The sequence below is a fragment of the Adiantum capillus-veneris genome, chromosome 21 (assembly GCF_014529385.1).
Source record: "Adiantum capillus-veneris isolate H3 chromosome 21, ASM1452938v2, whole genome shotgun sequence".
NCBI lineage: Eukaryota > Viridiplantae > Streptophyta > Polypodiopsida > Polypodiales > Pteridaceae > Adiantum > Adiantum capillus-veneris.
In genome coordinates, this window is record NC_140951.1 from 86,282,970 (window position 1) to 86,355,058 (window position 72,089).

The 72,089-nt window shown below is 41.6% G+C and overlaps 2 protein-coding genes across 3 annotated transcripts; one reads left to right on the forward strand and one right to left on the reverse strand.

The window, feature by feature from the left end:
* Window positions 1-8,205: 8,205 nt before the first annotated feature.
* Window positions 8,206-31,334, reverse strand: LOC147431288 (mitochondrial ATP-independent inner membrane protease subunit 1a-like). Of its 2 annotated transcripts, none has more exons than XM_086493899.1 (4): window positions 31,036-31,334; window positions 9,755-9,979; window positions 9,419-9,529; window positions 8,206-8,516 (listed from the first exon to the last, which is right to left on the reverse strand). In XM_086493899.1, the coding sequence occupies exons 1-4, from the start codon at window positions 31,120-31,122 to the stop codon at window positions 8,484-8,486; spliced, it is 456 nt and encodes a 151-aa protein (XP_086350025.1). In that variant the 5' UTR covers window positions 31,123-31,334; the 3' UTR covers window positions 8,206-8,483. The 2 variants fall into 2 exon arrangements, with proteins under 2 accessions (XP_086350025.1, XP_086350024.1); XM_086493898.1 differs by having other exon boundaries at window positions 8,206-8,574; window positions 31,036-31,331.
* Window positions 31,335-69,120: 37,786 nt separating this feature from the next.
* On the forward strand, window positions 69,121-69,561 carry LOC147431289 (uncharacterized). Its single transcript, XM_086494406.1, has one exon. The coding sequence runs from the start codon at window positions 69,121-69,123 to the stop codon at window positions 69,559-69,561; it is 441 nt and encodes a 146-aa protein (XP_086350532.1).
* The last annotated feature ends 2,528 nt before the right edge of the window (window positions 69,562-72,089 follow it).

Sequence of the window (72,089 nt, forward strand, 5' to 3'; positions counted from 1 at the left end):
CTACCTTAGTGGCACTTTACATCTTGGCTTGTTTTATCCCAAGGGGGGATCATTGCCGCCAGACTTACATGCTTTTTTGGACTCAGATTGGGCTAGTTGTTTTGACACGCGAGTGTCCACAAGTGGTTTTTGTTTCGTGCTTGGCAGTTCATGTATATCATGGTTGAGCAAGAAGCAACCTATTGTGGCCACTTCAAGTTGTGAGGCTGAGTACAAGGCAGTCTTCACAGCTACGGTTGAGTGTGTATGGCTCAGACGCCTTATGGCTGATTTGGGTGTTGGACAGGACACTGCCAACACTATCTATACTGACAGTCAGAGTGCATTAGCAGTTGCGAGGAACCCAGTTTTTCATGCTCGCACAAAGCACATTGAGGTGCATTACCACTATATCAGGGAGAGGTTCTCAGCAGGAGAGATCAACTTGGCTTATGTGCCAACACAGGACAACCTTGCAGATCTTTTCACAAAGGCATTGTCTCGTGAGAAGCTTGAAGTTTTCCGCAAAGCTTTGGGCTTACTCCCCTTTGTGGACTGACCATGTCCTTAGGGCATGGCACTTCCCTTTACTCATGTGCCAGCTCTCGTCCACTGCATCACTCTAGGGGGGATTTGTTACCATATGCATGTGGTAGTGATGTTTGTGAACACACTAGGACCGCCGGGGTTCCCTCTTTAGGAGGTTTTTTTCCCTGAGCATTGTATATACGCCCATCACTCCAGGGCTATCAATCTTTCCATTGCCCATTAAGTAACACACACTCTATTTTGTGCCTTGAGCTTCCTTCGTCTTCTCCAAGCTATGTGCGTTTCTCTGCAACCCTAATTCGAACAGCAACTTAGAGTCACCATATCGAAAGAATAGCTAGATTGCTGATCATAGTAAATAACCCTCTCATGAACAAAAAAACAAAGTAAGTGTACACATCACTTTCATTTGTTAGTACATTACATACAAACACTATGAGTATGCCATTTTTATCTATATTATTGTTTCTATCTCGAGTCAAAATTTATTCCACCTCCTTTTGATACCTTAATTCTGATGAATAGACAATACTAAAACATTACTCTATATTATATTCCTTCGCTTCACTTTCAAATGTTCCAATTCTACAATACTCGTGCTCTTCTTGTTCCAAAAACCTTGCAAGTGGATTCTTCTCAATTACTCATATTCCTGTGGATGCATTCAATAAAGCTATGCAAAGAATGAAATGCATATTATCCCTAAACATACGAATAAAAGTTCTCAAACCACACATGTGGAAGTGGCCACAAGAAAAACTTCAGTGTCTGAATGAGGATGATTGGCTAACAACTTATAGCAGCTACAACTTCTTGATACCCCACCGTGAAAAATAGAACGAAACAGCAAGAATGCTTGATACTGACATGAAAGTTTTAAGCGCCTATCATGTCAAGCGTCATCTCATGATGTTCATCCAAATCCTGGGTAAACTCAATCTCCTTCTCATAATCAACTTCAGCTTCGTAAACATCCAACCCTCCTTTATATCTAAAGCCGAAGCTTTGTCAAACAATACTTCAATGACGCTTTCAACAAACCTACATCCACTATAAAGTTCCTCTATAAATAAATTCCTTATAGCATTGCCAAGTATGGAAGTATAAAGAAAATTGCATATTCCTATTTGGAATACCCTGACACTAATGTCCTCGATCGGTTATTTTCCCCTGTCAACACAGTTTATTGTTTTTCTATATCACAGCTTATGTAGTTCATTACTACTTGTCTTTTGGGATAGCAGCATAAGAATCTTACTTTAGAATACACAGCTACCAATATTCTCTAATCCAGTTACTTTCGCTAGTCAAAGTTTACTCTTTTCCCAAACCACAACTTATATTATTTGTTATTGTCGACCACCAAGCATAAATTACATCTATATAATTTCTCACACTTATAATTCAATAATATTTTTAACCAACCATTCCAATTTTTAATTAGAGTCGGTGCCCTCGTCTACTGTAGATGATCTTGTTTCCTCTTGACTAGCCAGTGATTTGCTTGCATGCAATCGTATCCACGATATTTTTTTTCCTGAAAAAGAAAGATGAACGTGCTCTGGCCCCTGCCCTTGCTGCTGCTATGTCTCACCTATGGAGTCTTGCTTATGGCTTATCGTGCCCTGCCTACCAATTTGTGCTTCTTGCTCACCGCTACCCCCATGCTCTGCACGCCACCTGCCCCCCATGCCTCTGCCGGCCACCTAAAGTTCCATCTCTCCCTAATAAAAGCCATTCCAAAATCATTATCACATACTATGTGTATTTTCAATGAGGTTACAAGTTTGTCCTTTTGTATCAACACATATACTTGGTATATTGGTAAAGCTCTAACTATTAAGGGAAATGTGCCAAGGTCAAATCCTAAGTAGGTGGTTGTATTCAATCATATTTACATTTCTCCTTTATAGATAGAATATGGTGGAGAGAGAGAGAGAGAGAGAGAGAGAGACTCACATAATGAGCAAACACCCCTCCCCCCGAAAAAGGAAACAATTTTCTTTCAAGATTTGGGGAGCTGGTTGGGGGGGGGGGGGGGGGGTGCAATAGCTCGAGGTGTAGAAAACCTTAAAAATAAAAGAAATAGCATGCGCACGAGCCACAATACTAAACATGCATACCTTTGATAATGATCTTCAATGTGAGGGGGAGAGATCGAGAGAGCGGACGGCGTCCGCACCTTCTAAAGTGGAGTGATGTCCATGCATGCAAGCAAGAGCAAGAACGGTAGGATGACATAAGACAAGGGGGCAATGGGTACTCCTTGTGTGAGCCCTCAATGAACCCATGTAAGTCTTATTTATTATTTCAGGTGGAGAGAAAGAGAGGACATGCGTACCTCCTCAAGTGGAGTACTACGCATGCACGCAAGTGAGAGGAGTAGGAGAACAACACGATACTGAGAGCAAAGGCTACTCTCCCCACATGGGTCTCTCAATCAATCCATGTGAGCCCTAATTATTAGTTTTAGAAGTGTGAAAAAAATAGAGAATCCAACAATTTAAATTTTTTTTCACCTATTAGCTATACAATATACATGTGTTTATGTAGCAAAAATTAATACTATTGAGAGAAATCCCCCCCCTCTCTCTCTCTCTCTCTCTCTCTCTCTCTCTCTCTCTCTCTCTCTCTCCGTCCGTTCAACTCTCCTCATCGGCTAGATCTTTAAGGTCTCTTGGAATAGTTTCCTACACGTTAAAACTCTCTTCTTCTTCTTCTTCTTCTTCTCGGGCGCACACGTATCTACCACCAAATACACACATATGTATACCTACATTTGTCCACACACACATGCACGTGCAAGCTCACTATTAAGTTTCTTTTCTTTTGATAGGTAACCATGAGTTGGATCATGATATACCATGAAACTTTGATTGATTCAACTCATCAAAATGAGAATCTGAGAGGTATCCTTGGACTCATAGATGGTTTGAAGAGTCCAAGGTGCTTTTGCAATGGCGATATCCTTGATCGCCTTCAAGAGGTCATGGAGGCTTCAAGAAAATACCATGAGAGCTAATCTTGGCCTCTTTTTATCATAGTTAGCTTGCTCATTGGGTTGAGCTAGTATTTTTCATTGCCTTCAACAATATCCCAAAACATCATGGAGCTTGAAAAATAACTCCATTTGGATCTTCTATATTGAGTAACTAGAGATTGTGCGCTGATCAACGCTTTCCAATGTGAGATTATATATACCTTCATAAGTTCAGAATAGTCTGAACTCACGAATTATAAGAGGGAATAAAGCACTCATAAAACTATAAACGCAAGAGACACAAGAAAAGAAAAGAAAAGCAAAAACAAACAAACAAACTAATCACTTTGTTTGCTACGATACAAAACTAGATAAAACAAAACATTATTAACTTAAAAATGTTTTTAGAAAAGTCCATTGTTTAAAGAAGATAAGTGTTGAATTCGCTTGTCAAAAGATCCCAACAAAAAGCTTGTGTGCATTCTCCATCAATAACAAGTCAAGGGATGGATGAGGTCTATATATTTGATTTGAAGGCAAATAAAGACCTACCATGCTCTCTGATACCATATGAAAATTTCCAATTGCATCTATAAAATGCAGCTGAAAATAAAGCCCAACAAGTGCCAACCAATCTTCAACAATAAATGAAATTCTAAGTTATCAACTCACCATTAGCAATCTTATCTTACCATGACAAATTAAATCTTAAAAGCAAGTCCTCATTATTGCAAGAAGTAAAACCAAAAACTGCATGTTTAATTTCCAATTGAGACGCTTAAGAACTGTTCATTTTTCCAAAAAAAATCCATTATCCATAGCTAAAAATGATTTAAAAAGGCTTGAGCTACTCATTGTCTCAAAAAGAAAACCAAGTAATTTAGTTCTAAAATGTTTTGAAGAGTAATGAAATCCATGCAAGGTACAATCGCATATTACTTCACCAAATGGTGGATAAGGGGGAAAAAACTCTTTGCTCTGTATAGCCCTAAGAAAGGCATAAGCAATAGAGGCAAAAACAAATGGCCTTGTTCAAGTTCAATTTTAAAGCATCTACAATACCTTTTATGGTTTTTTAATTAAAAAAACAATAGAGCAAACCTAGTACAAAATCTTCCCCCAATCTAAAAAAAGACCGCGTAAAAAAACCCCAAGGTGTTCAAAGTTCAAAACAGGAGTTAGGTAATAAATTCAATTAATGACCAAGATGTACACCATTCTTTCCCTCAAGCACAGCCTCTCGTAGCTTCAAAGGCAAACACCAACCCCCTCACTATTGTCAAGCAAAAAGAAAACAATCTCAATGCTAAGTGAAGGAGAAGTCCCTCATCTTTTAAAGAGAAGGTACTACAAGACCATCCACAACCTCAACGAAAGAACATCTGCATGCCAAAAGTATGTTATCACTCCTCTAGTAGGTCCTATAACCAAGAAGAGAATAATAGAGAGAGACATACGTACGGTAATGGTAGCATCTCATTAAGCGAATCCCTTATGACACACCTTTGAGAAACCATATGCAACAAGGTGCAAAGGGATACTTATCCAAAAACGAGTGCTTGGCAAGGTTGTCAGAGATGGAGAATAATACCTCGTATAATGCAAAAGGCATGTGAGAGCATTGATCCCAATACTAGGAGTCTCAAGTGAGAAATGAATGAGAGAGAGAGAGAGAGAGAGAGAGAGAGAGAGAGTAGGGAAAATATAAATAACACCATATTGACAAAAAAAACCGATGGAGTCCAAAATTCAATCATACATTGCTATACACACTATATGAACTCACAAGCCTCAATAGAAGATCATGGGCACTACAAAAGAGTAATGGGATGACATTTCACCAACTGTAAACATCCACACAACAAGTTACTTCAAGTTCTAAACAAACCTAACGCAAATCTAGCCCCCCATGGCAACTCTTAAGTCAAAAATGGAAACGGTGAAGGTCTCAACATAAATACATCTAATGCCTAACTAAAGAACATTAAACTAAATATTCATAGAAGAATCCAAGTTAAGCCTAGATTCACCCTCGATAGTGCAAGGCCATTATTGATGGCAATCACCCACAAGACCATATAACCATCAGCTCCATGATGCATAACAATGACTAAACACAACCATAAACATTCAATTCAAGCATTTGTGTATTGAGTTTCTAGCATTGCTTTGTAGGACATGTGCACCACAAAAGATAGGAAGAATTAGCATAAGTTTTCCTAGTCGAACTGAGACGAAAACTTCACAATGTGAGGTCTACACGTCCACTATACGACTAAAAAATATGATGAATCTTAGATGAGCCCAAGTTCACCTTTAACACTAATTTGATACCATAACAAGACACTTAAGTGTCCCTTTCTTATGATTTAGATTAAATGCTACTTGCATCAAACGGTGTATTTAAGAAAATCCTCGTTTTTATATTTATATGTTTAAATATATTAGCTAGGTCTTTAAAAAATATAACTTAGCATTTTAGAAGCTATCATGATCGAGAAATATACTCATCAAGTGGACCCCCATAAGACTACAATTAATGCTTTAAAGAAATCAACTAAATAAACTCAAGAAAAAATGAAGTGACTTTGTAGAAAATTATACACAACTTTTCTACAATTGTGCTATAAATAATTTCAAGTTTCATGTGGAAAAAAATTTATTTAAGAGTACATTAAATAATGAAAAGTTCTACGGGTTTGATATGGCCATTTCAAACATATCGTTGTACGCATAGAAAAAACATGTTTTTGTTATGTTTTTGAGTTTTAATAAGTGATATATTATGTACCCTCTCCAATGAGAACTCAAGGTGGTAAGTAGAAGTGCTTTTGGTAAGCAACAATTTTTAGATCATTTCAAATATTCAAAACTACGTATGCTAAATTTTGATATTGCAATTCTTGAAACATAAGTATTCAAAACCTCAAATAACTTAGAATTTACGAAATGTATCAAAGTGCATGGTATGAATACAAATGGAAACTAAAACCTTGGTTTCAATGTTATTGTGGAGGGCTCAAAATCTTCAAGTGTTTTTGCACAATCAAAATTTCAAGATAAGGTGTAAGCGACAAGATTCAAGTAAGTTGGGGAGCCAAAAAAATACATAATTTCTTGGTTTTAACATATAGTCATTTGGTGTTGTCAAATTACACTAGAATAGTCCCAATTCCATGAGAGGACCTTTGAAAGACCAAAATTATGCTCTTAGTCAACACATGCTCATGTATGAAATTATGTTTATAACTTACAATTAAAGTTGAAACTATTCATTGAAGGTCATTCCATTGTTTTGCAACACTAAATACTAGCACTTGGCTTTTAAAAACATTAAAAAACCCACCTCTACAAAAAGATGTAAGAATTTTATGATTTTTTTGACAAAACTTAAAATTTTCAAAAAATTACGACTAATAAATTACCACAACTCTCTCCATAGGCCTTGTATTTTGACATGGAAAAAAATCAAATGTTTTCTTTCCCTCATAACCAACCTATGGTAAAGGCAAGGTGTAAAAAACTTGACAAATAAATTGCCAAAACTTCGAAGAAAAATAGGGCAATTTAGTGTCTCAAGACACTTTAGCGTCCAATTACGGAACTAGTATTAAAAAAAATACAAGGTAAAGACTCATGGTACTCACCCACAAGACAATATAACCATCAATCCATCATGCATAGTAACACTACGATATCACCACTACAACATTAAACTAAATAACTATTGGCTATGTAAACCTCCCTAAAAGGAGACATGAAGGCAAAAGAGCCGATGCATGGCACAAATGATGGGCAAGATGAGAGGCTAGGTGGGTATCAAGGACCTTGTCGTGATGCCTCAGAAGTCCCTTAATGGCGAGAGGGGTGAGGCAGGTACATCTTTCCATTCATTGCAAGTAGTGCAAGCTTAGAAAGAGTATTTGAAGAGCAAACACTTGCCTATATAGGCATGTACTACTACCTCACAGCTAAAAACGAGTTTGTATGATGCTTTAACACACTTCTCAACTAAAACATGATATCTTAATTAGAGAACTCCCAATACAACAAATCCAAAATCTCTCCTTCCATTGTTGGAATCTCAGCTATTTAGAATTGCCATAATTGACTGATGGCTTCACCATGCATGAGCCATCAATAGCATGTGCTTCCACACTTCCTCTTCTATGAGATAATTGTTCTTGGCTTTTGTTTAAGCTGCGGTGTTTTCTTTGAAAATTCTTTAATGCAACCTCATGTTTAAGTTCTGGTGGATCAGCGCTATGCATAGTCAACACAATGGTTTCTGACGCAGTAACTCGGCACAACGTAATAGATGCATCCAGGAGTCACCAAATCATACACCGTGTCTGCAGTACCTGCTTTTACTCATCATTTCCACCATCAATCAGCTTCAGGTTTCCTCAAGTTAGAGGCGAGTGGTCCTATTTACAAGAATGAGCACAACACTCAGAAATTTGGGTTGAAGGAGAGATTCCTTTCATGTTGCAAGAAAACCGCCTTAAACATGAATGAGATTGTTGCAAGAAAACCACCTTACACATGGAAGAGATACTTGTAAGTAAACTGCTGCTCTCTCACACACACAAATATCTACTTCCATACCCATCAATCACAGAGGTTCTAAAGTTTTAGTTAAGAGGCCTTTCAAAAGATAGATATTCAGGGAAGGTCCATGTCACAATCATCAAATGTGAAAGAACAAAACAGACAACATATCATAATGTACTAAAAAAACCATTTCTGAGCACACTATTTAATGTGTGATTTTGTTAGTACCTCTTTATCACCCAATAATAAACATGACTCTTTGAAGCACCATAGATTCGAAAATTTCCCAGCTGTGAAGTGGCCAATTTGTCACTAAATAGTACATGAGAACTTATTGGCAGGTTAATGCTTCTCTCTATCCATCCACTACACAGTTTTAGCTGCCTTCAACCATAAGGTTCCAAAACTTCTCAATTATAGACTAAAACTTTCCCCAATAGAAAGGAGGCCATATCTGTACTCAAAGAAAAACCACCCAATCAACCAAATAGCTCCAACAGTCAAATTCATACCTAAAAACCAATAATTAACAGTTCAGAAATCCTTGACACAGTAATTGCAGGCTAAAGGTAATGAAATCAACAAAACCCCTACTACAACATAGCATGAAACCCCGTACAACTAGAGAACTAACTCATTGCTCCATGCGCACACCCGTACCAACCCACACTCACAGACCAAAGCCAACCACACGCACCCTCACACAAACACGGACACCCACAGATGCACAAGCACACCCGCAAGCGCACGCACACCTACCTCCACTCTGGGCACATCCCAACTTACTCTACTCTGGGCACACAAACCTACCTCCACTCTGAGCCAAGGTCTATGCGAACACACACAAACAAATGAACCATAACACTGCTTGCATGCCTGCGTTGATTTGATGCCACTGCATACCCTATTTGAGCAGAGTGCCAAGGCAAACAAGCAATAAGCAGTTGGACAGCAAGATCCACACAAGCAAGCGCAAACCAGTATCAAAGGGAAACAGCACTTACAAATGATACTACACAAAGGAGCAAGAACATCACATGCACAAGAAGGGCGGGCTTGGAGGTAAAGAGCCATGTAAATTCAGAACAAAATGTCTCACTGCAAAGTAAGAAGTTCAAAAACAAATAAGAGAAGACAAACAAAGACTGTCTAAGATCCACATACCCACATAAGCAAGCGCAAACCAGTATCAAAGGGAAACAGCATTTACAAACGTTACTACACAAAGGAGCAAGAACATCACATGCACAAGATGGGCTTGGAGGTAAAAGGCCGCATAAATTCAGAACGAAATGTCCCACTGCAAAGTAAGAAGTTCAAAAACAAATCAGAGAAGAAAAACAAAGACTGTCTCACCCTTAGGCAGACCTTGCCTTGGAGTAAGGCATAGGGAACTGGTCCATAATGTCGTGAATCTCTTGAGTTGGATGGATTATCACCTTGAAGCCAGACGTGACCCTTGGGAATCTACATTGAGATTGATCAAGCATATTAAAAAACTGAATCAAAGTGCCCGATCATCCATTCAAACAAAAAAGAGGCTCATACAATGAGCTACAGTCAACAAGTTAACTATATAAACACAAGCCAAAATTCCTGCCACAACTCACAAGCACACAACGAAAAAAGGATGCCTAGTACACATTTTAGCCAAAGAAAAGGAGCCGCAGCTTGATCTCAAGGGACACGCACCAGAACTTGTTTGGCAACATCTTCACTGAGAGGCTCTGGCAAGACTGTAAAATTGTCACCTTCAACTGCAAGAAGCCTCTTGCAAACAACCAAGGCTGGGTCCTCTGGAGAGACAGCCATCACAATGTCACCAGCCTTCACCTTTTGAAACCTTGTAGAGAATCGCTCAACGAGAACTATATCATCTGTAGCATTAAAGGTGGGAAACATGCTAGGCCCAAAGATCTGTGCCAAAAAGAGCTCTCTCTCTCTCTCTCTCTCTCTCTCTCTCTCTCTCTCTCTCTCTCTCTCTCTCTCTATATATATATATATATATATATATATATATATATATATATATAACCAATGGTGGGAAAAACCCCTCAAGATCTCCAAGAAGCACAAAGCTGTGGGGAAAAACTAAAGAATCAGCATAGGCGAAGCTGAAGTGGCTTCACACTCCACGACATGGCACTGCAGTCTGGCAAGACCTCCTAATATATATATATATATATATATATATAACCAATGGTGGGAAAAACCCCTCAAGATCTCCAAGAAGCACAAAGCTGTGGGGAAAAACTAAAGAATCAGCATAGGCGAAGCTGAAGTGGCTTCACACTCCACGACATGGCACTGCAGTCTGGCAAGACCTCCTATAGCCCCAAGCAATAGAACACTGCCCCAAGGCTTGTATTTTTGCTTTGTGGACTTCACGAACGCCTTTGACATGATTCCGCGAGAGAATCTTTGGAGACGCATGGAAGAACCAAGACCTCCTATAGTTCCAAGCAATAGAACACTGCCCCAAGGCTTGTATTATTGCTTTTTGGACTTCACGAACGCCTTTGACATGATTCCTCGAGAGAATCTTTGGAGACGCATGGAAGAACTCCAAGTAGCAAGTGAATACATGCATGCAATTTTACCTATATATGGGGAAAGTGATAAGTTCACTACGCTCGAGAGAGGAAATTTCAAAAAAATTCTCAAACAATATTGGGGATACGCAAGGGTACCACTTTCACCAACTCTTTTTGTGTTAGCATTGATGAGTTGGAGCACATGGTTATGCAAGAATAAGGAATTGAAATTGTTCTTATTGGTAATGTTGTGATCATGCTTTAGCCGTATGCAAATGATGCAATGATTTTGGCTCATACTCCAAAAGATGCACAAAATCTCTAGTCCTTGAAAACTTTTTCTTGTATAGCGGTTTGATGGTGAATGCCTCAAAGACAAAGGCTATGCTTGTGAAAACTCTCAATGCTCCCTTGTACAACTGAATGAAAGATCCCAGTAGCTATGTTTTTCTGAACATCCATCTTCATGTTTTAAAATAATAAGGCATTGATGACACAATCGATGACAAGACGATTCTTTGGAGCGGTTGCGAAGGTCTACTCATGATAAGGAGTTGCAAGAGTTACTTGAGAGGAAGGTTTCAATGTTGTCAGGTTTCCATGGGGTCGAAAGCTAAATGCCACCAACTACCATGATTGGAAAGTGCTTATGGACGCAGTATTGGAGACCTACGACCTTATCTTGATGGTGCACAAGAGATAGAGCGGCCAAAGGCTCCTATGGAGCCTACAATTCTTCCAAGGAGTTGCAAAAGCTTGTGCAATATCAACACTCATGGGATTAGCTGAATGCTAGGATCCCGTCTTTCATCTTTCTTAATTGTACCTTGCAAGCACTTGGCTACCATCTTGATGACACGTCTTATTCCCGAGTATAGTGCTTTCTATTCAGTCTTGATTATTTCAGGGAGGACTATTAATTTGACATGGGAGGAGCTTGTTCCTATGGTGTTGGATCGCACTTACAGAATTTGGATTTAGAGGGGGCCTTGACTGGACGATAATCTAGGAAAGCAACAGACACGATTGTCACAAATTGTGATGACGTGGCACAAAGCCAAGAAGGGGTAGAGAGCTAAAGACCCTAACTAGACCTAATGACGAAACTGAACCCCGAAAAAGGCACTAACTTGACACGTGGCAACATCCTTGTAATTACGGTTGATGATGTGGCAAGCTGTCAATGCAACATGCAGAAACTTATCGATGTGGCAGTGTGTACAGACACCCCTGGTCTTCGCAAACTGGCTTTTCACCTACAACCTGCTGTTCTTCGACCACCTGCTCTTCTTGCACATGGGCTACTACCATATCATCATACACATAAGAGGGGAACTTTACCTTTACCAGCTCACGCTCATCAGGCTCCGTCTCCTTGCCATAGGATGTGGACTCATCTGCTCTATCCACTTCGCTTGTCACCCAGCTACTCGAGCTTGTATCTTCATCATCATTGGCATCATATACCGACTCCGTATCTGCATCTTCATTCGCTCGCTGCTCCACAAAAGCTTGACCAAAATCTTAGGCAGAAAAAAATTCTAGCCACACCATTTTGTAAACATAAGTTCAAACTCTACCCACTAAAGGGCGAACCCGCTTTAGATCTCAAGGATGTTCTCCCTTATGTGGTTAAGGTAATTCTTACCATTTTAAAACCTTAGCACTCTTACGAACATAGAACTTTGAATTTATTCCAGCAGCGTGTAAATGCTACTTGACCTACTCATGGAGAAACATATACCGCAATCAAAAGTTCCTACTATAATGGTAAAAGCACATAGCGTACTCAATGATCAACGACCATCAAAAAACCTCTTCTCCGTAGAGAAACTCAAATTCCTTCTTTTGAACACATCTCAAATAGAGATTCTCGTGTCACAATATCCTTGCGCGCAAAAAAGGTGCTCAAGAGAGTATAACAAACTCTCGTCCACTTCCTTGGCACGGGTCTGCATCGTCGTGTGTTATCCATGTACCCAGGTGTACATAATTCTTAAGCTGTGTACGTGAGTTTCGGTGAACCTAGGAGATTACCTTCCCTTCGTAAGATCCTTAGAGCGAAGACACTCAACCTAACGATTCCTTGGCTTGAGCTTAGAGGAAAACCCGCTCATCAAATAAACTAGGACTTCAATCCTTGGATTCCTCGAGCACAGGCTGTAGCCATTGCTTGTTCCTTCCCTCCTAAAGAGAGTGTTCATTCACTTGTGCGTAAAGCACTACCATAGCTTCCATTAATTGGTTTAGGCTTCAAGCTTAGCGAAAGCTTTTACTCTGCTTGAAATCTCGGAATGGTTCCTTCCTTTCTGCCGTCCTACCCGCAATATCAGGTAATTTGTTGGAGAACTACAGGATACCATAACAATAGTTGACCTTCCAGCTAGTTGAGCAAACCGATTCATCTCAGAAAACAATGTTTCAAATTGATCCTACTCTCATAAATACTCGAGAGTGATTGTCCTAGTTAGACACATGCATATCTCGTGCATAAAAGCAATACGCAGTTTATGTGTTCCTCAAAGATTTAACTTTGATCAAAGACCGGCCTTCTCACTTAAAGTTTGAGGGTCTTCTATTCAAAAACTCCGGAGTTAGATTGAATCCCTTACTCCAAACATTCTCCGAATAGCAACGTATCCTTCGAGGACGGATAACAAAAATTTGATGTTTCTGTGTTCAATAGTTCCCGTCCTACTGCGGGGATTAGATTCTATGTACACTGAGGTGTACACTTTCATCTTGTATTGCTGACTCCACCATCCGCTGCAAAGTATCTTACGGATGCGTCTACAAAATTCGGGCAAAAATCCTTCCTTGAATTTCTTCATCTTTCCTTTCTCAAAGAGGGTCAAGAGTAGAGCTACCTTGGCATGAGTAAACCACTACTTGCTTTGACTTGCTCGTGTTCCTATTGGACAAACCGAGCATAATCTTCTTGGATGCCTTCCTCAAAGCATAGAGGCAAAAAATTTGTCAGAATATTCAACCTGGAATTTAATCCGAGTCGTGTTGTGAGTTCCTTGCAGAGCTTTGGTATACCACCAAGTCCTTGCAATCCCCTTGAGGAGTTTGGTCACATGCCTCATCTTCGACGCTTCTCAGAAATGGCCATTTGCAAAGGCAACTTCAAGCTATCAAATGAAAGCGGTAGCTTTCGGGACATCCTCCCTTCGTCAAAAGTATCAAACTTGACTGAGTGTTCTGAGGTCTGAAGACAACCTTCATATCCTTCCCGAAAAGAGGGTTTTCTTGGCTATGGTTCTCGATAGATGTTCATGGATATTTTTTGGATGCTAAAGGATCTTGAGCATTCTGCTCCCTGGATTCTCTAGGTTCTTGAGCATCATGCTCTTGTCGCCTTCTCAAAGAATCCCAAGTCTTGTGTCGACTTATTGCAGAGAGAAAATTTTTCCCAACTCTGCTAGCTTTTCCTGCAGGGCTTAGGGTTCCGCCTGCTTACTTCTCTCTTGGCTTGTCATGGCTTCTTCCCGTATCTTCCTTGAGTCGTCCTCCTTTACAGAGAGAGAGAGGAGACCATGCTCTCATACCACTGTCACAAATGGAAGCGCATAGCAATATAAAAGATGTTTGTTGTTGAGGACAGATTGGATGGGGACAATTACCCTATGTGGGCTTAAATGATGCAACATGTTCTTGTGTCAAAGGGCGTATGGAATATTGTGCACGACATTGATGTACGTCTTGGTTCTGAGGATGTAGCCGATGTTGAGAATGTTGGATGTCTTGCTACAAGGATTGCTGCTATTAGAGTTGTTTTGCCTACGACAGAACAAGCTCGTTGGGATGTAAACGATGCACAGGCTCATGCATTGATTGTGTTGTCTGTGAAGCGCACCATTACTCCTCACATTTGTTTAGCAAAATCCTATATTCGGATCAATAGCATTTATCACTTATTATTGAAGCCAGAGGGTACATAGAGAGCAATAGAAAGAGAGCGAGAGAGATAAAGAGTGAGAAGATCGACACAGTACTGGGGACCACAAGATGGGCTGGTTCCCCCCCGTAATAGTATCTTTATTACTGAGGAGATGTTGCTAAATTGGCTTTATCTTACAGAAAAATAATTCTAAATGAATTATTGGATTTATAAGTGAGAGGGTTTTCTCGCTTGGAACACCAAGGAAAAAATAATTCTAAATGAATTATTGGAATTTTAAGTGAGAGGGTTTTTCTCACTGGAGACATCCGAGTACAAAGTATTCCTAGTGCGTCATTTAAAGTAATGACGGGAACACTGAGAACGGGAATATCTGTAAGGCCACCAGGAACGGGTACTTCTGATGCGTCACATCGGATGGGTGACAGGGAGCATCGGAAAGAAGTATCCGACCATCCGGGAACGGACACCTCTGATGCGTCATAGGATGGGTGACATAGAGCATCGTGAAGGAGATTGTACCGTAAGTTCGGTAGGAAAGGACTAGGTGATGGGTATTCCTGATGCGTCACAAGGTGGGTGACGGGTGCATCGGAAAGGGAATATCCATAGTCGGGAGGAAATTCCGAACTGTGTTAGAATTGTGCACAAGGAAAAGCAAGCACTTGAATGAAGATGGGTTCAGAGGAAACTTTGAGGAAAAACAGATGCTTTCTGAGAGAGCGGGATTGCTTTTCGGGAAAGCAGATGCTTTCCCGCGAGGAAGTCTATGTCTGCATTGCAACTGTGCATGTGATTGCATCCAAGGACGCCTGGGAAGTGCTGTGAAAGCATTGTTTTTAACTTATAAGGTTTTATTGAGTTTTTCGGCAGGTTCAGATTATTTTTTAAATACGCCGGCCGTCCACTTAATAAGTGGGCAGCCATCTGATAAATAAGGCAACAAATCAGCCAACGTTTTCTCTCTCTCTTTTTTTGGCAGAACAGAAAAAAAAAAAAAAAAAAACGGCCGCGATCTCTACGCGAGCAGCTATTCGTGCCCGTGGCTAGGAGCTATAAAAGCATCACATGCCCTCACTCAAAGAGGAGGACCAATCTTTGCAAGGAGGAGATGCTACTGCAGATTTCAGCCATAAAGAAGACGTTGCCAGTGATGCCCATGGCTGCCCCAAGTGTACCAGATGTCGCCAAGACCCAATGCGCGAGTTCCCTCGCGAAGAAGTGCCTACGAAGCGTGTTTCCATCGCGACAAGTTGCTGTTTTTCTCTGTTTTCAGCCCATAAACGTCGTAGACGGGGCTGATTTACGAGAAGGAACCCGAGAACACACCTCTTTTGTGTGTAGGATTGGAACAGAGGATTTTTCTATGTAAAGATCTCTTCCGGGGAATTGCTTTTCGAGAACGGAGTTGCGTTTCGAGCGTCGAGACTTTGAAGGTAACGTTTTTCATGTTATGATCTTTGAGTATTTGATTGCAGGTGTACTTCCTCTTCGTGAGGGAGTAGGAGCAGAGGAAGGCATGAGCCTCTGCAGGAGAAAAGCGCTTTGAGGAACTAGAGCCAGATCAGCCCAAGGGTTTCGTACCCGAGTTTGGGAAGAAGATCCACGGATCGGAGAGAGGTAGTCTCTCAAGTTGCGATCCGGAAGTTGGGATTCCCAAGTAAGGACTTCGTGTCCGGGAAAGCAGAGTTGTTCTGCGGGAAGAGGACTCTGGAAAGAGAGTTAGAAAGAGTTGCAGGGATGTCATGCCCTGAGTCTGGAAGGTGAGATCCAGAGGCGAGAACCTTGGTTCTCAAGGATTTGGAATAAGGAACGGAAGTTCCTTGGAATAGGGTTTTGCCCTAGGAATCGGAAGCTGAGGCTTCCAGGAACCATCAAGTCTTATTCTAGAACGAACGTGGTAATACGTTCGGTTCAAGTGCTTGTATAGACTTCTCCTCAGTAATAAAGATACTATTACGGGGGGGACCAGCCCATCTTCTGGTCCCCAGTACTGTGTCGATCTTCTCACTCTCTATCTCTCTCTCTCTATTTATTTCTCTCTATATCCTCTGGCTTCAGTAATAAGTGATAAATCCTATTTATCCGAATGTATTTTATATTGTTATGCGCTCCCGTTTGTGACAGAAGAAGTCTATACAAGCACTTGAACCGAACGTATTACCACGTTCGTTCTAGAATAAGACTTTATGGTTCCCACAAGCCTCGGCTTCCTATTCCTATGGCAAAACCCTATTCCAAGGAACTTCCGTTCCTTATTCCAAATCCTCGAGAACCAAGGTTCTCGCCTCTGGATCTCACCTTCCACACTCAGGGTACAGCATTCCTGCAACTCTCTTCCGACTCGGTTTCCAGAGTCCTCTTCCTGCAGAATAACTCTGCTTTCCTGGACAGGAAGTCCTTACTTCAGAATCCCCACTTCCGGATCACAACTTGAGAGACTACCTCTCTCCGATCCGTGGATCTACTTCCCAAACTCGGGTACGAAACCCTTGGGCTGATCTGGCTCTAGTTCCTCGGAGCGCTTTCTCCTGCAGGGGCTCATGCCTTCCTCTGCTCGTACTCCCTCGTGAAGAGGAAGTACAACTACAAACGCACACAAACACGGGACAACAATTTGTATGGCAAATCCACAATTGATACCACTCGCTCTTTGCGCGGGAAAAGCCACCTCCATGCTTCGTAGTCTCGCGATCTCTTGCTCTTCTGGCGGCAGAGTCTTCTCTTGCTGATGTTGGCAACTCCTCTGAGAGAAGGCGCGTGATGCTTTTATAGCTCCCTGGCCACGGCAGGAATAGGGTTTGGGGCCGGTCGCCTACTTTGTCTGAGCGCCCTCATATATTTCCATATATCATTTTTCTGTTGGGTTGTGGGGATTTTTATCGAGCCTTGCCCTACCTCCCCTTAGGGCCACGGGGTACCCACTTTCATCATCTGATTATTGTGAACTGGGTCTTCTGCTCATGGTAGTCATGGGGGGCTGATCGCCCCCTCTTCACCATCTCTCTCTCTCTCTCTCTCTCTCTCTCTCTCTCTCTCTCTCTCTCTCTCTCATGGTATCAGTTGCCAGGGCACATGGTATCAACAGCTTCAGGCTCTCCATGGGACCAGCGCTTCATCAACATCAGGTATCCCTCCCAAGACGAAGCAAATCTGATCCCATCAGCCAGCGATCATTCTACAGGGGCATTGGCGCCACCTCATGGGCTGCTTTTCATCGCCGAAAAGAACCCTGGAGCAGCGTTTTTGCATCACCCTCATGCTGATCACCCTCTTGGCCGCCAGCACCAGCCTCTACAGGCGTTTCCATCGCCAAAACCCCCTTCTGCCCATCTGCGTTTTCAGGTAGGGGCTGCGTTTTTCAGCAGCCATGCACTTGCGTTTTTGGACAGTCCAGCAGCCTGCGTTTTTCAACCAGGCAAAAGGGGGGCGTTGGGCCTTGCTCTACAGATCTTGCCTTTGCCCCACCGGCTTGGCATGCGATGCCTTGCCAGGGCAAATCCTCTTCAGATCTACAGGTTTACAGCCATCACACCTTGCTGTTTTTTCTCTGTTTTCAGCCCTCCGATGGCTGCGACATCAATTCCCCACCCTCCCTACAACCTCTGCACCGCTCTGGAACCTGCCGGGAGCGTACGAGCAAGCTGAAATCGCTGGACCGCAGCATTTTCATCACCTTGCAGTTGCATTTCTGGGTGGACAGCAGCCACATGGCTTGTGTTTTTCACAGAGGATGAAGTTACCTCCTGCCAGGACACCATCCGGTGGTGGTTCGTGCAGTCTCTCAATGACTGCTAGAGTACACAGTATCTTTGACATCAGCTTGATCATCTACGGGCGTACGATCCTTGGGAGATCCATTCATTCCAGCCATCATTTGGCGGTTGCACACTCTAGAGGGGTTGGTGACTTGTGGTTTGCTATGGATACACCTATGCACTCATCAGAAGAGTTCACACAAGATATGGCCATGCTCATGGCATATGGGATTCCGACATTCCTAGAGAAGACACCATCATCTTGGGTGGACAGACACTTACCACTTGACCTCGACACGTCAGATCACTTGCTTACACAGGAGCATCTACATGGACTTAGGGAGAGGATCTTGGTTCTCTTCTTGGACAGGTTCATTGCTTGGATCTACAACTAGAGTGGGACTTCAGTGCTCGCGAGATGCGAGAGATCAGGCATCATCACGCGACTACATCTAGAGTCACCCGGAGCTTGGTTGGCCTACACTCCTGATCATTTGGATTGCTACCTTCAGAGTTGCTTACACTCACCCTCAGTAACCTTACAGCAAACTTATCCCCCGACCTAGGCAATAGGCCACTCCTAGCTCATTCGCATTGAGAGCCACACGAAGTTGCGTTTTGGCGTTGTTGGCGTGGATTATGTTTTGGTTGACACCAGAGGATTGGAGGCAGGAGATATAAGCAAGACAAGACGGTGCAGAAAGATTGGTCTGGCCTTTCCTCTTCTCAGAGGATCTTCACAGCACAGACATCTCAGTCTTGCTTCCCTTCTTCATTCAGGATGATTACGGTGCAGATAGCTTGGTCTGTCCACACCTCTTCTCAGAGGCCCTTCACAGCGCAGACTGTCGAGTCTGGCTTTCCCCTCATCTTGGATTACCCTACCTACTGACAGCACACCATCCGATGGTGGTCCGTGCCGTCTTTCGGTGATTGTTGCAGCTTACAGTAGCTTCTACAGTGCAGACTGTTTAGTCTGGCTTTCCTTGTTTCGACAGACACTTACGACGCAAATTGCTACATCTGGCCTTCCTGGAGTTTTACACAGCTTAGACACCTCGCCACACTGGGTTACTGGTTCATGCAATTACAGGCTTTCGGTCATTCTCATGACGGTTCCTAGGCTTCACCGTTTTCTTAGACGGTTTGACTACTGACACCACAGATCCTATTGGGAAGGACATTTGCAAGCCTATTGGCACTTCTTTTACAACAAGGAGTTGTTTTCACACTCAATTCGAGACCTTCACGCAATATCTTCACCCTGTATCGGCGGAGTACATCAGTTTGCTACAGTGCTCATGACGGCATCTTACCATGGAGATTTCTTGGCGGTCGTGACACCCCAAACTGCTGCTAAACTCGCGTATTTTGCCAGAGTGTTGTCCTTCAATAGACATTGCAGCAGACATCTTCATCATTTGCCTCACATCTTCGACTTCATAGGGTTTGTTCAGCATCCGATGCTGAGAGGGAGTGTTAGCTTACACCACTCTGCTACTTCACACGTCTAGGGCATACTTGTACGGCTAGTATGTCTCTGGGCTGGCCACCCAAAGTCTTAAGTTGGTCCGACTGCCCGAGTTGGGACTGGCCACCCACTTTGTCTGGGCGCCCTCATATATTTCCATATATCATTTTTTTGTTGGGTCGTGGGGATTTTTATCAGGCCTTGCCCTACCTCCCCTTGGGCACCTATTTATAGGGCCACGGGGGTACCCACTTCCATCATCTGATTATTGTGAATTGGGTCTTCTACTCATGATAGTCATGGGGGGCTGATCGCCCCCTCTTCACCATCTCTAGCGTTTGTGCTCTCTCTCTCTCTCTCTCTCTCTCTCTCTCTCTCTCTCTCTCTCTCTCTCTCCCGCACATGCACTCACAGAGATCGTGGCAAATTTTTTTATTTTTTATTTTTTTTTAATATCTTCTGCCAGAAAAAGGGAGAGGGAAAACGATGGCTGGTTTTTGTTGCTTTATTTTTCCAAGTGGCTGCCCACTTATTAAGTGGCCGACCGGTCACTTTTAAAAATGGTCCGAGTCTACCCAAAAACTCAATAAAACCTTATAAGTTTAAAACAATGCTTTCACAACACTTCCCAGGCATCCCTAGATGCAATCACATGCACAATTGCAATGCAAACATAGACTTCCTTGCGGGAAAGCATCTGCTTTTCCGAAAAGCAACCTGCTTTCTCAAAAAGCAATTGTATTTCCTCAAAGTTTCCTCTAAACCCATCTTCATTCAAGTGCTTGCTTCTCCTTGTGCACAATTCTAACACAATTCGGAATTTTTCTCCTAACTATGGATATCATTTTTTCGATGCTTCCGTTACCCACCCTGTGACGCTTCAGGAATACACATCACCTAGTCCTTTCCTACCGAACTTACGGTACAATCTCCTTCACGATGCTCTATGTCACCCATCCTATGACACATCAAAGATGTCCGTTCCCGGATGGTCAAATACTTCTTCCCGATGCAACCTGTCACCCATCCGATGTGATGCATCAGAAGTACCCGATCCCGATGGCCTCACACATATTCCTTTTCACAGTGCTCCTGTCATTACTCTGAATGATGCACTAGGAATACTCTGTACTCGGATGTCTCCAGTGAGAAAAACCCTCACTTGAAATTCCAATAATTCATTTAGAATTATTTTTTTGTCAGATAAAGCTAGTTTAGCAACAGTAGCCTGTACGGATTTCTGCAAATTGCGCTAGTGCTTTTTGCTGGCAAATTTTGAGAACATTTGCTTTTTGGAACAAGTTTCTTTTGGGATCGTTGCTTTAAGAACCAATTGCTTTTGAGTTTAACTACTTTTGGGCCCTGCCTTCGGCATCCCTTGGAAGAATAAAAGAACCCTAAGGGCCTCACTCTTCACAGCATCTGGACGCAGAGTCTGAGAGCGAGCACCCGCGTGAAGTTGTACTTTGCTCACAGATTAATGTAAAAGAAATACCAAAAGGGGCACAAGTCTTTGGGCCAATCTCTCTTGGCACGGAACGACTCTCTTAAATTGTGAATTGTTTTTAAGGAATCTCTGCTGTGTCGCAACAGAATATAGACTTGGGGTGCCCAAGCCTGTGACAGTGGTATTAGAGCATCAGGCGTGTGCTTTCTCAAAGTATACCGGTCCTATCAAAGAGCAGTCAGGGCACTTGGAATCATTTTTAAAAATTGTTATTAAAGAATCTTCGTGTCCCCACCTCGGGCTTATTAGCTACTCCCACCCTTACTTTATCGCGCTCCCGTCTTCGTGCTCTGTCTTACAAGGCATAAATCCATAAAGAATCCCAAATTACACATGGGTCTCGTGGAGACTCTGATAGAGATAACACCTCCCAATTGAAATCAAGCGCGGGAACTGAAGAAAAGAATGAAGATTTGGGTAAATTTTTCGGCGGAGAAGTTTGCCAAAGCTAAGTCTAAGCGTCAACTACAGGTTGACAACGGTGTGGATGACTGGATAATGTGGTGAGCGCATCAAAAGTTCCTGCAGGATGAGATGGCTACACAGGGATCTAGGTGCATCAAGACTTCTTGACGGATGAGATGACCAAATGATTGAAACAATGTTCAGTATGAACTAAGTGTGTGAATGAAGAACTTTGAAATAGGAATTTCCGAAGATGATTCTGATTTATAAATGAGATTAATGTTGTCTGGAAGGACTTGTTAGTTGTGTACAGATAACAAGTGAAATCGATGATGATGAATGCAATGGGGAGCAATGACCACTTCACAATGAATCCGATAAGTATCATGAATTTTGAATGAAGACTCCCGAATGAACCTGATGACGAATCATGAATCACGACTGATTCAATCGAATGAATGATTAAACCACTCTGTTCAGTATGAACTTGGTGATGGATTGGGACTTCCGGAAATGATTACTCGCACACAACAATACTTGAGACGGATGACTACTTGCACACGACAGTGCTTGAGTTGAAAATCTCTATAGACATGATAGCAATATGGAATTAGTTAATCTGACATCAGTGAGGTCTAAGATGGATCTAGATGCAATTACTAAATAGTAAATACGTTGCTAGCAATCATAGTCTGAAATTTGGAATGAAATTTTTGTGATTGATTTGCAATGTGATGTCATGTGCAATGATGTGACTGTCGTCTTTGTACAAGTACTAGAGGTGTCGTGTCTAGTCCGTCGGTACTTAGAGTCAGTGTCTACTAAACTGGTTTATGGCCTCTGTCTATTTTGCAGGCGTAATCGAGGTCAATTACAATTCTTTCAAGAGTGGGGTATGTCACAAATTGATGACGTGGCAATTTTGCCCGAACACACACGCGCAAGAAACTTGTACAGACTCCCCTGATTTTGCGCTGACTGCTGACGTGTACGGATTTTTGGAATTTACACTGACAGTGATGGCGTGGCAACCAATACGGATTTTCGCAAATTGCGTTGGTGCTTTTTGCTGGCATATTTTGGGAACATTTGCTCTTTGGAACAAGTTGCTTTTGGGATCGTTGCTTTAAGAACCAATTTCTTTTGAGTTTAATTGCTTTTGAGCTCTGCTTTTGGCATCCCTTGTAAGAATAAAAGAACCCTAAAGACCTCACTCTTTATAGCATCTCGACGTAGAGTCTGAGAGCGAGCACCCGCGGGAAGTTGTACTTAGCTCATAGATTAATATAAAAGAAATACCGAAAGGGACGCCAGTCTTTGAGGCCAATCTCTCTTGACACGGAACTACGCCGGGCCGCGTCAACTCTCTCTTAAATTGTGAATTATTTTTAAGGAATCTCTGTTGTATCGCGACAGAATCTAGACTTGGGGTGCCCAAGCCTTTGACACCACAAATGTCACGTGCACATCTAACCCTATGTGCATGTGGACAAGCTGTAACTCCTACTTCTAGGGTTTAGGAAGTGTTCTGACACCTATGTGACCCTATTCGCAAGATGTGCATGTCTAGGCACTTTAGGTCTCTGATTGTATTCGTTAGGTGTAGGCATTGGGGAGTGGTCACATTATAGGACTTTAGCAGAGCCTAGGTAGTTCATGGCATGTGAAGCACCTCTTATTGATAATAATCAATTTCTTAATAAATGACATTTGATGTCATGTGCGCACTACACTTGCGCCACATGGACGAGCTTCTGCTACAGTCTAGCGCTAGTCGTAGTCTAGCTTTGGATCTAGCCTCGCATTTTGTGAGCCTCTAGCAAGACGTGCATGCCAGGCAGGTCATAGTGTTGCATACCCTCTCTTGCACATTTAGGATATTTACAGCCAACGTCTTCAAAGACGTAACACATGTTACATGCAAAGTGCATGTGTTGGAGTTGGCTTTATCTCCAGAACCACTTCTTGTTTGATCGTCCGACTTTTCTGGATGTGGTTTAGAGGTGGAGCACGAGGTGCAAACCCTTGGCCAACAATGACAATAGTTCGAGGAGGTTTTGTTGGAGTGTGGACTTCTCCTTTCTCCATGTTCTCTTCTTCCCCGATGGTAACGTGGCCCTACAAATTTGGTCACTTCTCTGCCCTCTTGTGAGTTTGTAACTGCCAGCTGTGGGAAAGCTTCTGATCTCTTGTGAGCTTGTCAACGCCAGTTTTGGGACAAGTTTAAAACCTTCTGTGGGCAGTTTTCTTGATGATCAAGAGCAGATTTGTCGAGATTTGGATGACAAGTTTTTCACACCGTGTCAACAGTTGCTGGGGACATCTAGTTCCTACTCCCGCAATCGGCAACATTTGGATACATCCCTCTGGAGAGCTCAAGCCTTGGGAGCAGCTCTCCGGGTGAAGATCTGGCCATAGTTGGCTAGTATAGCAGGATTTTCTTTTGCAGGTTTTTGCCCAGCTTTCTGGCATGTTGCAAATCAGCCCCAGCGTTCTTTACGGGCTTGTTCCCCGAGTCGGTTCATTTACTCTTCCTTTGAGTATTGTTGTCATGTTGTCTATTGGATATTGATTGCACAATTCAGTTGTAACTTGTGGGTTTATTCTCTTTAGCACAAGTACTAAGAACAGTTTTGGTGCAGATTTTCAGGAAGCAAGTTACAACAGTGGGAGTATATGTGCTCTTTCGAGTCTGTATGCAGTTTGGCATATTGTATTGGATTATACCTACAGGTTAGATCTTGGCAAATGCACAGAAGTGGTGGACATTTGGTTTGATCTCAAGGAGTTTGCTTCAGTAGCTATGTCCTTTTTGGACCTCGACGGCTTCTTTGGCAAACATGATCCTCAAGTGACGACCTTTAAGGTCTTTCTATTCTTAGCAGCCCAAGTTTATCGATGGTGTGATTCTCTTTGAGTCTTGAGCTCCACGAAATTCAGGCTTTGTTCTTCAGTTACAGAGACAGTAGTTTTACTCCAAGTTGTCTCAGATTTATTTATGGTGGTACTCATTCTCTTTTCCAAGGATTGAGCAGGAGGGGGGCTTCCTATCTTGGGGGGAGTTCTCAGCTTCAGCTCTAGAGCTTTCCGTGACATTGTTTGCTTTGTTCTAGCATGGGTTGAGTCATTTTAACCACACAGCGTACTTTTGAGGATGCTTCTTTTTTAGAGAGGGCTCCCTGGTGATTATCTTCAGTCGACTTCTAGTACTCCATTCAGCGAAGTACCATGCATGCTATCTTCCATTCCTTGGTTTTTTGCCCATTTCTTGCGGTTTTTGGATGATGAGCTTCAACCCACATTGCAGTTAGTATCTTGGCGGATATTTTCTTTGGATTTGTGATGTGAAGGTTGCTCTTCACAATGCATCCGGGTAATAGTTCCTATGTCTCGTCTTCTAGATTGATCCCTGGAAGGTGTACCATTCAGGACACAACTATTCCCTTATCTTAAGACTGGCATGTTATCTTGTACAGGTGGATAGTGGTCCTTCTCAGACTAGGAACCAATTACATTTAGCTCAAGCATTCTTCATAGTGGGGAGATAGTCTTCTTGGTTCTCCAAGATTTGGTTCCAGGTTCCACACGTATATTATTTTCCTTTCGGATTCACCTCCCTTTGGTGATCCAGTTACACAGCAGAGACTGTTGGAGACTTATGACAGTTATCCATGATTTGGGTATTCTCCCTTCATAGGGGATGCCAACTTGGGAGTCGATCTCCGCGGACTACTTCCTTTCAGTACCAGTGGTCCCCTGTAACAGGCTTGGGCACCCCAAGTCTAGAATCTATCGCGACACGAGAGAAAATCACTTAAAATACTTCACAACTTTAAAATCACACTTCAATTTGGTCAACACGGCCCAGTGTAGTTCCGTGCCCAGAGAGAGTGGCCCTAAATGCTGCCACCCCTTTTGGTATTTCTTTTATATTAATCTTTGAGCAAAGTACAACTCCCGCAAGGTCCTCACTCTCAAACTCTGTGTCCAGATGTCTGAGAAGTGAGGCCCTTAGGGCTCTTTTATTAGGACCGTCGGGGCATTTTTTTCCCTCACTGGGAGGTTTTTTCCCCATGCATTGTATATACGCCCATCACTCGTATGGTGATTGTTGCAGTTCTTTGGTTCTTTGCCCATCGGACAGTTCATTCCTCGATAGCCTCAATTGTCCTATTCTTTGGACTTCACGTAGCAGCTTGGAGATTCTGGCATACGGTATATGACCGAAGGTGCAGGCTTCTGACTCTTTCCTCGAGGGTGAAGTCCTTTAAAATTGGGAAATTATCCGGATACCAATAGTCTATGCCTCTATCTCAATTTTGATGCAGTCTCTCGGAGCGGTCAGCAACAGCACCTTCTGCAAATGCTGGTTGTGCGACTTGTGAGTTGGTTGGCTTGAGGAGATTCTTGATAGAGCTGGATTTACTTTCAGCATACAGCATGTTACTTTTCGGACGTCTTTCGAGGGTAGTGGTTGGATGATACTATGGCTGTAAGATGAAGCGGAAGTGAATGATGAACTTTGCTCAAGATGAGTGCTCCGAACTGTGCTCAAGGTTCTTGAAACTGTAAACTTCGTCGGGTCTAACCGTGCGGCGAGGATCTACAGCGGGAAGGTGAGATCTACGAGGTTCGAAACTTCTTCTGCGGTATCTAACTGCTGAAAATTGAAAACGTTGAGTCTATGATTGGTTTCGTTGCGAAGATCTGCAAAAACGCTGAGGTTGATCTACAAACCAAACACGCTAGGGCTGAAAATGGGTCCTGCTACAAACACGCTGAGGATCTGCCAGTGCAAACCACTAACGCTAGTGCTGATCTGTCCTTTGCAGTAGCCAGGCTGATGCAGATACAAAAACGCTGATTGGTCTGGATTCTTGTCCAAAAACGCTAGCTCTTTTGCTGTGATGCAAAAACGCTAGAGAAACTTGGGGTCTTGCTAAGAAGTTGCATGTGAGCAAGCGCTCCTGCTGCCTCTTCTGCCAGAAAGTGCTAGCACTAAGTTTCTATATATACAAACTTAGTAAACTTGCCTACTCAGTTTCCAATAAAAGTCACTTAAAAATAATAAGTGAAAAATGTCAAAAATAGGGAAAATAGGTCTATGCATTGTAAAAATGCTCCTGATGGATTCTGATGGTAATGGTGATGATCATGCTGTGTGCAGCCAGAGGATATGCATCTACTCTAAGTGTCTGGGCATGCACGATCTGCGAACAGACTCCCAAAAGTGCCAGAACACTTTCTATTCTAGACTGACTTAAATGAACTGAATCCTGGTCATGCTGTAGCTTGTCCACGGACATACAGGGTTGGATATGTCACGTGACAAAAAAAGCCCGGTAGCACTTAATTGAGAGGCCCTAAAGCCCCAAAATTTACACATGATATGGCCAATTGTGGTGCGTCCATGTTTTTAAAAAACACTAGTTTGGTATCAAAACAAGACACTTAACTGTCCTTTTTTTACAAATTTAAATTAAATGCTATTTGCATTAGACGGTTTATTTAAGAAAATCCTCTTGATATGCTTAAATATGTTAGCTAGAGGGTCTTTTAAAAATATAACCTTGCATTTTAGAATCTACCATGATCAAGAACTATACTCATCAAGTTACCCTCGTAAGACTGTGATTGATGGTTTGAAGAAATCAACTTTATAAACTCAAGACAAAATGAAGTGACTTTGTAGAAAATTTTAAGTGTCTTTTCCACAATTTTGCTATAGATATCCGAAAGTTTCATGTGCCAAAAAATTGACTTGGGAGTATGTAAAATAATGGAAAGTTCTATGTATTTGATATAGCCATTTCAAGCTTATTGTTGTACACAAAGAAAAATATGTTTTTGATGTATTTGTGAGTTTTAGAAAGTGATACATTGCTTATCCTTTCCATTGATACTTAAGGTGGCAAGTAGAAGGGCTTTGGTATGCAACAATTATTGGATTATTTTAAATATCCAAAACTGCATAAGAGAGAACTTTGATATTTTCATTCTTGAGACATAAGCATTCAAAACCTCAAATAATATCAAACTTTCTATGTAGATCAGCTAAATGTATCAAAGTACGTGGTACATACACAATTGGAGTGCCTAAAACCTTGGCTTTAATGTTATTATGGAGATCTCAAGATTTTCAAGAGTTTTTGCACGATAAAAAATTCAAAATAGAGTTCAAGCAACCGGATTTGATTGAGTTAGGGAGCCCAAAAAATACGTAGTTTCTTGGTTTCAATATATAAAGTCATTTGTAGTTGTCAAATTGCACTAGAATAGTCCCAATTCCACAAGGGGACCTTTATAAGACCAAAATTATGCTCTTATTCAACACATGCTCAAGTATGAAATCATGTCTATAACTTGTGTGTGACTTGGAAACTTGTCTTTAAAGTGCATTCCATTGTTTTGTAATACTAAGTGCTAATACTTGCATTTTATAAACATAAAAATAGCCATCTCTACAAAAAGATATAAGAATTTTATGATTTTTTTGACAAAACAGCTTGAAATTTTACTAAAATTAATGAGTTAAAACTTACCATAATTCTATCCATACGGATTGTATTTTGACATTGAGAAAAATCCAATGTTTTCTTTTCCTCATAACCAACCTATGGTAGAAGCAAGGCATAAAAAACTTCTTTCTAGCTTGACAAATAAATTGCCAAAACTTGGAATGAAAATAGGACACTTAAGTGTCCTGAGACACTTAAGTATCTAATTATAGAACTAGTGTTAACGTACATATGAATCCATGTAATATGTTCCGTACGGTACGAAATGATCCGTACTACGTACAAAAGCAACCTTGATCAAACCAAAGAAGCACGGCATGGACACAAGCACCCAAGTACCTCGACACCCTAGCATTTTACCATCAAGCATCAAGCAACGGCAATTCAGCTAGCCTTGGCATTTTTCCCTCGACATTCATAGCGTTTTCAGCCATAGCAGACAGAAAAGAAGTGTCCAAAGTTGTCTTTTAGGATGTATGGCCCATTTCGAGTCATTTAAAAGATAAATGGTGTCTATGAAATTGCGGTTACCTAATTCTTGGTCAATGCACGACGTTTTCCATGTTTCTTGGTTGAAGAAATCCCCCAAAGGACATTTTTGAAGAGGATGAATCTGAGATCGTAGACGAAGCTGAAGTCATGGAGCCGGTGCAGATTTTACTGCATCGCTTTCAGCACGACTCAAAGAAGCAAGCACGGCAGTACTTTTTGAAGTTCAAGGATAACGAAACCCACGAAGCAATGTCGATCGATAGAGATTTCTTTGTAGATTACCCGGAGTTGTTGGCAAACTACAAGGAAGCCATGTAGCTCAATACCAATACCTCACCTTAAAAAGGGACCCTATGTGCATGTGGACAAGCTGTAATCCTAGTTCTAGGATTTTGGACAGCCTAGGAAGTGTTATGGCACCTTTGTGAGCCTATTGCAAGACGTGCTTGTCCAAGCACTTTAAGTAGTTGCATACCCTCTGATTGCACAAGGTCACCTCCGATGTTTGCTAGTTGTAGGCATTGGGGAACGGTCACATTATAGGACTTTCCCATTAGAACTGAGCCTAGGTAGGTCATACATGTATAATTCTCTCATTTTTGATCTATTTCCGCCATTGTTTTGTATTGATCGTGGTGTCATATGGTGTGTTTTTTTATGACCCTAGGTCTAGGGCATTTTTCCATGCTGCCTTGTACCACTTGTTTTCCGCCTGCAAACTGTTCCATTTTGTTCCTCTAGGTCGTGGGGTTTCCTATGGAGGCGTGTACCATTGGTTTCTATCGTCAGAAGTGACAACCAACGTTTTGGGTCACTCTCTTTCAGTCTCTCTCTCTTCCAACATTTTTCTCTCTCTAGGAGTTTTTGCCAGATTGCTCTCCCTCTCAGTGCCATTGCGTATTTGCAAGTTCTCTCCCTTTCATGTCCTCTCCTGCCCTAGGCGACCTCTCCTTCTAGTAACATCTTTGCAAATCGCAATCACCATGACAAGGTTGCTTTGAGAGGTTTCACACTCGAACTTCAAAGGTTGCTACTCTCCACCATTGGAAACGAGAGGATGTGCACCTATTGCTGTTGTTTTCAGCCATATCCAACCATGTTCTGTTGCCACTTCCAACAGCTTCAATTTTTCCCAGCAGTAGTACCTTAAAGAGAGGTTTGTTTTTATTGTACCTGACTATATAAGAGGGAGATATACCTGAACCGGCCTGTGGAGCAATGTATATGCCCATTCAATAATCTGGCTAGAGTCTACAATTTTTCCTGTGCCTTTATGGAGTTAGAGTCTCAATTTCTAAAATTTTGTTCAAAAGCATTTCATTGCTTATGTGGCACATGGCAACTTATGCCTGGGCGGCATTTTAAGAGGGGAGATCCCTATATAGGAACCCCTTGTGCTCCTTCTTGTATTTCATACCAATATTGCAAAGTGCCAACGTTATGGGCTATTTCCCACTTCCACTCTCTCTCACTCTAGTCTTTTCTCCCTATCTCTTGGCCTTTTCAGCCTGTAAAACTTCTCTCTAAAAGTTTCCCACGTTCCCTCTGTCTAGCAGATTGCTCTCTTTCCTCTCTCTTCCTCTTGCATTTTCAGCTTTTGCACGTTGGGACCAAGTTGAGGCGGTCGTACACACCAGATCAGATGTAGACGGAGTACTGTTGGGCTGCCCATGCATCCCTTGCAAGAGATCTACGACAAGATGTTTGAGACCAAGTAACTGTCCATTTCCGAAGAGGCTTGACATAACCCGTTCTGCCTCGTTCATCATCCGATTCACCCTTTCAACTGCCACTTTGACAGTGCCAAAAATTGTTGAATCACCTGATGCACCCTGTACTCTGGCTGTAGCACTAGAAAGTAATCTTCCCTCGAAATCTAAGCACATAGCATCTGTCCTCCAAGCCAGCAATATCAAAGTCTGAGTACCACTGACCAAAAACAACAGCCGATGAGCAATTGAGAGAGGAGAGGGCACCATCCAAGAGGAGGTACAATACTCAATCTTCGTCCAAATAGAATGATCCCAGCAATACGTCCATCTTCCAGGGCCAGGAGGCCTTCAGCAGAACTGCTAAAGGAAGAGCATTCATACCCTCCTGGCCTTCAGCAGAACTGCTAAAGGAAGAGCATTCATACGAGTTGTCTCTAAAACTGAGAGACACCCATACCTTGCCTAAGCCAACTCCCAACCCGAAACCCTCAGCCTTTCTATCCAATGCCGGAAGCTGTGTGTGTGTGTGTGTGTGTGTGTGTGTGTGTGTGTGTGTGTGACGTGCGTACAAGGTGACGGACAGCAAATTCATGTATTGCGCTCGCCCGCTCTCTCTCTCTCTCTCTCGCTCTCTCTCTCTCATGTAGAATGTAGATGATGTAGAGAACGTACACGATAAGCCTGGCCAACGTAGGTGTTGCAGACATGGAGACCGCAAATAAGGCCCAGGAGCTGCCTCAGGGTTTCTCCCGGCAACATGTATCGAGCGGATTCGAGCCCACTCAGCTGCGTTTACTCATTGTGCTTTGCAGAACCTTTGAAGCTTTTCTCACTGGTCATCTTCTTAATGACAGAAGCGGGCAGTTCAGAAGCGGGCAGTTCAACCTACCATCGCGGGGTGTACCTTAGGGTTAGGAGAGAGGTAAGCTCCCACAGAGTACCTGGGAAAAAGTTATGCTCCACTAATTTAAGTGGGCAAGGATAGGCTATGTCAAAAAGGGAAATACTAATTTACAATTCAAGGCACCCAGAGGGTAAAGGGAGGAAGACATGAATCTAAACTAACATAATATGGTGAAAGGGTGAATCTTTTACACGTGTCGAAATCTGCGACATGAAGGCTAAACTCCAAAACTAAAAGAAGACTATGTGCACGCGATAAAGAGGGAGAGAAAAAGAGAGAGAGGCCTAGACCGTACTAGTTATAGCTATAACTAAGGGGTTTTAGCTCTACAAGATACAAGCATCAAGTGGAAGGTAGTTTAGAGGATAAAGTTAAGTCAAAAACTTGAGACAGGAGTTACTAGGTATAGGCTAGGTCACACAAAAGTGTTTAATGGTGAGTTCAATCAAGAACACACCAACCCCAAGACATTACTTAAGCTGAGATAGTGCACAAAGGGGTTTGGCCCCAGAGGAGAGCTACAGTTTTAAAGCCTCCAATGGAAGGTCTTACAATGAACCGGTCAGGTTCAAATTAGTATTGTCATTTACAAGTTTGAAAATGAAGTTACAAAGTATACGATAGGCCAAAAGTAAGCCACATATGAAAGTGATGTGTGTGTGTGTGTGTGTGTGTGCGCGCGCGCACGTGCATGCTCGCCCTTAGCCAAGCACCATGCTCACTGAGTCGGCAACAATAGGCCCATTGAGTATGGGCCTACTGTTCAAATACTGAGATGAGATTAGTATGGTTAATTCTTAAGCCAGGCCAGTCGTTATGTGTAATAGCTTTTGTTATATTGTTAATCAGATTAGCCCTTTTAAAATCATTGAGGCATTATTTTTTAATAAGGCAATTGATTTCTTCCCAATCTATCAAGCTATCAAAAGAGGAATATAGGATCATGTGTAGTAAACTTAAACAAGAATTCAATGCAGCTTTAGGCGATCAATTACTCTTCCTTTTTATAAACTCTGTAGTGGAGATTTTCAGGTTGTCCCTTTTCCAAATGAAACAGAAATCAAGGTCACCATTGTAGGGGCTAAGCAACAAAATTGAGAAGTTCAAGAACTGTATAGAGGTAGAAAAGAATCATGAAGGAGTATCAAAACCAGCTCCCAAAGTTGGTTCAATTTTGAGGCAACTTGGATATATAGATGAGATTTCTTTTTGTAAAGATCTATTTGTTAAGGCTAAGAATATCATCCAAATACCTATAGGTGTGAGTAAAGGGAGAAAGTTTGTGGTTTGTATTTTTGTTCTCCAAAGTTTTAAGAAACCATTTATATTTAAAATAAACTAATTTATGTTACACATAAGGGGAGAGCAAAAAAAGCCCATTGGAATACCAAGGCATTGATTGTAGCATATACCACTGAATTGAACTCAACCGTTATCAAGAAGCCATGAAGTTACGTTCACATATCTTACTTTCTCCAAAGAAATGTAGGAGAGACCTCTTTAGGTAGCATTATTAAATGCGATCATCTTGATAATATTTTTCAAAATGTTTTTTACCCCAAGATCCCCATTGAGGGGTGTGTTTTGTAACATTGAGTGACATCAGTAGAGGAACAATAAACTTAGGGGGTTGAGTGTCACCTCATTAAAGTTTTTTTACAAACCATTAGAACTCCCCAATCTTAGAAAAATAAAAATTCTCTCAAAACATTTCAAATGCATAAGTAAAGGGTAAGTATAGAAAATGAAAAGTCAAAACACATTTCATCTCCGTATAAAAAGAGATGGTCGCGTGCACATCATATACATTTGTGTTTTCCTTTTCTTATTTTTTCCTTTTAACATTTTCTTAGCGTCATTACACTGCATAAGCGTTTCTTAGTGTCCTTTCGTACTACTTGTCATAATAATCAATATCTAATTCTCCTAAATGATTTTCTCATGTTAAATTGATCATTTAATTTGGGGAAGTGCCAGGGGAGAAAAAGCTAGAATATTGGTTAAGCTAGTAGACCGGTCACAGTAGGGATCCAAAGGAGGGAAAATACGGATCCAAAGTGGGGGGGGGGGGGGGGGGGGGGGGGGGGGGGGGGGCATCTGCAAAAGAGCAATGTGCAACAATGGGCTTAAAAGACCCTAAGGTTCAGCCCATTAAGACTTCCAAAATGCTAAGGTTCCAAAATTCAAAGGTTGTGTCCAAAGGCCAAACATTGGGGGAATTGGATGCTTTGTGTGTGTCCCAAAAGTCTTTATCAATCCCTACATAGGAGGGGGCGAGCCTTGCAAGTAGGGGATGAAAGAGAAACACACACACACACACACACACACACACACACACACTCCCTTTACACAAAGGGAATGAGGGACACATGTCAGCTCCCTAGCTCAGATGCCCACAAGTTGTACCCAATTCCTATTGGATGGCCTTGGAGGTGGACCAATGAGAATTAGGCTAGAGTAAATCTAGATTAATTAATTTAAAAACACTTAATAAAAGAACCAATAAGAATTAAGCTCTCTAGAAGACTATTGGACAGTCTCCCAAGGGGACCAATGAGCATTCAGCAGCCCAATGGCTTGCCTGATTCCTATTGGCCAGGAGGCAAAGGGGTCCAATGAGAGTTTAGTTGCATTTATTAATTACCTAAAGCTCTCACAAAAGGGGAAAGGGAGACACATGTCAGAAGGCTATCACTTATACTGCTTAATTCCCATTGGCTAGGCCTGGGGAGGTCCAATAGGACGTTAGCATGAGTAATTAGCAAGGGAGGTTGACCAAGAGAGAGGGGGGGCTGATTTTTGCAAGTCATTATCACACACACACTCACACAATCTCGTGTGAAGCAAAGAAGACTCTCTCTCCTTCTCAAGCTTTAATGGACCTACTCCAAGCTTGTGAGAAGGGAGGCCTACACCAACAACTCTTGGCTTTGTGATGCAAATCCAACCAAGAGCCAAGCTTCAATGCATGCTCATCTCCTCTACCATGCTAATTACTAAGCTAAGCTATGCTAATATGAGTGATTATGTGACGAGATGTACATCTTTCTCGTAAGAATACTCCTTCTTCCTCTCAATCTACTCTCATACCCCGCTAGCTCTCACCATCTTTGAAGGTGTGTGAGGTCTTGGGTCTGAGACCGTGAGGGAATTGATGTTGTGTTTGATGAGTGTTTTGCATAGTGCATGAAGTTTCCATCTTCATTGCACTAGCTAGTATTGAAGGAACACAAGAAATTGTATTGTAAAATGTCTCTCTTGATGGGAGAAACCATAATACAAAGCCTTTTGGAGGGGGGACTGGCTCCATGCAAATCCGGTCCTCAACTGTTGTCAATTGCTTAATTTCTCTCTCTTTTGAAGTATTGTTCATGCTATCTAACTAGGTGTTATGCTTTTTGTTGCTTTCTCCACCCAAGCACTCTTGTTAATCTCATTAGGAATCTATTTGAATGAAATGCTCACTATGTTCATGCTATTTTCCGCTACACACAAGTTACTAAGCCATTAAATGTTACATTGTATCAGAGCACAAGGTTTCTCTTTTCTTGCTCAAGAAGGGAGGTCCTCAAGCTAGCTATAAATGGTTGGTACTATTAATTGCATGTGAGTAAGTAGAATAGGGATTTTTCAGCCTTGCAGTGCGACTGCCTTTGTGTAGTTAACGGGGCATCACCGTCGAGAGATATGGTCTTAATAGTGGAGTCCTACGGGGCTTGCCTACGGCTTAACCACTGTTGAGCTATTAGAATCTTCACAGGAGCCGGTGTTGTTTTGGTGTTGAACGACCCTCTCTTCTATTCCTTGCAATTAATGGTATTCGAGCCACGGGTACAATAGCTTAAGTGCTTTTTCTAAAGGGGTAAAGAGGAGTAGCAACTAGGGCTTGAAGTGCCAAAGTACACCTAAAAAGTTTACACCTAAAAGTTGTTAGAATGGCTCACAATAGTAAAGAGAGTGAAATTAATGTTGATATCTTTGATTTTGCTAATGAGCAAGCTACTAATGATGCCCCGATGCTTGTTAACTATCTTGTTTCTAGGCTTCAACAAGACATGGGCAATCCATCCCTTCAAAGTGAAGTGCAATGGCAGCTTCGTGCCCATGGGATTTTCCAAGCTCCCCACCATGACAAGAGAACACCTAGGAAGCCTCCTTGTGAGACTTCCAAAAGAGGTCTCTCTCCAATTCGGGAAGAAGAAGAGGATCCCTATGAAGGGCTCAGAAATTTTCTCCTTGATGACGCATCTCCTTCTCAAAGAAGAACTCAAGATCCTCCACCGAAGGAACGAGAATAAGTGAGTCTCCCACCACCTCGACGGAGATGGCTCCACAAAGACGGCGGGCTAAACGCTCTCCATCGCCTCCAAAACGGAGAAGACCATCGCATACTTCTCCACACCATACTTCAAAGACGGATGAAAAAATCAAGAGAAGAAAAAGGCGAGAAAGATGACACCCTCTTCTCCATCTTCTTCATCCTCTTCCTCTTATGAAAGTGATGGCGAAGACAACGAAGATCAAGGCAAGAAAAAGGCGAGAAAGAGGTCACCCTCTTCTCCATCTTCCTCAAATTCTTCATCTTCTGAAGAAAGTGATGGTACAATCTTTGAATCATCAAAAAGAAGAGGCCATAGGAAATCCTATGCCGCGTGGAAGAGGTCATCCAATCTCAAGAAATTCAAAGAGGGAGGGAAGAGCATCTCTTTCCTTACCTATGATGGCACTTTTGGTGCTACGGACAAAGTCTTGGCCTTTATCCAACAATTCGATGCGGCGTTTGGAGATGAGGGCTTCATGGAGTCCTCTAAGCTACGCCACGTAGCTATGCACTTTCAAAAGTCCGCCAGGCAATGGTGGTCTAGCCTACGGGCCAACGGTGAAGCTCCACGAACATGGAAATCTTTAAGAGCTTCCATTATGAAGCAGTTTTTGGCCACCGATGCCAAAGACAAAGTACTCACCAAATGGCGAAGCTTGAAGCTCTCTCCCTATGAATCCATCCACAAATATATAGACAAGTTTTGGGACCTACAACTCAAAGCCACTGTCTTCAAAAAGTTGGATTTTGGAGAGCAAAAGCAGCAATTTTGTGCGGGCTTAACCAAAGAAATGGCGGAGTATGTCAACTCCCAAAGGCCACGCACCATATCGGCAGTAATACATCATACTATGGTGGCCTCTCGAATCAATTTCCAAACAGGGACTAAGAGGAATTCTAAGCCCCCTGAAAACAAGGGTTCCAATGAGCCTAAGGGGAAGGACAATGTCCAAAAGTCTCCTAAGGGCAATTCCAACAAAGCTAAGGAGAAGGGAGTTTACAAAGGCAAAAATAAACTCTCTCCCGAAGAGCTTGAGCGTTATCGCAAGGATAACCGGTGTTTCAAGTGCGGCGAACAAGGGCATGTGTACCCGCGCTTTTCCCCAAAAGAACAAACGCCATGATCCTCCTAGAGCTACCTTGGTCGAAATCCAAGAGGAGGAAACTCACGACAAAGGATCTCCTCTATGCCATGCTTGGGGAAAGGTAAGAGAACATGGTGCTTTTACTCTCTTTGACCCCGGTTCTACTCATAATTTTATATCTATAGAGTTGGCCACCAAGCTAGGCATACAAACCTACGAGATGGGAGATGTCCTACCCGCAAACGGTGCTTTCAAGGGGCAAGAAGCTTCAGTCACTCCCTTAATCGGGAAATTGAGGCTCCATGTCCAAAGCTATGTGGACAAAGAGGACTTCTTTATCTCTCCTCTCAAGCATGAGGATGTAATCCTAGGGGCACCATGGTTTGATCGCATGGCTGCCAATGTTCAATTCCCTGAAAGAAGAATCTCCTTTAAGTTCAGGGAAAAAGATATGTATATAGATGCTAAGGAAATGGGCAACGCTATACCCATTTTACATACACAAGCTTTCAACAATTAAATAAAGAGCTCTATTTCCGTGTACATGATTTTTGTTAAAGATTCTCAAAATGAACCTAATGTTTTAGCAAAAGAAAATATATACACAATCAAAAGGAATTAGAGTTATCCAATTTTCTCAAGGGGTTTCAAGATGTCTTTATTGATGACATCCCTTGTGAGCTACCTCCTAAACGAGGTAATGATGACCATGCAATTGAACTTCTTCCAGGAAGTTCACCGCCTAACAAACCTCCTTATAGAGTTTCTCAAGCTCAACAAGAGGAGATTATGCGGCAAGTGCATGAATTAGTTGAGAAGGGCATGGTTAGGCCTAGCTCATCTCCATTTTGTTCTCCTGTGCTACTAGTGCAAAAGAAAGACGACACATATCGTATGTGTGTCGACTATAGAGCACTAAATAGGATCACTATCAAGAATAGGTTTCCCGTTCCACGGATAGAAGACATATTTGATAAGGTACAAGGGCCCACCTGCTTCAGTAGGATTGACCTAAAAAGTGGTTATCATCAAATAAGGATAGTTGATCAAGACATTGTAAAAACCGCATTTCGCACTACATGGTCTTTACGAATACATTGTCATGCCTTTTGGCTTGATCAATGCACCAGCCACATTCAACCGTTTGATGGAGAAGCTATTCAAGCCTCACCGAACCTTTACTGGAGTGTTCTTTGATGATATCATCATCTACTCTAATTCATTAGACGAACACAAGCAACACCTCCAGGTAATATTTCAAGTTCTAAGAGAGAATAAACTTTATGTTAATCGAAAGAAAAGTGAATTTTTTAACAAGAGATTCAATATTTAGGTCACATTATCTCTCAAGATGGCATCCAAATGGATCCATCAAAGCTAGAGGTAATAAAAGGATGGCCTAAACCAAGGAATCTTCATGAAATAAGAAGCTTTATAGGTATGTGCGCATACTATAGATGCTTCATAGAAAAGTTCTCACTAATAGTAGGACCATTACATGACCTAACAAAGAAAAACGTTAGGTACACATGGTCTGCCAAGGAGAACAATGCTTTCGAAAAGCTTAAAGAAAAGCTTATCTCTCAACTTGTGCTTACACCACCGGATCTCTCAAAGCCATTTGAGGTCCAATGTGACGCTTGTGGTGATTGCCTTGGAGCTGTTTTGCTTCAAGAAGGGCACGCACTAGGCTATGAAAGTCAAAGGCTCGACCTTGTTGAGCAAGCTCTAGGCATATATGAAAAGGAACTCCTTGTAGTTCTACATGCCTTAGACTCATGGAAGCACTATTATTGGGGACTCCTTTCATTCTGCGAACGGATCGCCAAAGTCTTAAGTACTTCATGACGCAGACCAAGCTCTCCGACAAACAAACGAGGTGGGAAAATTTTCTTTTGCAATTTCATTTTTATATTGCTCACATTGCTGGCGAGCATAATCAAGTAGCCGATGCACTCTCAAGACGGCCGAGAGTGAATGCGGTTTCCATAGCAACTCACAATGGTCTATCTTCTATGATAGATGAATATGCTATTGATCCCGATTTTAGAGATGTGATTTCAGCCCTTGCACTAGGGAAGAAAGAGGAACCATTTACTTTATAAGATGGTTATCTTCTCTATGGCAATAGACTATGCATTACTAGCTCACTACGTGAGAAAGTAATGTATGAATCTCATGCTCCTCCTTATGCGTGGCATAGAGGGATTCACTCTACCCTAAAAGGGATTGAAACATATTTCTATTGGCCTACCATGAAAGCAAACATACAAGAGTATGTTTCTAAATGTGTGGTATGCCAAAAGACAAAGTTTGATAGAGGAAAGCAACTTGGATTGCTTCAACCTTTGCCAATCCCTAATTCACCATGGGAGAGCATATCCATGGATTTTATCTTTGGATTGCCTGAGTCTATCCATGGGAATATGGGAATATGGACAATAGTAGACAGGTTCAATAAACAAGCTCATTTTATACCTGTCAAAAAGACTATCAAAAGCCCATCAAATGGCAACCCTCTTCATTTCACAAATCTTCAAGTACCATGGCTTGCCAATGTCCATAGTGTTGGATAGAGATCTTAGAATGACCAGTAATTTCTGGAAGGGTCTCTTTGAGAATTTAGGAACGAGGCTAAACTTCTCTTTGGCCTATCACCCGCAAACGGATGGCCAAAGTGAAATAGCTACCTAACAATTCTCGATCTACTAAAAGCCTATGGAACGGAAGTAGATCAAAGATCCCAAGGGGAGAAGTACTTACCCTTAGTGGAGTATGCTTACAATAACACTGTACATACTTCCACAGGAAAAGCACCTTTTGAGATAATAGAGGGAAGATCAAAAAGTCCCTTGCTACTTAAGGTACACGGGAAGATCTTCGCTGTAGATGAGTATAGCCGAGACCTACAAGAATCTTTCCAAAAGATTAAGGATGCTATATCTATCTCACAACAAAGGCAAAAGGCTATTGATGACAAGCACAGAAGAGCCCAATCCTTTAAAGAGAATGATTGGGTCTTACTCAAATTTCCCAAGGCTCGATTAAGGCACACAACGGGCAAGAATCCTACGGGACACCAAAAGTACTATGCTAAGTTAGCAAAAAGGTACTATGGTCCCTTCCAGATTCTTAGGCCAATCAATGAGATGGCCTATCAACTCAAGTTGCCCAACCATTGGCTCATACACAATGCTTTCCATGTGAGCCTACTAAAGCCTTACAAAGGAGAGCCACCTCAAGAACCAACTATTGAAGACCCACCGAAGATCGAGGACCAAGAAGAGGTGCTGCAACTCGAGTGCAACTCGAGTCCATTCTCCAACATGAAGACAAGGTACTAAGAGGCGGTAAGACTATCCGAGGATATCTTATTAAGTTTAAGAATTATCCTTTTGAAGATGCTAGATGGATGCAAGGCATACAATTAAAGGATAACCTAAACCTTGTCAATGCTTACAATGCTTCCCAAGAGTAAGCAAATGTACAAATGTTAAAAATGAACAAAGTTTTTGTCTTATAAAATTCTCTTTTTCTTTATTGTGCACAAAAATGAAGTAGTATGCATGCTTAGATCAAGTTTGCGGAGACGACGTCTCCCGAACACCAAGTAAAGCTTGTCACTCTACTATGGAAGATTGATAGGACTAATGTGCAGACATGCTTGCGGCAGCTTAGGCTCTCAAGTGCCAAACGGACTAGTCATGAAACGATGTCGTAGGGTAACATAGGGATCCTCTACCTGCTAAGAAAAGAACTAATGAATATGCTTTTTCTTCTCTAGCCCATAGTCGAGGACGACTATGATTTCAAGAGAGAGGTAATGTCATAATAATCAATATCTAATTCTCCTAAATGATTTCTCATGTTAAACTGATCATTTAGTATGGGGAAGTGCCAGGGAAGAAAAAGTTAGAATATTGGTTAAGCTAGTAGACCGGCCACAGTAGGGATCCAAAGGAGGGAAAATAGGGATCCAAAGGGGGGGGCATCTGCAAAAGAGCAATGTGCAACAATGGGCTTAAAAGACCCTAAGGTTCATCCCATTAAGACTTCCAAAATGCTAAGGTTCCAAAATTCAAAGGTTGTGTCCAAAGGCCAAACATTGGGGGAATTGGATGCTTTGTGTGTGTCCCAAAAGTCTTTATCAATCCCTACATAGGAGGGGGCGAGCCTTGCAAGTAGGGGATGAGAGAAAAACTCTCTCACACACACACAAGCTCCCTTTACACAAAGTGAATGAGGGACACATGTCAGCTCCCTAGCCCAGATGCCCACAAGGTGTACCCAATTCCTATTGGATGGACTTGGAGGTGGACCAATGAGAATTAGGCTAGAGTAAATCTAGATTAATTAATTTAAAAACACTTAATAAAAGAACCAATAAGAATTAAGCTCTCTAGAAGACTATTGGACAGTCTCCCAAGGGGACCAATGAGCATTCAACAGCCCAATGGCTTGCCTGATTCATATTGGCCAGGAGGCAAAGGGGTCCAATGAGAGTTTAGTTGCATTTATTAATTACCTAAAGCTCTCACAAAAGGGGAAAGGGAGACACATGTCAGAAGGCTATCACTTATACTGCTTAATTCCCATTGGCTAGGCCTGGGGAGGTCCAATAGGGTTGTAGCATGAGTAATCAGCAAGGGAGGTCGACCAAGAGAGAGGGGCTGATTTTTGCAAGGCATTATCACACACACACTCACACAATCTCATGTGTGAAGCAAAGAAGACTCTCTCTTCTTCTCAAGCTTTAATGGACCTACTCCAAGCTTGTGAGAAGGGAGGCCTACACCAACAACTCTTGGCTTTGTGATGCAAATCCAACCAAGAGCCAAGCTTCAATGCATGCTCATCTCCTCTACCATGCTAATTACTAAGCTAAGCTATGCTAATATGAGTGATTATGTGACGAGATGTACATCTTTCTCGTAAGAATACTCCTTCTTCCTCTCAATCTACTCTCATACCCCGCTATCTCTCACCATCTTTGAAGGTGTGTGAGGTCTTGGGTCTGAGACCGTGAGGGAATTGATGTTGTGTTTGATGAGTGTTTTGCATAGTGCATGAAGTTTCCATCTTCATTGCACTAGCTAGTATTGAAGGAACACAAGAAATTGTATTGTAAAATGTCTCTCTTGATGGGAGAAACCATAATACAAAGCCTTTTGGAGGGGGGACCGGCTCCATGCAAATCCGGTCCTCAAATGTTGTCAATTGCTTAATTTCTCTCTCTTTTGAAGTATTGTTCATGCTATCTAACTAGGTGTTATGCTTTTTGTTGCTTTCTCCACCCAAGCACTCTTGTTAATCTCATTAGGAATCTATTTGAATGAAATGCTCACTATGTTCATGCTATTTTCCGCTACACACAAGTTACTAGGCCATTAAATGTTACACTACTTATGTAGTGAATATTTTTGTTTTGAAGCCATTAGGTAAACCAGTATGGATTGTATTAGATTTTAAGAAAATCCAAACATATTTTCTGTTTTTTAGCACAAACTAGTTGAACTCAGTTAGTACAAGATCAAGGCATAAAGTCACGTCTTTAGTCATACTTGTAAAAAGATACCATTAAAAGCATGTGAAATCCATTGAAATTTATGTTTATGGTGTTTATAAGTTGGGAATAAAAGAAGTTTGACTGCCTTAAGAGAGTAGCCAATATTTCTAAAATGATTTGTAATGAGACTGGTGGCAACATTAGGGGACAGGTTGAGTAAATTAAACTCGTTTCCAACAAGACGTAAATACACAGCCTTCCATGTAAAATTTTGCATATAAAAGTAGGACAATTAGCAACCTTATCTAGACCAACAATAAACCATTTATATGAACGTTTTAAAATTTTTAAGCTAATGTTAGGTGTGATCCAAGTACTAGTTGTAGATAATCAAAATAGTGGCAAGAGAGCGACTTTTTGTGAAAAGCATTTATTAACCAAATTGTTTAAGTCCAATAGGACTGTCTTCTCCAATTGGAGAGTATTGAATAAATCAGTCAAACAGCTAAGTAAAGTTGAAAGGGCAAGGTAAGGATTTTTTGGAAAAATTAGAAACCCTTACCAATGATCCTCTCAACTGTAGGATTATTAATAATCCTAACATCACAAGTGCAAACATGCTTATCCAATTCACCAAAGCCTTTGCAAAATACTTTCATATTCTGCACAAGAACACTCTGGAATATCATTGTTTCGTAAAAAGTTGTTGTTGTAAATAAGATTCTTAATAGACTGATGATATGTCCATCCTATCATTACATTTTTCAGCTATTATGGTTACTAAAAAATACATAAAAACAATCTCAAAAAATAGATATGGGAGAAAACCAATCAAGGAGTTCATTGTGGTATAAACAATGTACATACATTCGATCAACATCGAAGATTTGCTGGAAATAGTCTTTCTCTCGTAGGGCCCAAAAATAACATGCATACCAAAATGAGATACATGCCAAGGAGATATCAAGTAGAGGTACTCCTTCCTTTCCGTCTTGTGTAGCTACAAGATTTTTCTCAATTAAATCTAGTAGAAGTGATAGGTGTTAGAAAAGATGTAAAAGAGTTGTTAAGGGTAGTTAGTGAGTTAGGTCTTTCGAGAGATGGAGAATCATCATCCTCAATACATGGTTTGAGTAGTCCAGTGGCAATTTTGACTCCTTTGTAGTTGGCATAGGTGGTGAGGTAAGTGTCAGGCTCATCAAATTTCAGTTCCTTGAGGATGTCAAGCATCAAGTTTTGAAAGCAATTTGGGCAATAACAAGGGATCAAGCTTGCCCACCAAGCTAGGAGCAAATTAAAGATAAGTGGAAGTCTATAGGTTTCTTCTAGAAGAGTTGTTCCAGATGATTTAGAGTGTACCAAATAGCATGTTCAAACCACATAATGCTAGAATCACAGGTGACCTCTATGTCGAGGAATTCACATGCACATTTCAAGTAAGGTTGATAGACATTCCAGATTGATTCAATGTCAAATTCAGGATTGCTCTTGGCAAACTCCATATTTCCTTTGTGCAAATATATAGGCCAACATTAGAGGCACATTTAGTTTGGTCAATGAAGTCGAGGTTAAAAGGGCTCTTTATAAGCTCCCCTTTGTCCAGAAAATGTCCACCTTTTAGTACTTTGAGCCGATAGTCTTCCACTGTAGATGCTAGTAGGTTGGCAAGCTAGACCCAAGTTTCACCAAGTATAGGTGTAGAAAAAGCCTTGTTAGGAAGAATCCAAAGCTAGTGGTCCACTCCAAAAGATTCCACTTTTCTACACCAAGTATAGGTGTAGAAAAAGCCTTGTTAGGAAGAATCCAAAGCTAGTGGTCCACTCCAAAAGATTCCACTTTTATTTGTCTGACTGGTAAGAAAGGGAAAACTTTAGAGACTTTTGAAACCATATCTAGAAGGGTAGAGTCACTGAGGGTACATAAATTATTTTGGAATTCTTTAATAGACTCTAGAGTAGCATTGTCTCTACAGAAGAGGCCACTAGTTTGTGGGAAAATAGGGGTAGCAGGAGTACTAATGAAAGCAGGATTAAGCCCACACAATTTTTTGATAAAATTGGCAAGTTCAACACCAAAAGAAGAAAATTGAGCAAGATCTTGGGAAATGTATTGTGAGATTGTAGCAACCCCATCATGAGTATCTATGTCAAGAGTAGCCAAAATCTTAACCCAATCATTGAAGGAAAGCATATGTAGGAAGACAACTTCTTGTCAGTTTCTAGGACATAATCATAAATAAGTTGTGAAGCATCCAGATTGCTAATACATCAAAGAACAGGGAGCTAGCCATAGAAAGAGGTTATGAAGCCAATTCAAGCCGTTGGGAGAGAGATAAGGCATGTAACAAAAGATTGAGAGATTAGATTGTTTTCACTTGGGATCAGTAATCTTTTTTCTTTTTGCTTTTCTATCAAGAAAAGGTCTAGTTCTAGGAAGCAGAGCTTTACGTAAAGGGTGGTTCTTTTAAGTATTGTAAAATATCTTCCATTATCTTTGTGTGTTTCAGAGGGTCATGGATGACCCTCATGCGAGCAGCCAACTTGTCTTTAATGTGTACCTGAAACGTCACTTCGAACCAAGGTAAGTAAACATGGATTGACCTGCAACCCTAAAATCGGCAAAGTCAAAAGACCGTGATAGCTATGAGAAGGAATCACGACCTATAGTTTAAGATGGACTACGCAATACCAATCAAACTAAATACTAATTATAGACAATGGGTCCACCAAATCCTTATAGCCCAACAAATTCTAAAGGCAATGTCCTGATCTGTCAACATTTTAAAAGAGTTGTTTAGGGCGTGTGTGTTGCTGTTTTTAGACTTATACTTATACACAAAAGAACATAACAGTTCAAAAGACAACTGGTTTTAGAAAAAGGACAAGGATTAGCACAAAAATGTCTTAGTCTTTGATTCATTTATGTACATCATAGTGAGAATGAGGTATCATTCTAGTGTTTTGTACATAAGATACTCAAGAACAACTGATCCAAAAGTAAAAGAGGCAAGTTTGACACTGATGGATAGTAGCTAAGCTAAAAAGATCTTAGGTGAAGATAGAGTCCTCACATGCATCCATATAAGCAAGATAACATATTTGTTAGCCTTGAATACGTTTTACAAGTGTCAATGAGCCCTATCAGTTGTTATCCATGTCCTACTTACAACCTTTTTAACTTATACCTACCATCCATGTAGTGTTAAATTCCGACAAGTATCCCTTCTCAAAAAAAATGGTATGAAGTTGTCACAGTTTTTTGAGATCAGAAGGCCATTACCCCTCCTGATCAAGTGTACAGTGTGTTTCTTTTTTTGTTTTAAAAATTCCTTTTAAGTTAATAATCAGAAGGCCATCATCCGTTCTAATTCAGGTGAGATCTTTATAATAGGTTGTGAAAGTATTAAAGTAAGTAGTTACCCCATATATTTTAGGAAATTATAAATATTTATTAAGTTGATTAAGTTTTGATCAGAAGGCCATCACCCCTTCTGATCCTATTGTTTTACCCATTTTTATCCTTAAGAAGTCAAGGCATAAAGACTTTTTGCCAAACCACTTCAAGTTTTCATAGGTTCCCGTTGAAGAAGAAATAAAATCTAAGATTATACACATGTTTCACAGGCATGGTCTTTATCAAACTAGTGCTAGCGAAATGATATGTAAACCTATTATGCCTGGGAAATCAATAAAGGCCAAAGTTGAAACTTTAATTGATAGTTATAATTAATCAATAACAAATCATTATTGCCTCGTAAATTTGTGAACCAGTAGGCTTTACCAATGTGGGAGTACCCAGAATCCCATAAATTTTTTTTGTGTTTAATTAAAAAACTCACATTGTTACTAAAACTCAAAAAGCCAGAAGCAGATGGCTACATTTCCATGACTTTAGTTTCTATCTTAACATAGATTTGATTCAAAAAATCAGTGCAATATACCTCAATAGTTTTAGGAAGTCCATAATTTATATATTGTCAATGATAAGAGTTTAATCACTACCTAGTCAAAAATGTCCAACACTATATTAAGCTAAATGCCAACTATACAGATGTACAGGTCAAGCACATAAGTTATGCTACATTTCCTAAGCAATGTCCGAGTAATCTAAATAGTGCTAGGGAGATTTTAGTAATTTCTCTATTAAATGAGTATAGAATATAAATTGTATGGCCTGCATATTAAATAGGTCATGTCCATAAAACGACTAGAAGTATAATCCCACAAAAGTTAGAGTACCAAAACCAACATTTATCAATCAAGAATAATAAGTCAGTGGCACGATACCTAGTCATGAGTTCAAAACAATGAAACCCTAATATTTGGTCATCCCATTACTTTCCAACGACCCCCCTGAGAAGAGAGATCATTTATCAATGAGTGAGAACCAACAGCTCAAAGTTTTGAGAAGGATCTAAGTATAGGAGCATACATTGCTCAATCAATCCCAAGAAAAATGTCAAAAATTGCATATCAAACGTAGATCTTTAACACATTAAGTAAAAAACCATCAGGTTCTTGAGATTTTATCATCATTTGAAACCAAAAGCATTTGGACAATATTCAACCACACACACACACACACACACACACAGAGAGAGAGAGAGAGAGAGAGAGAGAGAGAGAGAGAGAGAGAGAGAGAGAGAGAGAGAGAGAGAGAGAGAGAGAGAGAAGAATGAATAGAAAAAAATATAGAACAATGATCAATATCTATAACTAGAACTAAAAAGAATGTACAACCTAGAGCTTATAAAGCCAAGATGCAATGAAGAATGACATCATTAATTGTGTATATGATGGTGACCTCATAAATTAGGTAATGGTTAGGATGCTAGCAAGGTTCCCATATACCTAACAAAGTAGTCATGTTAGAGAATCAAGCAATGTATGGATGTCACTGCGAAGATGTCATCCTTCTAGACTCATGCATTGCTTGTTGATATCTACAAGGGATATGATATCATGTTAGAGAATCAAGCAATGTATGGATGTCACCGCCAAGATGCCGTCCTTCTAGACTTGTGCATTGCTTGATATCCACAAGGGATATGATATCAATGACACACACTACAAAAGAGAAAACCTGGGTGCATTGTGGCAACACATTATCAAAGAGGTGAACAATAACAAGCCTTGTGATACGGTTGAGGTATCAAAGAAGTGATCTTTTCTAGGCAAGATAAAATTCTAGAAGTGGCAAGCAGCTCAGATTGTAGAGAATTATCTCCCTCTCTACAAGAGGGTGGCTTCTAGTTTGCAAACTTCAAGCATGTGAGCAAAGATGACTACTTACATTTGAATGGCTAATTCACATGTATAATATGCCACCATGGTGCCTCTATGAGAGCTTTACCATGTGGGCGACATGATTGGCATATGAAATACTTAGCAATAGAAACCCATGGCTGCATAGAATCAACACACAAATCTTATGCCTAGCTATCAAATATGTTTCTACATCCAAAAGTGTTGCCCAACCATTGTTTTAGGGGTGGATAAATTCTACTATGAGACCCGAAACATCCCTGAATTGAGAATCATTTTGTTTTATAGCTTGAAGCTAATGGATTGAGGGATTTTTGAAATTGCTTCAAAATTTCACGACAACAAAGGCATGATATATGAAAGAATGATTGCTTGAGCTACTTTTTGCTGCATGTGAAAGGGCCATCCTTGTGATTTCAAGTAAAAAAATTGATCCATGATCTTGCTAGAGTTCCAAGATAGCAACTAATTGACACTAACATCCACACTCATTGGATACCCAAGGTGCACAATCACTAAATGTTTGTGCACTTGTTAACCCTCACGGACACCCTATCACCTTCGACAGATGCATATTGTTTATTTTATTGAGTCATGGACTGGGCTTGTCGGTCTAATAGGTGTGTAGGTGATCGTCGATGAGAGGTGCACCAACTATCTTATTTTTAAAGTAGTTTTGCAATGATCGGCCATTGTGGATGCCCATGTGTGAATGCGTCAAACTCTTATAAAAGGCCCATTTGACCTAAAAATCCTCATTCTTGGAGGTGTAAGCTAAGAAGTGCTCTTGCTCCATCTCCTTCGTGTGCTCACGTGTGTATGTGTATGTGTGTATGTGAGAGAGAGAGAGAGAGAGAGAGAGAGAGAGAGAGAGAGAGAGAGATTGCGGCAGCAGCGAGGCGGTTGAGCGCGGCATCGAAGACGACTCCTTCTTCTTTGTAGCACAAGATCCTTCATGATGGAAGCATTGAGCGGTGAGTGACACACCGTTGTTTCTTTGAGCTTGCTAGGACTGTCTAGTTGTGTGCTTGCAGCCTTTTGAGGCTCGCACAATGTGCACATGCAAGTTCCTAGCCTTCGACACGTGCGGCAAAGCACATATTTTTGGCGCCGTTGTTGAGGACTTCCGTGCATTAAGCTTGAGGAGCACTCATTGCTACCTTTGGAAGCCTCTCTTTCATCTGTTTTCATGCTTTTGTCTGAGTTTGTGTGAGAACTGTTAAGTGATTGTAATACACAATTTTAGCAGGTTTTTGTAAGCTCTATAAGTGTTGCACTGTACTTGTTTTTGTTAGATTTGCTAGATCTATAATGTGCAGGGTTAGCAGATATGTTAGTTAGTGTTTAGACCATTAATGTGTAGTATATAGAGAGCAGTAGAGTAGACAGTGAGAAGGTTGATTGTTTGTGAGTGTGCAGTTCTGTGTTAGACAGTGTGCTAGCAGAGATAATTAGTGTTAATTAACTGTGTTAGCTGCAAGGAGGTTAGACAAAGTTGGTGTGTGCGTGTGAGCTGGACACCCGCGTGCAACATTATCCATTGAAAAAAAAAGATTTTTTGAAAAAAGTATTAAAAAAACTTATTTTTTTAATAAAAAAGTCGGAATATCTGGGAGAAAAAAAGCAAACTAAAAAGAAAACTCAAAACAAAAAAGAAAATAAAAAAAAACTTATCTTAAAAAGAAGGATCGGGATCTAGAACGATACCCGAACCCGAACCCGAGCCCGAGCCCAGTCTCCAGTCTTATGATATACTATACACACTACTTTATATATACAGACTAGGACATCAAGTGAAGGGAGGGCATGTGGGACAAGTTCCTCAAGTCCTCCACCATTCCCTTCACACTCACCCTTTGGACTTACTGATTCTAGCCCTCTTCCCACCTAGAAAAAGACCAGTTTTAGGATTCTGAGGGCTGTACGTAATCGAATCAGGGGTTGTAAAGCATGGCACGTCCCCCTAGCCAAGACACTCCTTTTGAGCTATCACATGCCATATTCTATGGCTTGGTTTTAAAAAAAATACCAAAAACAATAAAAATATTGGGTTGTAAACACCTAAAAAACTAGGTGAGCGGCCTTCACGGGCACTTATCAACACTTCTAGAGTGTTGATGTCACATGCACCTATGCTCTGGTCGTGTGCTAGAGGACGAGCACATAGAGAATGTCTCCATTTACGCATGCACTCATTATTCCTCTACCTTAGGCTCTAGACCCTCAGCGGGAACCCACAATAGTACCACCACTCAAGACCCACATATTGCATCTAGTGACTCTTCCTCTGACTACGATGTCATGGAAGGGTACCCGATGCCTAATCCCGATAGTTCGAGCCAAGACATCTATGCCATGGGCCCACGTTCCAGGCAAAGCATGCTTAGCCACTTAAAGGAAACTTTTAGTAGAGCCACTCACTCTGAACATGGAGCTAACGAGCTAAATGAAGGGGGTGGGGAAGTAAATTTTCCATTCATGATCAACGTAGACCCCATGCTCCTGGAGAGTGTGCACGTGAATACTCCATTCATTGCACCCCTTGACTCTTCAGAGCTATTCTCCTCCGAGATTATATTATCGGATGGTAGAAGCCTTGCCGAAGTGCAAGAGGTTGAGCGGTATATCATTGCGGCTAGGGAAAAGGAAATCGAGAGCTTATGTAGGGCAGAGCAATGAAGAGAGCTAAAATCAAAAGCCCCTATGTCAACATCCATGCTAGGCAAGCAATCGAGTGCTCCTGAATTAGCGACCACTAAGGGTCAACCCATAGATAGGACACCCCTAGCACCTCAATCCTAGATGGAGCATTCCTAAATGAGAACTGGGAGTAGGAACTACAAACAGAAACTCTAATATACCTAAACACAAGTCACACCTATCATGTGGGTTGGTTAGATGTCCTACAATCCACAACGGGTGCTACTAGCACAGAGGATCAACAACAAAGAGTTTGTGATGTCATCCATAGGGTTATTGAGTTAGAGAGGCAGAACAAAGGGATTCACATGCCTTCAACGGGTCTTGTGCGATTCTTGGATAGAGGGAAGGCTAAGCAACCAACCTTATCACAAATGGAGACTCCCTCGGTAAGTCTGATGGATCCTCCTTATGTTGTTTCTCCAGGGGTCTTTGTACAATCGGAGCCTACAAGTGATAACTTTACCTTTCCAAGTCTAGCTCATATATCTCTTGATGACACCACAGCTACCATGCCTACCCCAGTGATGGGCATGACAAAAAACATGCCATGGACCTCATTTGTTAGTAAAGCACCACTACATGGTAGCCCAATGCCTGCAACAGTACCTACAAGTGTGTATCAATCATATGCACCTATGGGTCCTCATGCTCATGTAGCTCCTATCCCTCCCATTGTTTCAACAACTTATGCTCCATAACCACAACACCCAAGCTCTTAGTTCAATGGGACCATACCGGCTAGCATTAGCATGTCACATTGACGTTTGCTATGCCTAGGGCCACACATATGAACTTTGGGCCACCACATGGCACAACACTGTACCAAACTTGGAACCCAAGGGCTTCCTATACGCCAAGCCCAATGCCAACCCCCATTCCACATGCAGTTTCAAGAGCACTTATCCCCACTATACATGCTCACCTAGGAGACTTGGCAACCTTTGCTCAAGCTATTAGTCAATCCATTGCTGAAAATATGTGTAACATGTCGGATAGAGAGCCTAGAGGTAAGGTAGTGCAAATAGCCAAGCTCACACAAAAATTTAGTGGAGATGAGGATGTGAGAAAGCATATTGAAGTATTTGAACAAATATGTGATTTTTTAGGAGAACACAATGACCTGCATAAGAGTAATGCTTTAAGTCTAACCTTAAGTGGAAAGGCTGGAGATTGGTATAGAACCCTAAGGGTGGAAGAAAAAACGATTTACCCTACTCTTAGGAGACTGTTCTTGAAAGAGTACATACGAGAGGGAGTACTTTGGCATGTAGCATCTCAGCTCCAGAAAGCCCAACGAGAGGAAGGAGAGTCGGTGAGAGACTTTATTAGTCACTTGAAGTATTTGAATTCTCGTTGTAATCCAAATGAGCGCTTCAATAATAACCAATTGTTCGATAGATTCATTAGGAGACTACAACTTGATATCTACAATGGCCTAGTCATTAGATGAATCACCACTTGGGAAGCAGACACCACCAATGCGATCCAATTAAAGGATAACTTAATGATTCAAGGAGAAAGAGTGTCTGTTGAGCCTAAATCTACTAGCTTGCAAGTATCGGGGCATCAGCCTGTTGGAATTAGGGTTGCAGAGAAACACACACAGCTTGGAGAAGACAAAGGAAGCTCAAGGCACACAATAGAGAGTGTGTTACTTAGTGTGCAATGGAAAGATAGATTGCCCTAGAGTGATGGGCGTATATACAATGCTCGGGGGAAAAAACCTCCTAAAGAGGGAAAAAATGCCCCGACGGTCCTAGTGTGTTCACACACATCACTACCACATGTATATGGTAACAAATCCCCCCCGGAGTGATGCGGTGAACGAGAGCTGGCACATGAGTAAAGGGAAGTGCCATACCCTGAGGACAGGATTAGTCCACAAAGGGGAGTAAGCCCAAAGCTTTGCAGAAAGCTTCAAGCTTCTCACGAGACAATGCCTTTGTGAAAAGATCTGCAAGGTTGTCCTGTGTTGGCACATAAGCCAAGTTGATCTCTCCTGCTGAGAGCCTCTCCCTGACATAGTGGTAATGCAACTCAATGTGCTTTGTGCGAGCATGAAAAACTGGGTTCCTCGCAACTGCCAATGCGCTCTGACTGTCAGTGTAGATAGTGTTGGAAGTGTCCTATCCAACACCCAAATCAGCCATAAGGCGTCAGAGCCATACACACTCAACCGTAGCTGTGAAGACTGCCCTGTACTCAGCCTCATAACTCGAAGTGGCCACAGTAGGTTGCTTCTTGCTCAACCATGATATACATGAACTGCCAAGCATGAAACAAAAACCACTTGTGGACACTCCGTGTCAAAACAACCAACCCAATATGAGTCCGAAAAAGCATGTAAGTCTGGCGGCAATGATCCCCCCTTGGAATAAAACAAGCCAAGATGTAAAGTGCCACTAAGGTAGCGGAAAATGATCTTGACAGCCTTCCAATGCTTAGACTCTGGGCTATGCATAAATATGCTGACCTGTGAGACTGCAAATTGAATATCCGGCCTCGTGTTACATACATAAATGAGGCAACCAACATCAGTTTGGTAAAGAGTGACATTAGCAAGATCGCCAACATCATGTAGACTCAACTTCAAACCTGTTTCCATGGGAGTGGCAATAGGTTTGCAATCCTCAAGTCCAAACTTACATAGCAATGTCTCTATGTAACTTTTCTGACACAAGGCAATACCACCATCACACTGCTTAAACTGTATACCCAAGTAATGATGCAACAACCCCAAATCTTTCATCTTGAAAGTAGCATTCAAATCAGCCTTAAATTCAGCAATATGTCTCTCATTTGGTCCAGTGATCAGCAAATCATCAACATAAAGAACCACAATGAGAAGTACATCACCCTCATGCTTTACATACAATGTGCTTTCTGTTGGACTGTTACGAAAGCCTTGTTTAACCAAATGAGTGTCAGCTTTCTCATACCAAGCACGAGGAGATTGCTTCAACCCATACAAAGCCTTCTTACATCTTCACACTTTGTCCTCTTGTCCTTTTATGACAAAACCGCGAGGCTGCATTTCATAAAATTCCTCAAATATGTCATCATTCAAGAAAGCAGTAACAATGTCTGATTGATGTACATCTCAACCAAAATGAGCTGCCAATGCACATAGAAAACGTACACTAGTCATACGACAAGTGGGATCAAAAGTCTCTTCATAATCTATGCCTTTTTGTTGTGCATAACCCTTTGCAACAAGACGAGCCTTATGGCGATCGATCTCACCATCCGGTTTGCGTTTCAACTTGTAAACCCACTTCGTACCAATGGCCTTTTTGCCAGGAGGCAAATCACATAAAGTCCATGTGTCATTCTCTATAAGTGCATCATATTCTGATTGCATGGCAGCCATCCAATTTTCTGAATTCTGTGCTTCATCAAAAGACAAAGGCTCCTCAGCATCATGTAAACTAGACATAGCCAAAGCATAACAATCTGATGCATAAGATGCATGAGAGCCTGAACGAGTACGACTAGACAAAGCTCATTTTCAGCCCTTTCCTCATCAAGTACATCATGTACATCTGCATCAGTAATAGGCTGATCATTTTCAGAAACCCCCATAGGCTGTACATTTGCCTCATTGGAACTTACATTCGTATTTCCACCACTGAAAAGAGGCAACAAAGTGTCATAAATGTCCTGTGAGCTTACATTATTGTCTCTAGTACATGACAGCAAGGGCTGAACAGAATCTTCCACAAACACTACATCCCGTGAAACCAGAATACGTTTTGTTTGCGGATGATACAACCTGTAACCTTTGCTTTCAGCACTATAACCAACAAAAATACATGTGATAGCCTTATAATCCAATTTTCTGCACTGCACTTGTGGCACCAAAGCATATGCCAAACAGCCAAAAACACGCATGTGCTCAATAGAAGGCTTTCTATCATGCCATGCTTCATATGGAGTAATAGACTGCAAAGCTTTCGTAGGACACCTGTTAAGTACATAAGTGGCACACATGATGGCCTCAAGCCAAAAAGAATGCGGCAAAGCTTGACTTTTGACCATACATCGTGCCATTTCCGTCAGTGACCTGTTTTTCCTCTCAGCAACACCATTTTGCTGAGGTGTATAAGGCACTATACATTGGTGTTTTATCCCACGACTAGCCAGAAATGCATTAAATTCATGAGACATATACTCCCCCCCTTGATCGGAACGAAGGGTGCCCATAGTACATTTCGAGACATTTTCAGCCATAGCCAGAAATTGTTTGAAGTACATAAAAACTTCGGACTTCGCTTTAAGCGGAAATACCCATGCATGCCTGGAGTAATCATCAATCAAAGTCACAAAGTACAGGTAATTGCCCAAGGACGAAGTTTGCATGGGCCCACAAACATCACTATGCACAAGCTGCAACCTGCATGTGGCCCGAACTGAACCATCCTTTGGAAATTTAGAACGCTGCATCTTACCCAAAATACAGCCTTCACAAACATGTTTGACAGGTGCTTCAAGAGGCGGCAAAGAAGCAACCATATTAGATTTCTGCAAACGCAGCAAACTGGCAAAATTCAAATGACCAAAACGTGCATGCCAAAGTTTTGCATCTGAAATAGCCCTTGAATCTGCAACAGCATTTGCAAAATTTTGTCCACACATGTCATACAAAGTGGGCTTATACAGCCCACGGCACAAAAGCCCAGATGCAACAATTTCATCACCAAAACTGAGATCATGAACTGTACATCTGTCATCCACAAATTTGACTACAAGTCCAAGTCTAGCAAGTGCGGATACAGACAAGAGATTCTTCTTGATCCCAGGTACATAAAGTGCATCAACAAGTGTGAAGGAACTGCCATTAGCAGTAGTGAGCACAATCTTTCCAACTCCCTGAACTGGATAAGAGGCGTTGTTGGCACAAGCGACTGAATTCCCATGAGGGACAGACTCAAGAGAGGTAAACAATTCACGATGTGAGGTAATGTGCTTTGTAGCACCACTGTTGAAATACCACACATGTGAATCTGCAGCAACTGACAAGCATGCATCATGCCCATTCTACATCAACATCAGCAACACAGTCTCCTTTCACAGAAGACTCAACAATGGCTGCATTTGTAGTGCAACTAGCATTTGCAATGGAACCACCCTCTTTCTTCTTAGCCTCTTTGGCTTTCAACTTAGGACACGACTTGATCAAGTGATCATTGGCTTTACAATAATGGCAACGCATCTTCTTTTTGCCCTTATCACCAGAATTGCTACACGAAGTACTGCCAGCAGAAGCATTAGGAACATAATTTTTTCCACTCGTAGCAGAACCATAAGAAGTGGCTGCATTACTGTTACAACCCTTTCTTTGAGAAGTAATAAAAGCCTGTTCAACTGCACGCTGCCTAGTCTTGTTTTTCCTAGAAAGTGACTCTTGCAACAACAATGTGCATAATGCATCAAACTTGACAACTTCAAAATTTCCTTGGGTCATTAGTCTCCAAGTACTAGCAAAAGTCTGGTAGGAATCTGGTAAGGCATCAAGAACAGTCTGCACAAGGGAACTGTCTGAAATGACTTCACCTGCAGAAATAAGTTGCTCATTGATATCCTTGACACTAGCAAGGAAAGTGTCCATATCATCTTCCTCATGCATAATCTTCGACTCTAGCTCTTTACGCAGCAAAGCAATTTTAGCCTCATTGCGGCTTGCATAAAGACCTGCTAAAATATCCCAAGCCTGTTTTGCAGATTTTGCTGAACGGATGTAAGGAACAATGGTGCGCTTCACAGACAATGCAATCAATGCATGAGCCTGCGCATCCTTAACATCCCAACGAGCTTGTTGTGCCATAGGCAAAACAACTCTAACATCTGCAATCCTTGCAACATCCTCAACATCGCCTACATCCTCAGAACCAGGACGTACATCAATGCCTTGCACAATGTTCCAGACACCCTTTGACACAAGAACATGTTGCATCATATAAGCCCACATAGGGTAGTTGTCCCCATCCAACCTGTCCTCAGCAACAAACATCTTGAACACATCTATGTTGTTGTTGTCAGCCATGGTAAATGCTGCACCTGATGTGAAAACTACCCGAAAACAGGAGAAACGGAGCAGGAACAACCTGTGCTATATAGCACAAACCGTAGAAGACTATAAGGCACCTGTTATGCAGAAAATGGCACTGACAGAAATTTTGCACAAAATGACGAAATAGCCTGTGCAGTACTGCTTGTAGTGGAAATGGAGGCCGAAATGAGCCCAAATCAAAATTCTGAGCAGACCAAGCTCTTCGAACTTGCCCAAATTTTTTTTCGACCTGCGAATGCTCGCCAAAGCTCACTGAAATTGGAGAAAGTGAGCAGGCGTGTGCTGGAGCAGCTGGCGACTAGGCCCGGGAGGACGTGACCTGCTCTGATACCAATTGTTGAAATTAGGGTTGCAGAGAAACACACACAGCTTGGAGAAGACAAAGGAAGCTCAAGGCACACAATAGAGAGTGTGTTACTTAGTGTGCAATGGAAAGATAGATAGCCCTAGAGTGATGGGCGTATATACAATGCTCGGGGAAAAAAACCTCCTAAAGAGGGAAAAAATTCCCCGGCGGTCCTAGTGTGTTCACACACATCACTACCACATGTATATGGTAACACGGCCAATGACCCTAAAGCCTATTGCTAAGGAGCCAAAGATATCTGAGATGACTTTAGCATATCTCACCAAGGCTATTCAAGAGAGTCTTAGAGACAATCATACTCCGCAAAACAATCATATGTATCCAAGAAGGGAGCAACAATGGTGCTCAGTTTGCTATGGTCCGCATAGTACCACTGAATGCCCTACTTCTAAAGTAAAATTTACTAGGAATTGCAATGCCTGTGTGGAAGGTATGGTCATCAAGCTAAGGATTGCACAGTATTTAAACACGCGATGGCCAATAGACCAACCTTAGCATGGATGGACACACCTCAAGTGCCTGCATTGATGCCTGCCCCACCTCTTGAACAAACATCACAACACATGGTCCCTAGGGCCCAAAATGTTGTTCAAACAACACCCTTATCACCTCCAATGCTAGGACCGCAACCACCACATCCGAGAACCGCTTCTGTGAATCAAGTGGGTTGTGAGTCATCTATTGCTTGTTTGGAAGGCTGTGAGGAAGATATGGACCCTAATATTTCCTATGGGATTGATGCACTTGAAGAAAGTCCACAATACTAAATGGAGGACTATTGGGGACAAGTCAAATCTGTCTATCAAGTAGGTGCTCTTGCTGCAAGAGGCTAAAATATCAATTACAGTGCCAAGAGACCACCTCTTCAATGCTGTGAGTGTGGAGGTCCACATCGTGTAGCCGAATGTGCTATTAGATTACAAAAGAATGCCACACTGATGCAAACCAATCAAGTGAGCACATCTACAATGCTAATACTCATGTGTAATCTATGTGGCATAGATTATTTGATTGCCCAATGTCCTAATAATCCAAATGCTCCAAAGATAGGACCATTGAATTTAATTGAGGTTATTGAGGAGCCAACACAAAGTACACCTATGGTACTAGTAAATGTACTCACATGATTGATGCTCCAAAACCAAAATTATATTCTTGAAGAAAGAGACACATCAACAATTGCCCAATTTTAGAAGAAGAAGAAAACACGAAGGAAGAGATCGCAAAAAGCAGCGAGGTCAGACCCAGTTCAAAGACCAACATAGGGACTGGTGATGACCCCGTATATATGAACGACACTGAAGAGGATTTTGATTCAGGTGAAACCATGGAGACTAAAACGACTATTAAGAAAGAAACAAACAAGAAAGATGGTCATGAGCCACAATGGCCAGGACCCAAGAAAAAGATAGGAACTTACCCAAACCCTACAGAGGAGATCGAGCGAGTCAAGCAATTGAGGAGTTTGGTAGAAGAGACCCAAAGGGATCTAGAGCCAACACCTAGGCAGATCCGGATTATTGACACAATGTTCCCTACGCAAAAGCAACCTCACAAAGTCCGTAGACCACTAGCCATACCAAGTGTCATCCAAGAAGAAAGTGACTTTAAGTCATGGGAAAGTGGACGTGCTCCCTTCTCGTTGGAGAGAATGTTTACAGAGTCATGGGAAAGTGGACGTACTCCCTTCTCATTGGAGAGAATGTTTACCTGACCCTATTGAAGAAATGGAGATCCCATCTTCCCCACGTCTAGGAACTGAAGCCCAAAAGGTACTGTTAAATATTGCCAAATTGATGGATTTCATGGCTTCAAAAGTTAGAACCATTAGCATGTCCAAACTACATGGAGACCCCGAGCTATTCTTAGCTCTTCGAGCTTTCCTCAATGGAGAATTGAAAGTCGGGGCTACCACAATTTGCACAAATGGATGGAGCTAGGGAGATGCCAATAGAGGAGGAACACTTAGATCCACAACCCAACCTAGATGAGAACTCTGTTGTTGAAATACCTGTTAACAAGCAGGGACAATACTTTGAAGGTGATGAATCCAATGCAACCATACCAATCACTACCAAGGGATTAACTGTGAAGGGAATCCTTGATGGTGGCGCTGGGGTTAGCATTGTGACTAAAAATTGTTGGAAAACTATGGGAAGACCTTACCTTGGGACCACAAACATAGTAGTAAAGATGGCCAATGGGACTATTGTTAAACCTATAGGGATGCTAGAAGATCTCAAGATCAAGGTCTTTGGACACAAAATAAGGAATACCTTATGGTGCATGACTGGTCTAAAAACCATGTCTACTTGCAGTTCCAAGATTCTGTCATTTGAGTTGATCTTGTAACTGGTCGAGCACATCCTCTAGGAAATAGATTTATACTATTGATCATAGATCTGAAACCACAGTTCACTCGACCCCATTGCATTATTGTTACACGTGTAAAATGGACACCGATATTGGGGAAGATTCTCCTTATATGGATGTTTTACCTGGGATGACTGAGTCTGACAATGTTGATTGGGTCCACCTAACAGCAACCATAGACACTTAGGAAAATAGGGGGACGACTGGAGTAACACCTGAGGGGGATGAAATGCCACAACTCGTACCTTTAAATATGATAGGAGCAATGCATATAATTGTTGATGACCTACAAGATGAAGGTTTGACTGACATTGGAACCAGTAGCGTCTAACAAGACTATAACCCACATGATTTGGAGTCAGAATCATCAATTGAAACTCACTCTGAAGACGAAGAATCTGAGTTAAATCTTGGTGAAAATGTGGGGACAAATGATTCAGGGCCCAGTGGTACCCTAGATGACAATCTATCCAGGAGAGTAGAAGACATAAGTAGTGATTCATCCAGTGACTCTTCAATAGAGATCAACCGTAATAAAAAATTAGACAAGAAGAGTAAGAGATATAAGAGGCGAGGTTATCGAGCAAATGTGCGTGCTAGAATAAATAAAAAGTAATCTATCGCGGAATGGGTTAATTATATAGGGGCATGTGATGCTCATCGGAAGCTGGTAGATAGCTAGGGCGAATACCTTCAAAGCATTATGTGGTGTAGTCCACAATCCATTGACATTGCACAGTTAGAGGCTACAGAAAAGCCAAAGTTGAGCCGTACCATGAGGAGACGAAAAAATCGAGAGTTACCTCAACAACAAAAGGAAGCGAAAGACAAATCACAGTCCACAGAACAACAAGACCGCACATACTTACACCCTGCACCTAATCATTTCAAATCCTACACCACAGAGGAATGTAAAGTTGTGTATACAAAGGCCCAAAGAAAACCTATCGATGGAAGCAATGGAGTCTATGATGGTGCAGTGATAGTTAAAGAAATAGAGTTAGCAGACCCAGGTAAGGAGTTCAAACCTGTTTTCATTGCCCAAGATCTGTCAGAGACTAAGGAGTATGTACTTAAAGGACTTCTCAAGGAATCCAAGGATATATTTGCTTGGACATATCATGATATGAAAGGTGTTCCACCTTCGGTGGTGCATCCCATGAATAGCATGGCTAAACCAGTCCAACAACGACCCTACCCAACGAATCCTAAGGATGCAAAGATTGTTCAAGAAGAGATTGAAAAGCTTGTACCCTATTGAGCACTCAGAATGGGTGTCTCCAATAGTTATTGTGCCGAAAAAGAATGGGAAACTCATAGTGTGCGTGGATCTCAAAAAGGTCAATGCCGCCACTAGGAGGGACCATTACCCCGTGCCATATTCAGAACATGTGCTTAAAAGAGTTGAAGGGAAGGAAGCTTATAGCTTTTTAGATGGGTACTCTGGATACAATCAAATCACAATTGCACTAGAGAACCAAGTTAAAACGGCTTTTATAACTGAATTTAGAGTGTTCACATTTCATGTTATGGATTTTGGCTTAACCAATGCCCCTGCTACATTCCAAAGATTAATAAACACTGCTTTTAGAGACTATTTGAGGGAGTTTTGCGAAGCTTTCTTAGATGACCTTTGTGTTTATTCCTCCTAGAAAGAACATCTATCATGTTTACAAAAAGTGTTTGAAAAATGCAGGTTGTATTGCATCTCTTTAAATCCTTTCAAATGCCAATTTTGGGTTTAAAATGGAGTCATTTTAGGGCATACAGTGTCCAAAAATGGGATTTCCATAGATGAAAGCAAAATTAAGGCCATTGCTAATTTGCCACCACCTACAAACTATAAAGGAGTTCAAAGGTTCACGGGCCCCGTTGGTTATTACCGACGGTTTATTTTAACCTTTGTCGAGATAGCTCGTCCATTGTACAAACTTCTTATTGAGTTCCACTGGACCGTAGAGTGTGACCATGCTTATGCGTCATTGAGAAAGACCTTGACAAGTGCTCCCATTCTACGAGTGCCCACCGATTGGAATATAATTTTCCATGTGCATATTTATGCATCGAACTTTGTTATTGGGCGTGTTCTAGCTCAACCAGGAGAACATAAATTGAACTACCCCATTAGCTTTGCAAGTCGTCAATTAAATGATGATGAGAGAAACTACACCACTACAGAGAGGGAAGGTTTAGCTATGATTTACGCAGTGAAGAAATTTCACTCCTACCTTCTTGCCAACAAGTTTGTTTTCTATGTTGATCATCAAGCATTATTGTATCTAGTAAATAAACCTTGTTCCACGGGAAGAATTACACGATGGTTGTTAATTCTTCTTGAGTTTGATTTTATTGTTGTGGTGAGACCTGGTAAAAGACATGTCATGGTGGATCATTTGTTTTGCATAGCCAATGGTGAAGCCCCTATTGGAATTGATAATGAATTCCCCATACTTCCCTGTTCCTAGTCGAGACCATGCCTTAATGGAGTGAGAAGATTGTGAACTTTCTAGTTAATGGTTTTCGACCCAAGGAGCTTCATAAGGATATAGCTCAAAAACTATTAAAAGAATGTGAACCTTATTCTCTAATTGCAGGAACTCTCTACAAGCTAGGGAGGGACAATATTCTTAGCTGTTGTGCTCAAGAGGATGAGTATTTATCGAGGTATTTATACATACTACAAGAAGCCCACATGGGTATAGCTGAAGGAAATTTCTCAGGGGAGCTAATTGCTAAAAAGGTGTTGCAATCAAGCTATTGGTGGCCTACCTTATTCAAAGATGCATCACTTTTTGCAAAAGGATGTGATGAATGCCAACGTTACAAGATCACACAACGAAAGGATAAGATGCACTTACATCCTATTAAAGTGACTGAACCATTTGAACAGTGGGGTTTAGACTTTGTAGGCCCAATTAGTCTGGCAGCTCGTAACACTCAATCTCGATATATTATTGTTGCCACTAACTGTGTGACAAAGTGGGTGGAAGCCAGGGCGACACGCAAGGTTGATGCAAGGTCAACTGCCAAGTTTCTCTTTGAGAACGTTATAACAAGATTTGGTTGTCCCTTTGAAATTGTGAGTGACAATGGTACTTATTTTATAAATGGAGTGATAGAGGAAGTCACAAAAAATTTCATGATAGCTCACCATAAGTCTACTCCGTATTACCCACAAGAAAATGGCCAAGCTAAGAGCACTAATAAGACCTATATTTCTATCTTGACCAAAACAATGGAAGCTCATTGCATAGATTGGGATTTGAAGCTGACATCAGCTCTATGGGCTTATTGTACTTCTTACAAAGTGGCTATTAATTGTACACCATTCAAAATGGTATATGGCCAAGAAGCAGTTATGCCATGGGAGTTTGTAATTCCTAGTCTGCGTGTAGCTTCACAAGAAGGTTGGGATGATAAGCCTTTAGTTGAGCGTTTATATATCCTTGAAAGGTTAGACGAAGAAAGGCAATTGGCCGTGCAAAATGCACTTGTGGAGAAAGATAGGAGGAAGAAATGGTTTGACCGTCATCTAAAGAACAAAGATATCAATGTTGGTGATGAAGTCCTTATGTATGGAGTGCGTAACGAGAAGAAAAAGTTGAAATATGTCAGAAAAAGACCATATAGAGTATGCAAAATCACCCCACAAGGTACCATTTGAGTGGAAACTCTTGAAGGAGTTGAAACCATTGGATTCCTCAATGGGAGTAAATTTAAAAGATATTATGATCCTTTAAGCCAAGACGAGCTACGTGCCATCCATTAAAAAAAAGACAGCCAAGGCACAAGCATAATTAAAAAAGATACAAGCTCAATCTGAGGCTAGGGAGCGACAACAACGTATAAGGCACCAACGAGAGGCCAACCTTGGAGTCACATATGCATTTCACGTTGAAACAGAGGTTGATTGGTTGGATTGTGACACACCTTTCTATGATACCCTATTGAGCTAATTAGCACCTATGGGAAAGTGCTATATAACGCCTTATTGGACACGGGTGCTAAATATAATCTATTGTCATATGGGGTGTGGTGTCAATTAGGAAAGCTATCTCTATCTGAGAGTACTATCCAAGTAAAGGGTGTCAAAACGAAAAAAACCACGGTTTTTGGAATCTGGCACACTTCTCAAGACTTTTTGGTCATGCCGGCTGGAACTATGGAGGGTAATATAAACCTAGGACACACGTGGATGATAGCCACCAAATGCACTATTGATTGGGGCATTGGGAGTGTCACAATGCAAAAACCAACTCTTAGCCCTACCACTCAATCCATAGTCCCTGAGGTATAGCCTCTTGGAAATAAAACCATACGTCCCTATAGCCCAACTCTCTAGAGCTTCAACTTCTGTAGTTGAAACAAACCTTGAGACACACAAGACCCATCCTAATATAACGAAGAAAACATACAAGTGGATCCCTAAAGCTTCTTTAGCGACCATTGTTGATGCTAAAAAATAGGAGCCTTGTAAGAAACACCCCACTCGCTCCTAGAAATGTAAGAAAATGTTGCGTTGGATTCCTAAATAACTATTGGAAGCCCAAGGCTACTATAAAGGGAATGATCAAATTTGGGTGCCAAAACGTAAATTGTGTTCTTACCTGTCACCTAACCCATGCGAGTCAAATCCTGTGGACGATAAAGCCGATTGAAGATCATGGAAAAGAAAGAGAAAAAGGAAGGGGGGAGTGTTTGCTGGCATCCATCATTCACTCACCCCCTCCCTCACCTCTCATTCTCCCAATCTTAGGGAATGTATATATAAAGCTTTATACTCACAAAAACAAAAATAAAAAAGTAAAAGAGCAAGAGCCACCAAACAAAAATATGGAAACTACAAGTTCTATATATGACACAAAATCATAAAAACACATTATGCACAAGGACACGACCTTTTGACACGACCCTTATAATATTTGCACTCTAATCCTCATCTATTTGTATGTACAGATATGGCTAGTACGCTAGAGTCATCTATTCCTACCTTGGGTGAGAGGTACCCTCTTTACTTTTCACAAGTGTTTCACATAGTCTACCCGGTGCTTGCATGTGGATGAAATTTGGTAGATACGCTAGCGTGTGAGAGAAATTTTGAGGAGTTAGAATGGTTGATACATCTCTTGACCACGACTAATCCATACTTAGTAGAGGACTTCTCTCTAATTGCACAAGCTTACCCTCTTGACCAAGATGACTATAGATGCCTAATGACGTTCTTAGTGAACATTTGTGCCTCTAATGATGAGGAAGAGTTACATGATTACACGGATGGCACCGTACGATCTCATGGATGATGCTTCGTTTTTCTCGACGATGATAAGAATAGGGGTTTAGCCTTAGGGCTACTTCCCCATCTCTACAATATCCCGTTCCCTTGAATCTCTAAGGGGGGTGCAAATAATTAGGTTAGGGTTCCTTATGTTGTTTGATTGTGTTCAACAAAGATTGGTGCTTCTTCCCATTGATGTGCCTTCTAGAGGTATTCCTTGTGTTTTCTAGTGTGTACAAGACGGTGTTGCCGTTGTTAGGATTTTGGACTTCACAGATTCTTTCTCTCGTTCACTCTTCAAATCGAGCACAATCATCAACACGAACACCTGTTTCTTGTCCATTAGCATTGCCCCTTGTCTTTGTTTTTGCATCAATGTTTGTCTCCATTAAATGTCATTGGTAGCACAACATTCAACACATTTGCTTAGATTAAACATTAGGTCCTATATAATTTTATGTCATAATCCCTTGTCTAGGTTAAAGGATCAAGGAGTCTGACTAAGCTAGTTTGACCAAGTTAGGCGTTAGAGATCTTCTCTTAATACCACGGGGACTGCCTTCCTAATAATCAATGGTTACTTTAGGCTCTTAATCCGATTTAGACAGCATTGTGTGCAATGTACTAGGGATTTCTAGTGGGCTTAGTCCCTATTGACCTTTAGCTTAAGTATTATAAAGGGAGTTTACTAGTGTGATGAGCCTAAGAAGGGAATATGACCCCCCAAAGTTACAAAATTAAAATGCTTAAAACGAATAAACAAAAAAATCAAAAGTGCCACAATGTAAAATCTCAAGTTGGAAGAGAAATCCCAGCTTGATTTGGTACTTCACTCACATGTATCGCCTATGGTACTAGAGTCCTAGAGGTTCCCAGTGTGGATGCTTTTCCTTGAAAAAAAAAAAACCCAAGGCATACAAAAATAAGCACACACATAAAAATGAATCAATGTGAAAAGACTTTGGGGGTTCATAGAAAAGGGAATAAGTTAGGCGATGATTTCATGAGCAACTCCTTTTATCGTGGCTTAACTAAAAGGTCTTCTAGGTATAGCCTCTAGTCAGTCCTCACACACCAAATATCTCGCTTTCACGATTAAACAACTTAATTGATTAGAGAAAATTGAGAAGCTTGCTCACGGTATTAATAGTTGACCTCTAGTGCTTTTCGATTGTTAAATTAACAACCTCAAACTTGTTTAGTTTTTGACCTTTACAACTGCTTATGCGTCTGATTATATTACAGTTTAATGTTTACTGCTGACAAATTGTTGAATATTCTGTTACCAATCAATTTGCGTGCCTATAACTACATATGCTATTGTATATGAGAATGCAATTACTGTGCCAATTTTGGTTGATTTTGCAGTGATTGAAGAACGCTAAGGACATTCAATCTCGGATGCTCTTCCACCTTGACGAACGGGCCTCGATAGCTTCCGAGGACGGAATCTGCATCAGGAAGGGGGGCATGTTAACCCTCATGGACACCCTATCACCTTCAATGGATGCACATTATTTATTTGATTGAGTCATGGACCGGGCTTGTCAATCCAATAGGCGTGTAGGTGATCGCCAATGAGAGGCGCACCACTTATCTTATTTTTACAGTAGTTTTGCGATGATCGGCCACTGTGGGCGTCCATGTGTGAATGGGTCAAACTCTTATAAAAGGTCCATTTGACCTAAAAATCTTCATTCTTGGAGGTGTAAGCTAAGAAGTGCTCTTGCTCCATCTCTGTCTCCTTCTCCTTCGTGTGCTCACGTGTGAATGTGTGTGTGTGTGTGTGTGTGCTTGAGAGAGAGAGAGAGAGAGAGAGAGAGAGAGAGAGAGAGAGAGAGAGAGAGAGAGCATCGTGGCGACATCAACGGCGGCGAGGCGGTCGAGCGCGACATCGGCAGTGACTCCTTCTTCTTCGCAGCACAAGATCCTTCACGACAGAAGCATTGAGCGGTGAGTGACACACCATTGCTTCTTTGAGCTTGCTAAAACTATTTAGTTGTGTGCTTGCAGCCTTTTGAGGCTCGCACACTGTGCACAGGTAAGTTCCCAGCCTTCGACGTGTGCGACAAAATGCACATCACCACATGTCCCACCTATCTAGAGGCCTACAAAATTCTCTACTGTGTAGATAATAAGAATAGATTTATACATTATTATGCATAGATTGAACATAAGTATGTAGGAAAACTATGCTTGCATTGATTTTGTCCAAAATTACTTTGTTTTCCGTGAGGAACATAAAAGAATCATCATCCAATGCTTGGCCTACAAGTTGTTGTTCCAAATACAAGGAAGTCTCATAAGTTCATTATACATTTCCAAATGAGAAAGAAGCATTTATATAGTATAATGGGAAAAAGAAAAGGGTTAAGAGGACAACCCTACCATAGAGAATGAGTCAATGATGTGCTATAAGTGACGCCATCATTCATCATGACCTGAAAGGTGTAACTTGCCATAATGATGTGTATAATATACGACATACAAGGACCAAAACCCATAGCATGCATAAAATTTTAATGAAATGCCACCTAAGTTGACCAAAGGCTTCCTCCAAATCTACTTGAACCATGTTGACCTGTCGATATGTATCTTTAGCATAATTGATGCCTAGCTAAACATTGAGAATATTATACAAAATATTGTGCCCTTTTATAAATTCATTTTGGTTGGGTGAATGACTTGTGCCAAAGTTTGATGCAAATGATTAGCAATGAATTTCAAGAAGATCTTATATATTCTTCCCATTAAGGAAATAGGTCACCACTATTTAAAGCTACATGGGAAGAACTTTGATAACAACTTAGTAGGTCGTGCCAATTTTTGATTTTGGGTTGATTAGTAGGAATCTAAGGGAGATGCTCTTAACTTGTCCTAAGCCTTTGAGGAAAAAAAGGAGGGTGAGAAAAGGACTCTCCCCAATAGTGATAGTTGGTTGGGATTTCCACTGAAAATCTCTCTCTCTCTCTCTCTCTCTCTCTCTCTCTCTCTCGTGCTAGTCAGGTATGAGAAGCATCACCATGGTGCAGAGGAGGGCAGGCATCCCAAGGATCGGACGCCCGCGCTGTTTCATAGTGGGGCAGATGCACTTCATGTATATAGGAACGCGTGCATCTAGTAGGATGAGGAGAGGCGCAACTATAGGGGGAGGCCAACTTCATGAATGTGAGTGCAAGTGCTTCACCTCAGCTGCATGTTTCTGAAAGCCCAAACATTTTATCAAAGGGTTGTTAGTGGCTGCTTCAAAGCACCATCTATAGCCAAAAACACACTCTCATTAATGATAGCTACAACAACCTTGGCACAAGTAGCATTTGATAAGGCCTCCAATATCATCAAGTGTTGATAGCACACATGCCAATGGATAATGAACACCATACTACCACTTCACCTTATGCGTACTCCAACAATTGAAACACCATGAGAAATTGGTCCAAGAGCACATGTTGGAATTTCAGAATTAACGTCAAAACAATGGGTAAGAAGCCATCGTCATGCAAAAAATACATCCAATTCAAACAACTCCATGTAGTGAATATTGGACCCATTCGATGTTTAACCTAGGTCATCAAGATGTAACCAAAATTTGAGCATGCCCTTGCTCAGGTGTGTTCATCAATGCATGTGGAGAAGAAGGTTGTAGAGATACTTAAAGTTCCCCATAACAAAGGCTGACCATACCAAGGCTAAGATATCAATGAGAGAAAACCATAGAAAAGACCATTCATGGCCAACATCAAGTGCATATAATGCGACAAGCACAAGAAGCTCTTGGCGATACTCAAATTTTCAAATATTGTAGCCTCCAACAGTGTCATGAGCTTGTAAATTTTGAAAAATTAGCTCATAAATCCACTTGGGCATGTCAAAAAATTCTTCCACAAGATCTTCATTATGGATACTAGTGCAGCCGGTGGCTCCGTCGCCTCTCTCTCTCTCTCTCTCTCTCTCTCTCTCTCTCTCTCTCTCTCTCTCTCTCTCTCTCTCTCTCTTTCCGCGCAGGGCCAAGACACTGTTTCTCTCTCACTGAGTGCACTCAGGTGCAGGCGACACTGCCGTAGCTGTGGCCGAATGATTGACCTTATGACACGTGTCAGGGGGGGGGGAGCTGGAATCCCCTCCCCCATTATCTATTAGTATAGATTTTAAAGTACTGTTGCATGAGGAACATAGGGTGCTATCAAAGTCAAGGATGCAAAAGTGATGAGCTAGGAAGAGAATGAGAGAGAGAGAGAGAGAGAGAGAGAGAGAGAGATAGTTTGCTAAACCAACCAACTTGGCAATGAATTAATTTATTAAACAATGGTGGCAAAGGTGCACTTATATACTAACTTGGGGACCTTTACCCCACCCTCAAGAATTGCCCTACCCAGAATCATGTTAAATAAGTACAATAAATACCTAAAGGACAATGTAAATAATGGGGCCACATTGGGCATTCACTTGAGATGCATAAACTTTAGCACCCTCTTTGTAGCACAGAGTGGAAATATGTAGGAAGACCAAGTCCATGAAGAAGCTACCATGGACACTTGAGAAGCGGCTAACTATTGCGGAGTCATAGAAGAGCTCCTCTTGGAGGGATAGATAGCCATTGCCGCTTGAAAAGAATGCAATCTAGAGCATCATTTGCTTCATAGAAAGTTGAATTATAGACAACATTACATTTAAGAATCCCAATTCTTGGGGGAAGCCATTAAGAAGACACTTGAAGCTCTGCTTCGCAAATAGTCTATCGCGATGGCTCCTCCCCTGCTCTGCGCGGGCATTGAGATGTGCAGCTCCAACAACGTCACGTGGGTTGGGAGGCCCTTTGGTGAGTGGTCTGGAGGCGCATATCGGCTCTCATGCATGGATCTGAATGAGCTGCAGGTTCGGATGCTGCCATGGCGGGGGTTGTGCGGATTAGGGTCAAGGGAGCTCCAGGGAAGGGGCTTCCGGCTGCTCTTGCTTGCCTTGGCGGTCTGGGGAGGTTCAACATCAAACGTTTTTTTGCAGAATGGTTTGGCGGCAGCCCGTCCTTCCTTCGAAGGCGAATTGCTCGCCTAGCCTATGGGGGTTTTGTTCTGGCTGTTTGGCTTGGAGTGGATGTGGTGGATCGAAGGACTGTGCTGCTTTGGACTGGTTGTATTACTGCTCTGTGCTTGTTTTTTACGGGTGGTCGTGTTGGCTTTTTTCAATGGTGTATGGACCTCCACAACGGCCTTGGTGGTGTCGATCTGACGGTGGTGTTGTCCAAGGTTCTGTGGCACGGAAGGTCTTACATTGAAGGGTTTGGCTCCCCTCAAGAGCTTGTGGAAGGTGGATCAATGGGCTTTTGGTTTTGATATTGCTTCGAAGGTTTGTCTCATATGACTGCTTTCTTCGGAGTTCTACTCATGTTGGTTCTACATGGTGGTCCTTGTTGGCGTACGGTTTGCTGGTGGCAGCGACACTGCTACGATGGCACCTCGAGGGCTATTGTTGGTGATGGGGACTTTGGGCCCCGCCCTATCAGCTTGCTTTTGTCTCTGTTGGTTAGATTTTTCTTTTTCGGAGGGTGGCTCCCTTTTAGCCGATGTAATGCTTTTGATTCATGTGGAAGGCAATCTCATGTGAGATGGTGGTAAGATGTTTTGTATGTAGTATGGTGGAGCTTGGCTCTGTGCATCCATGGCTCGGTTTTGGGCATGGAGTTATTTGTAATTTTTTGGCTTTTATACAATACTACCCACATATTGTGGGTTTTGCCAAAAAAAAAAAGAATCCCAATTCTTTGGATTGTGAATGCACCACCACGTCCAAGATTTCCAAGATAACAAGATTTTGGAACACACCTTGGCTATAATCCTACCAACAACAATTGATTGTGTGTAGCACATTTTGTATGAGTCATGTGGTTCCTTGCCGGATGCAATGCTCAATGGCTTTGCCCTCCACTTGGTCGGGGCAAGCCTTGGAGCTACGGCTCACCACCTCCTTCGACAACATTCCTCCCATACTCTAGTGTCTTGGAATGTAGCCCCGGGAGATACGGGAAATGACCGGTCCAATAGGCATTTCAAGAGACAGCTTATGGGTGCTCTTATAGGCCCAAACTTTGCATACAACGTTTCAAAATTGCTCTCAAAATTGCAGCATACGACGTTTCAAAACGCTCTAAAAATTGCAGCCTACAGGTTTAGCCAATTCTCTAGCTCTTCAAAACTCTCACAGAAATGTAGCCTACAGGTTCATTCACTTCACGAGCATTCCAGAACAGTCACAAAAACATACCATGCATGTTCACCAAGTTCACCAGCGTTTCACAATACTCACAAAAGTGTACCCATTATAGACAGTCAACACAAGCATTTCAAAATGCTTTTAGAAACATTGTCAAAAAACTCCAACCCCCTTTAGCAGCGTTTCAAAATGTAGGTCCTTCTCCCTCTTCTTTGCGAGCTCCTTGTCTTTGTCGTGTGTGCTCCTTTCCCTCATGACTAATGAGCGAGGGCTCTGATACCGTGTCAAAGTTAATGATGCGGAAGCATAGACTTAGGGAGATAATGCACAAATGAGAGAGAGAGAGAGAGAGACAGAAGAAGAAGAAGAAGAGAGTTTTAACGTCGTAGGAAACTATCCCAAGAGACCTTAAAGATCTAGCCGACGAGGAGTTGAACTCAAGACCTGTCATTCAAGAGGGAAATGGCATAACCAATCTACCACACTTGGGTGATAGAAAGGTTATACCATTTTCCTCTTTTTATTAGCACACACACCTCTCTTTTTATGTGTGAGAGAGAGAGAGAGGGAGAGAGGGAGAGAGGGTTTGCTAAACTAACCAATTTGGCAATGAACTAGATTATTATACAATGGGGGCAAAGGTGCACTTATATACTAACTTGGGGACCGTCGAGATTTTGACCTACCAAAATCGTGTCAAATACGTAAATTAATTACCTAAAGGACAACATAAACAATGGGACCACATTGTGGATTCATTTCAGATGCATAAACTTTAACAGGGGCCACCTCCTTGAAAAGAAGAGGATGCAAGGTTTATTAGTATAAGCCTACAATGTCATGAAGGGCCTCTTTGGTATCAACTCAAGTAATTGAGAGCTTAGGTCCTTAAGCTTTCGCTTCACCAAATATCATATGTATACCTAAAGTTCAACTTTTGAAGGACTTTCAAACCCATCTGCCTTAAAAGTAACAAGCAGGATATTTTGAATATCACTCCTGTTTTTGGTAGCTTCCGTATTGCTTTCTACTTTTCTCTCAATTTGGCTCTATGTTGTTGACTTTGACATTCACAGGCTTTCCATCATCAGCATTATGAGGAGCCTCATTTTCTTGAGGAGCATCATTGTCATCACCATAATCATCATCAATGCCCTCATAGTTATGATGACACAAAAAATAGTAGTCATCATCTCCTACAGCTTGGAGCCAAGCTTTGCTACACTCATCAACACCTCCTCTCAAATGGGTTAAACATGGATGGGGGAGGGGATAGTTCTTTTAATGGCTCATCCACTAGTTGGTAAAACTTGGATTGGGAGGGGGGGGGGGTAGATTTAGTTGGTGAGGCTCTAAGCATCCAGAGGTGGCTTGGATACATGGTGACATGCAAAGGGAAATCATAGGAAAAATGGAGAGAGAGAGAGAGAGAGAGAGAGAGAGAGAGAGAGAGAGAGAGAACTATTGGGTGAAAAATCACATAATTTTGATGCTACATATAAGTATAGATCGACCTCTTAAGATTGAATGCTTGCTTGCTAAAATCCAAGTTTGTATGAGGGAGACATGCCAAAAAAATCAGCCTTTTGCACAAAATTTATCGTTTAGACATTGCCAAAAAAGGGTAAAAGTTCAAGAAATTATTTACGTC

Excerpts from the sequence above, each read along its gene's own strand:
- LOC147431288 (XM_086493899.1), bottom strand. The coding sequence starts at position 31,122 with ATGTTGCCGGGAGAAACCCTGAGGCAGCTCCTGGGCCTTATTTGCGGT. Across the intron at positions 9,530-9,754 it reads ATGTTGCCAAACAAGTTCTG|ATTCCCAAGGGTCACGTCTG; the intron begins GTGCGTGTCCCT and ends ATCTCAATGTAG. Across the intron at positions 8,517-9,418 it reads AAGGCAAGGTCTGCCTAAGG|ATATGGCCTCCTTTCTATTG; the intron begins GTGAGACAGTCT and ends CTTTGAGTACAG.
- LOC147431289 (XM_086494406.1), top strand. The coding sequence starts at position 69,121 with ATGGCGGGGGTTGTGCGGATTAGGGTCAAGGGAGCTCCAGGGAAGGGG.